The sequence below is a fragment of the Mustela nigripes genome, chromosome 13, assembly GCF_022355385.1.
Source record: "Mustela nigripes isolate SB6536 chromosome 13, MUSNIG.SB6536, whole genome shotgun sequence".
Taxonomy (NCBI): Eukaryota; Metazoa; Chordata; class Mammalia; order Carnivora; family Mustelidae; genus Mustela; species Mustela nigripes.
The window spans coordinates 114156567-114227355 of NC_081569.1; the positions used below are offsets into that span (position 1 = coordinate 114156567).

General features: G+C 48.8%; 2 protein-coding genes across 4 annotated transcripts in view; one reads left to right on the forward strand and one right to left on the reverse strand.

Moving 5' to 3' along the window:
• The window catches only part of PLEKHD1 (pleckstrin homology and coiled-coil domain containing D1), a 29966-nt gene extending 26008 nt beyond the window's left edge, over positions 1-3958 (forward strand). For all 3 annotated transcript variants that reach the window (XM_059373475.1, XM_059373477.1, XM_059373476.1), the window contains 4 exons: positions 400-532; positions 881-1025; positions 1382-1531; positions 1776-3958. In XM_059373475.1, coding sequence (XP_059229458.1) covers positions 400-532; positions 881-1025; positions 1382-1531; positions 1776-1948 — 601 coding nt within the window. In that variant the 3' untranslated portion in view covers positions 1949-3958. The remainder of the gene's footprint in view (positions 1-399; positions 533-880; positions 1026-1381; positions 1532-1775) is intronic.
• Positions 3959-33733: 29775 nt separating this feature from the next.
• Positions 33734-37697, reverse strand: CCDC177 (coiled-coil domain containing 177). The gene is made up of 2 exons (XM_059373478.1): positions 37367-37697; positions 33734-36364 (listed from the first exon to the last, which is right to left on the reverse strand). Exon 2 carries the CDS (start codon positions 36334-36336, stop codon positions 34216-34218), a length of 2121 nt encoding a protein of 706 aa, XP_059229461.1. The 5' UTR covers positions 36337-36364; positions 37367-37697; the 3' UTR covers positions 33734-34215.
• Between the last annotated feature and the right edge of the window lie 33092 nt (positions 37698-70789).

A 70789-nucleotide genomic window follows, 5' to 3' on the forward strand; every position in this document is an offset into this window, starting at 1 on the left:
CTACCCAGAGCTGACTTGATCATTATCTCTTGCAGTGGTGGGAGCCATACAGAGAGGCATTAGGTCGATCTAACAGTGCTTTGTCACAGGTTGGGGATGTCTTCATAGCTCCTTTGTACAAATGAGGAAACCAAGCCTAGGAGGGTTGATAGGACTTTCCTGAAGTTACAGAACTAGCAAGACTAGGATCCGAGACTCTGGTCTTCTGACTCTAAGCCAGGGGCTTCCCCTCACTGTCCATACCACTCCTCTCATCCCCTGGGTGACAGAACCTAGAAAGTTCTGGGGTTCAGGAAGCCTGGGTGTCAGACTTCTCCAGCCAGGTCTCCAGGAGGGGCTGCCCTCCCACTGGAAAGCCCCCTCCATGAGGAAGCACTGAGCACCCCCTCGGCTCCGCAGGATGAAGGAGAACGAGGAGCGCTCTCGGGCCCTGGAGGAAGAGCGGGAGTTCTACTCGACCCAGTCCCAGGCCCTGCAGAACTCGCTGCAGGAGCTGACCGCAGAGAAGCAGCAGGCCGAGCGGGAGCTCAAGGTGTTGGCCAGGGCCTGTGGGCAGCTGCCGGGTTTTGCACATTCCCTCTCACATCCCTTACCCCGCCGCTACCTCAATTATCTCGGCCAGTCTGACCCGCTAGGGGCAGGCGATGGAGCCACCCCTTGGGGAGCAGCTAACCCGCTACTAGGATGCAGAGGCTGAGTCCGGGCCATCTGCTCAAGGGCGCCTACCCTAGTCAGGATATGGTAACTTCCATCCAAGTCCAGAGGCAAGCAAGCCCTCTTGATGGGGGTTGGGGGTGGGGTGATCAGGGAGGGCTTCCACCGGAGATGGCAACTGCTCCCCAGGACCCCTTTTCGTCTGTTTTCCCTCTCCCCGCCCCAGGCCGAGGTGAAGGTCCGCATGGACCTGGAGAGGCGTCTGCGGGAGGCAGAGGGGGCCTTGAGGAGCCTGGAACAGGGGCTCAACTCCAAGGTGCGGAACAAAGAGAAGGAGGAGAGGATGCGGGCTGACGTGAGCCACCTGAAAAGTAAGGCCCAGCCCCGGGTGCCAGCCCCCAGCCCTCGGGCTCAGCCCTCACGGGAGTCCAGACCCTGCGGAGCCGGGATCCGGGCCGGGAGCGCCGCACGGGCCCCGGGGCGCATTAGGCGGTCCCGAGCTACCAAGGGAGTTTCTTCTCCAGGCTCCTGCCGCCTGCGCGTCCTGGGCTAGGCTTCCTGGGTCTCTCGCACCCGGGTGGGGGCGCGGCGGGGAGTTCCTTGCCCTGCCCGGGCGGGTGGGCGGGGGGCGCGTGTTTGCGGCGGGAGTGGGAGCCGGGAGCCGGGAGGGGTGGGGGGTGTCGGGCCGGGGCCGGGCGGGAAGGACGCAGCGGCACTGCGGCCGCAGGGTTCTTCGAGGAGTGCATCCGGAACGCGGAGCTGGAGGCCAAGATGCCGGTCATCATGAAGAACTCCGTGTACATCCACAAGGCGGCCACTCGCCGCATCAAGAGCTGCCGCTTCCACCGGCGCCGCTCCAGCACCTCCTGGAATGACAGTGAGTGCGTCTGTCATCTCGCGCCTGCCAGGGTGGGAAGTGCTGGTCCAGCTTGGAGGCCGTACTAGGCAGCCTGCACCTGGCTGCCCCCACCCCGGCCTGGCCTCGGGCATCTTCCAGGATTCCGAGAGCTCCGGTGGGTGCCGAGAAGCTTGTGGGGTGGGGAGCGAGGGTGGCCGGCTGGGGTTGGGGCTCCGGGCAAGCCTCGGCGGAGGGAGACTGCTCACGGCCTCCCTCTCCCCAGTGAAGCCGTCCCAGTCTTTCATGACCTCCCAGCTGGATGCCAACAACATGGAGGAGCTAAAGGAGGTGGCCAAGCGGCTCAGCCGGGACCAGCGCTTCCGAGAATCCATCTACCACATCATGGCAAACCAACCAGGAGCGCCGCCGTCTGTGGCTCCGCGGGGTGGGAAGTGATGAGGGGGCCTCCCCTGCTTCCCGGGTCTTTCCTCAGCCGCTGGGTGGGCGGGGGGGGGGGGGGGGTCTGACTCTACCCTCTCTGCTCGCCTCTGGGCCGGAGCTCCACCCGCAGCAGCCTCACCCTCAAAGCACAGGGATGGCCCCTTGCTCTCCCAGACTCTACCCTACCCTCGCGTTTACATCAGGCCCAGTCAGGCCCCAGCTGGGTCCTGCCTGGTGCTCACCTCAGGCTCCCTTGGAGGTCAGGGGGGGCCTGGCTGCGCTTGGAGACCTTTTGGTTGGGGAGTGGTGTAGGCCAGGCCCACAGCCCTTTCTTGTGCCCACTGCATCTCTCTGCGATGCTGTCGCCCTGTCCTTGTGTATGAAGACCTCCCCACCTTGCCTCTGCCTCGTCACCTGCTTCCCTCCTGGGGTTCCTAACCCTGTCTTTGCTTCTAAGACCCACAGATATCCCACAGCCAAGGCCCTCACTTTTACTACATTGTGGGGCAGGGAAGAGAGGGGCCTAACACAGTGACTTTTGGGTTTGTGGCATACCACACTTGCCATGGTGTCTCCTTTCCTGAGGTTGGGCCCTGATAGAGGGGCTGCCCACTCGCTCCCACACCTGCGGCTTCAGGTGGCTTGGAGGGTGACGTGACCCTGCCCCTTTTCCCTCACATTCCTCCTGCTGGGTATCTAGGGCCCAGGGCCCTGACTGAGATATGGGGCCAGCAGTGATTCTGAGGGCTCTCCCAGATGACAAGCAGTAAGCTCAGGGGGTGGGACAAGGTGGCATTGCCTCCTACTGGTTGGATAAGGAGGAAGCTGCTTCTGACTGTGGGGGCCCTGTTGGTCTGTGGGATCACAGCTGCCTCCCTCTGAGCTGCTCCTGCTTTAGCCACCTTGCAGCCTCCTCTTTCTGCAGAGGCTTTACCCACTGAAGCAATGTGACCCTGGAAGATGAAGGGCCTGGACCTGTAGAAGACCAGTAGCCATTGGCTGGCCCCATTGTCATTGGGGGTGAAGCTGAAACATCTTGCTGATGGTCTGTGAGGGGACAGCCCTCAGCCATAGACGGACTGCTCTTCTCTCTTCCTAGCCACACTCTCCAAAGCTGCCTGGGTCTGTTGATCTCTGCCAGAGAAAGGGGGTCTACCTGGGATCTGGGTGCTCATGGTCACTGTTGGTATTAAAGGTGCTGATCTTCTGCTGCTTGGCAAACAGAGCGAGGAGCCCGGTCTGAGCGGTGCACAGATGGCTGCCAGGCACGCGCCAGCAGAGGTGCTGCCCCCATCCCCCCAAATGCGTGCATATCTGCTGGACGGCCTGCCCAGGCCAGGCCGCGGTGCACTGCTCACGGTGCTCACGGCTGCCCAGCAAAGCTAAGGGGGACTCAGCTAAAGTCCTGGGTAGACTCTGATGGCTTTAGCCGGTCTCTGCGGAAGCCGGGTGGGAACAGGGGCAGAGACACTTAGAATCGATGCGTCTGAAAAGGGATGAGTCTAAATGTAAAAACTCCAAACATGTAGAAACCTGCATAGACTTGGAACTCATTTATCTAACATTAATAGAGGATGGACTTTGAAATGAGGAGGAAGAGGTATACAGTCAAGATTACCGTGTTTTTGGTTTTTTAAATAATTCTGTTAATAATGGTTTGCTCTTGGAAAAAGATCCTTTGGAAATTTTCGAATGTGTTTTTCTCCGAGGCAAGCTATTAACCAGAAGAGAAAGTGCTTTTCCGTGCACATTCACCAATTCTTATTTCCTCTCCTCCTATTTTACCTTGTACTTTCTATACCTCAGGCAAGTCTGGGCTATCTGGGTTATCTTCACCAACTGAGCCATCCATAAGTATTTATTTGTTAAAAGCTCACTATGTACCTAACACTGTAAATAGAAAAAAAGCAACATCTCTATATGAAAATATATCACAGTGGAAATGGCTTATTGGAAATGTACTGATCTGATTTTTTTAAAAAAACAAAACCCGTACTCCTTAGCCAATTAAATGGGTTTCTTGCAGTAACGCTTCTGGTGTGATCATTGCTGGAGAGATGTTGCCCCCTGCAGGCCAAATATGGACTTGGGCGATTCCAGGCATGTAGTCTTTTTTATTTTAATTGTTTATTTTCCATTAACTTAGTGTATTATTTGTTTTAGGGGTACCAGTCTGTAATTCATCAGTCTTACACAATTCACAGCATCATCGTAGCACATATCCTTCCCCAGTTTTCATAACTTAGCCACCCCATCCCTCCCATCCCCCAGCAACCCTCAGTTTATTTTCTGATATTAAGAGTGTTATGGTTTATGTCCCTCTCTGGTTTCATCCCATTTCACTTTTTCCTCTCTTCCCCCATGATCCACTGCCTTGTTTCTCAAATTCCACATATCAATGAGATTGTATGATAATTGTCTGTCTTTGAGTGACTACTTTCACTTAACATAATACCCTCTAGTTCCATTCATGTTGTTGCAAATGGGAAGATTTCATTTTTGATGGCTGAATAATATTCCTCTGTGTGTGTGTGTGTGTGTGTGTGTGTGTGTGTGTGTGTGTCCGCGCACGCGCTTATGTGTGTGTACCACAACTTTAATCCATTCATCTGCCGATGGACATCTCATCTAGGCTCTTTCCATAGTTAGGCTCTTGCTGCTATAAACATTATAAACATTGGGGTGCACATCCCCTTTTAGATCACTACATTTGTATCTTTGGGGTAAGTATCCAGCAGTGCGATTCCTGGGTTGTAGGGTAGCTTTGTTTTCAACTTTTTGAGGAACCTCCATGCTATTTTCCCGAGTGGCTACACCAGCTGGCGTTCCCACCAACAGTGTAGGAGGCTTCCCCTTTCTCTGCATTCTCGCCGACATCTGTCGTTTCCTGACTTATTAATTTTAGCCATTCTGACTGGTGTGAGGTGGTATCTCACTGTGGTTTTGATTTGTATTTTCCGGATGCCAAGTGATGCCAAACACTTTTTCATGTGTCAGTTGGCCATTCGGTTGTCTTCTTTGCAGAAATGTCTATTCATGTCTTCTGCCCATTTCTTGATTGGATTATTTATTCTTTGGGTGTTGAGTTTGATAAGTTCTTTATAGATTTTGGATACTAGCCCTTTATCTGATATGTCATTTGTAAATATCTTCTCCCATTTTGTCAGTTGTCTTCTGGTTTTGTTGACTGTTTCCTTTGCTGTGCTAAAGCTTTTTATCTTGATGAAGTCCCAAGAGTTCATTTTTGCCCTTGCTTCCCTTGCCTTCGGCGATGTGTCTAGGAAGAAGTTGCTGCAGATGAGGTCAAAGAGGTTGCTGTCTGTGTTCTCCTCAAGGATTTTGATGGATTCCTGTCTCACGTTGAGGTCTTTCATCCATTTTGAGGCTAGTTTTGTGTGTGGTGTAAGGAAATGGTCTAGTTTCATTCTTCCGCATGTGGCTGTCCAATTTTCACAACACCATTTGTTGAAGAGACTGTCTTTTTTCCACTGGACAATTTTTTCCTGCTTTCTCGAAGATTAGTTGACCACAGAGTTGAGGGTCTACTTCTGGGCTCTCTACTCTGTTCCATGGATCTATGTGTCTGTTTTTGTGCCAGTACCATGCTGTCTTGATGACTACAGGTTTGTAATAGAGCTTGAAGTCCAGAATTGTGATGCTGCCGGCTTTGCTTTTCTTTTTCAACATTCCTCTGGCTATTTGGGGTCTTTTCTAGTTCCATACACCACATGTAGTCTTTTTTTTTTTTTTTAAGATTTTATTTATTTATTTGACAGAGAGAAATCACAAGTGGGCAGAGAGAGAGAGAGGAGGAAGCAGGCTCCCTGCTGAGCAGAGAGAGCCCGATGCGGGACTCGATCCCGGGACCCCGAGATCATGACCTGAGCCGAAGGCAGCGGCTTAACCCACTGAGCCACCCAGGCGCCCCACATGTAGTCTTAATAAGGCATCACGTTTGAGGAAATCCTTCCCACTGCTGCCCCTCCTGGGAGTGGCTTCTTAATAATGAACTGAAAAATCTGTGTTCCCACCCTGAGGTTCTGGCCATCCCCATGTAACTAGGACCATGAACTATATTTTATTCCGATTTGAGCACTGACCAAAGGGAGCAGACTACATGAGTGGGAATACCCCAGGGGAGGCAAAGAACACCTGTTTTTATGGCTTGCTGGTTTCAGTGTCCCACTGGAAATTGACAGCATGCCTTCTCTGATCAGGAGAGGTTTGTGCTTTTGTTTTGTAATCCTATATGAGAGAGCAAGAAATGATAATGACTGGATTCTTCTTTTTGGTTTGTTTCCTCCCTGGGGATAGATAATTGATCATCATGCCCAGGACTCTCCCGGTTTGTATTGTTTCCCAGCATAATTATTTCTTTTTAAAGATTTTATTTATTTATTTGACAGACAGAGATCGCAAGTGGGCAGAGAGGCAGATGGCTGGGGGGGGGGGGGCGGGCTCCCTGCTGAGCTCCATCCCAGGACCCTGGAATCATGACCTGAGCTGAAGGCAGAGGCTTTAATCCAGTGAGCCACCCAGGCGCCCCTCCTAGCATAATTATTAATGGTTCCCAGCTTAGGCGATACTTCTGTGGTCATCCTGGTTGTAATACTGTTCCCTGAGAGTATGTTAATGGGTGAGGTAAGAAATCTTAAAACACTCAGGTCCTGACCCACTGCCCAGCTCTCAGCTCCCAGCTCCTGGGAAGGATCCACTGCCTGTGTTTGTCTCTGGAGAGACGTCACCCCCTAATCCTATCCCATCCAGCTCTGCATAACCTGGGCAGCCTGTGGGTGATCAGGTACCATCTAAGTAAAATTTGGAGCCCACCATGAGTGAATGATGTTGATGGAACAGAGACTTACTCCAGTCTCAGGGAACCAGCCTATGCCAGATTTGGTCTCCATGGAAAGTAGTCATTGAAACAAAAGGACTGCTCTGAAGCCCGCAGATAAAGGCCGGCAGCCCTTGGGGAGTCTTGTGCTTCTGCAAGGAGCTGGGATGGGCCTGCTTAGACTCCGAGGCTGCTGCAAGGGCTCCTGAAAGTCAGAAACCCTTATGGCATTGATTCTTGGGAGGAAAGCTACTGACTTCTTTTACCTCTCACACCCCTGGTGAGTAAGGGTAAGGAGTGTTCTGGTTTTGCTTCTGGGTGAGACTTGGTGATTGGGCAAAGAAGTAGGGTTGAGACAGAGCTGCTCAAAGGCAGGAGGCTCCATCTCAGGGGTTCCAGAAGATTGCAGAGCCAGAGTCAGCTGCCAGGGCATCTGGGGGGCTCATTCTCTGCACTCTGTCTTGCCCCCTGATGGATCTGATCCCTGCCTCTAGGCTGAGGGTCCTGCCATGAACAGATTCAACCTGTCCTGTTCCCTGGGCAAACACTGGGGCTGAGGGGCCTTGGAGTGTCACTGATCACAGGAGAACCTTTCCTCTAGCAGAGCACTAACCTGGCCACAAGGAGAGAAGGGAGGGAAGTTGGGCCCCTTGCACTTGCTGCTGTGGGGGTGGGGTGGGGGTTTCTCTGATGGTGAAAGGTCCATTCTCAGCTCTGTAGGATTTAATAAGTCACTAAGTAAGATGCCTTCTTATAGGGGCATCTGAGTGTTTCAGTCAGTCAAGCATCTGCCTTCAGCTTAGGTCATGATCCCGGAGTCCTGGGATTGAGCCCTGCTGGGCTCCCTTCTCAGTGGGGAGCCTGCTTCTCCCTCTCCCTCTGCCTGCTGCTCCCCCTGCTTGTGGGCTATCTCTGTCAAATAAAATAAAATAAAATAAAATAAAATAAAGATAAAATCTTTAAAAACAAAAAAAGACTTTTTTTTTTTTTGCATTTCAATTAACTTTATTGAAAAGTATAGCCCTGAGTACCAAAACATAATGGTGGTTGGCTAGGCTACCTCCACCAACTCAGAATTAACATTGATGTAGTCAAGTTTTTGAAATATATCAGCCTTTTGGGAAAACTGAAGTTATCCACAAAACACAGTTCACAAAAGTATAAGATACATTGTGGTTTTTTGGTTTCTTTTCCAGTGCACATTTACCCATAACATGATATCAAAATTGGGTACAGCCATTGTGGATGGACTCAGGCTACTTGTTGCACTGAGTAACGGTTTACAACACATCCAATGCTGTATATCTCCTTACAGTCCCTGACTTCATAGAAAATCTTGAATACAACCTTAGCAACTTCATAATTATGAAGATGCCTTCTTACTTCTTTAAAGACTTTTTTGGCACAGGAGGAGCAATTAGTGAAAGCATACTGTCTTTCTTTAAAAAATTCTAAATTAGAAGCAATAGTAGTTTTTATAAAAACAGCCCTTAGTAAAAACTTCTGGAGTATTAAATCAGCAAGTTTTGGGGGCAAAGTTATCTTGAATTACTAACACAATAAAAACAAATTTTCTTGGTGAGATTAGATGGAGGCAATAGATACTGTGTAAATGTTATCATGGATACAAATATCACCTGTTTTTTAGAAAAAGTATTAAAGATAACTTAATATGCTAAAATGACTAAGACTGTAGTTTTGCTTTTATAAAAGGCCTTCACATTTGAGTGTAGTTCCCAGGTATCAATAAAGTCTAATCTCTGGATTATCTATTACTTGCACTACAGGTACCAAGGAACCATTTTATTTATTTGACAGAGAGAGACACAGCGAGAGAAGGGAATACAAGCAGGGGGAGTGGGAGAGGGAGAAGCAGGCTTCCCGCCGAGCAGGGGGCCCGATATGGGGCTCGATGCCAGGATGCTGGGATCATGACCTGAGCCAAAGGCAGGGGCTTAACCCACTGAGCCACCCCCCCCCCCCCCCCCCTGCCAAGGAACCATTTTCATATAAATCTCTCAAATCTCTCGAGTCTGCTTGGAACCTTTGCAGTTATCAAGTTCTATGAATTGGGAGAACTGGGAACCTGCAGCTCTGTGGTGAACAGAAACACGGCTGCTGCTACCAGGGCTGATCACAGAAATAAGATTCTCAGGGAGGAAAGATGTTCTGGCTCAGGATGAACTTGATGCTATGGCATTGTCAGAAAATTTTAGTGTTGAGATGAGAAGAGGAAAGATAACTAATTTATTACCCCCAAAGAAAAGGCAGTGGTGATTAATCAGTCATTTGGAAGGCCATCCTAGGAAAGGAAAGATGTCTATTCTCATGTTCATCCTGATGTCTGAGACCACCTGTCAGGCATCAACAGATATTTATTGGGATGCCATGGCCTGAAGTCAAGCGCCCACCATGTGCTTATTATCTCTATCACTTGCTATTATTTTTTTCATTGTGGTAAAATATGCATAACATAAAAGTTACCATTTAGGGGCACCTGGGTGGCTCAGTGGGTTGAAGCCTCTGCCTTCTGGCTCAGGTCATGATCCCAGGGTCCTGGGATCAAGCCCTGCATTGGGCTCCCTGCTCGGCAGGGAGCCTGCTTCCTCCTCTCTCTCTGCCTGCCTCTCTGTCTACTTGTGATCTCTGTCTGTCAAATAAATAAAATCTTTTTTAAAAAGTTATCATTAAAAAAATATATTTTATTTATTTATTTGAGAGGGAGAAAAGCAAACTCCCCATTGAGCAGGGAGCCCAACTTGAGAAAGCCAAGCCCAGGATCCTGAGATCATGACCTGAGCCAAAGGCAGGTGCCTAACTGACTGAGGCACCCAGGCGCCCCCCATTTTGACCATTTTTAAGTGCACAGTTCAGTAGTATTAAGCGCTTTCACAAAGTTGTGCAACCACTTCCAGAACTTTTCATCTTGCAAAGATGGAACTCTACCATTAAACAGCTCCCTGTTTTCCCCTCCCCAGCCCCTGGCAACTACCATTCTACTTTCTGTTTCTATCATTTTGACTCCTTTAGATACCTCGTAAAAGTAGAATCATACGGTATTTGTCTTTTTATGACTGGCTCATCTCACTTAGCATAACTATCCTCAAGTCTCATTCACACCGTAATGTATGTCAGAATGCCTTCTCTCTCTCTCTCTCTTTTTGTTAAAGATTTTATTTATTTATTTGACAGACAGAGATCACAAGTAGGCAGAGAGGCAGGCAGAGAAAGAGGGGGAAGCAGGTTCCCTGCTGAGCAGGGAGTCCAGTGCGGGGCTTGATCCCATGACCCAAGGCAAAGGCAAAAGCTTAACCCACTGAGCCACCCAGGTGTCCCAGAATGCCTTCTCTTTTTAAGGCTCAATAATATCCTACCACTTTTGAAAAGAAACACTGATTGAAATCTTATTTTTCTATAAATTGTTGGTCCATGATGAGGCATCTGCCTGTCTTAAAGGATAAGAGAGTCACAGCTGAGGAAAGTTGGGTCGCTGTGCTTCCCTTTGCTTCCAGGTGGCTCCTCATCATGGCCTGGTCTGAAGCAACGCTGTGGAGCTCACTTCCTCCTTCTTCCCACCAGATGGCGGCCTGCTCTGCGCTGGGCTGGCAAAATCTGGGGGCCAAGTGAGCTAAGGCTCCCGGAGAAGGGGGAGGGCTCGGGGACACTGCTTGGTTTCTGCGTTATTGGTGATGAATCTCTCGGTTGTTCTCCCTTTTAAGATATGACACAAAAGTCTCCGCTTCAGCCATCGTTCATTAAATCTGTTCTACATCACGTAGTCTCACATTCGTCATTTTTGTCCTCACAACATTCCTCTCCTTGAAAGCCAGAGGTTGAGGGAGTTTGGTCCAAGATCACATAGCTTCTAAGTGGAGTTTCAGGTCTCTGAGTTCATGGCCAGTGTTCTTTCTAGCATATGTAAAATATCATATGTAAATAATTCCATGTAACTTATTTTTTTTTTTAAGATTTATTTATTTATTTGACAGACAGAGATCACAAGTAGGCAGAGAGGCAGACAGAGAGAGAGGAGGAAGCAGGCTCCTCGCTGAGCAGAGAGCCCGATGTGGGGCTCGATCCCAGGACCCTGGGATCATGACCTGAGCCGAAAGCAGAGGCGTTAACCCACTGAGCCACCCAGGCGCCCCTCCATGTAAGTTATTTTTACTGGGTTTCTTTTCTTTCCCCCTTCTTCCCCACCCCTGCCACTCCTTCCCTCCATTTCTTTCTTCCTTCCTTCAGTGAATATAAATATACCGATTTCCTCTATGTTCTAGGCGCCAGAATCTGCCCACAAATTTTTCCTATTATGCGTCCTTAAGGGCTTGACTCAACTGTTTGGTGACTGAGAGTTTCCTGAGAATTCTTCCGTTCTGAAGATGTTAGTCCAACAGAGCAGGCCCTGAGGGTTGGAACTTCTCAGCCTAAGAACTTTGTAAAGTAACCAAGCCTTTGCTTGCTGCCTCCAACCCCTCCCGGGCTGGCAGTCTCTTGCCCTTCACCCTCCTTTGCCCTCCCCTACGCTTCCCTGGCCAGTGTCTTCTGGAGCTGAAGCATCCTCTCTGGGAGGAGGCAGCCAATGGGAAGCCGCTGGGCTGGAGATCTAGAGGGTCTGGGTGGTCCTGCAGAATCAGAGATTAATTCCAAGAGAAGGCCAAGCCATTTGACCCCCCCCCCCCACTTTGTACAATGAGGCTATGGAATTAGATGCTCTCAAGAGCCTTCTATAATACTGGTGATCACACTTCTCTGCTGGGAATTGCCTTAGGGGTGGGCATGAGATAGCGAGGAGACTGGTCCTTACTGAGTCGTCACTGAGTTCACCAGTCCTGGGTCTGCCCTCTCTCAGAACTTCTTGTTATGCAATCTGACTTTTATCTTTTCTTATTGTTTAGGCCTTTTTGACTGGTTTTTCTGTTATGTTCGAACAAGAGCTGCCTCATTAATAGTCAGCTTAGCGTTTTCAGAGTTGTTGTGGGATCCCCAATGACTGAGAGTTCTTTTCCTAAGGAAATCACAACATTTCCAGTCACGGACTGGGAACTAGAAGTCACCTACTCATCCAGTCAACAAATGTTTGTTGAGAACCCACAAGCATATTTTTAAAAATTCTAGACACACCCCCTCCACAACTCAAAATCTCTGAAATCGGGGTACAATTAAAATTTTTAAAGTCTTCTTAGTTTTTAAAGATTTATTTATTTATTTGAGAGAGAGAGAGAGAAAGAGAGCTCGAGCTGGGAGAGGGGTGGAGGGAGAGAGAGAGAGAATCTCAAGCAGGCTTCATGCTGAGCACAGAGCCCCACACAGGGCTCCATCCCAGGACACCGAGATCATGACCTGAGTTGAAAACAAGAGTCAACTGCTTAACAAACTGCACCACCAGACGCCCCTGAAATTGGGATATATTTCAGATTGCTGCTGGTCACATGGCCATCTCTGTGAGGTTGCCACTGCCTTTGCAGACATCAGACATCCTAGCATCACAAGTTGTAGACTATGTGTCAACAGTTTGGTGAAAAAAATCCGCAAATACTCACAGAGCACACTCTTCATAAATAAGGGTCACATAGCTGTCGGGGAGGTCTGAATCAGACACATTTGGGGGCCCAGAATCGTAAAGCTGGCTGTAGAGCCCAACACCCATGACACTTCGTTCTTTTATGGATTCTTTTGAGAAAGGCTGCATCATCAAGACTCTTGATACCTCAAAGGAAGAGACGGTCCTTGTCTCAGTCAGATTCTCAGTCAGAAAGAGAGGAATCAGATTTGGAATGAGAAGCCCTAGAAATACCTTTGCCCATTATTTCACTTCTATTTCCCGATTTTATTATGCACAAGCATAATGATTTACGATGAAGATCCTTGACTCATCAAATCCAGAATGACTTTTTCAGTAAGTGTAAACTAAAAATCTAGAGTGAAAGCATCATGTCATAGTTTAATTGGCAGCACTTTTAATTTCTTAGTGGGACATAAAATAATGGTATGCCTTATAGTCAATGATGTCTTAAATTGGAGAATATGTACTCTGGCCCAACCTCTGTCCTGGCACGAGGAGACGACTGTCAACAAGACTCAGAACCCCTGGGGTGCCTGGGTGGCTCAGTGGGTTGAGCCTTTGCCTTCAGCTTCAGTCACGATCTTGGGATAGAGCTGGCATCCAGCTCTCTGCTCAGCAGGGAGCCTGCTTTCCCCCTCTGCCTGCCTCTCTGCCTACTTGTGGTCTCTCTCTCTGTCTAATAAATAAATAAAATCTTAAAAAAAAAAAAGAGTCGGAATCCTGGTTGTTTATTCAGCTTGGCTTTGGAGAGTCCTTTCGATGTCAGTCAGGGACCTATAGGACAACCACGTTTCTTTTTTTTTTTTTTTTTTTTAAGGATTTTATTTATTTCTTTATTTGAGAGAGAGAAAGAGAGTGAGAGAGCCCAAGCCCAGGCAGTGGCAGAGAGAGGGGGAAGCAGGCTTCCCACTGAGCAGGGATCCCGACATGGGGCTGGATCCCAGGATTCTGGGATCATGGCCCAAGCTGAAGACAGATGCTTAACGGATGGAGCCACCCAGGTGTCCCTGACAGCCACTTTTCCCCTATCAACTTGTGGCTTCCAAGGTTGCCCTTGAGATTATAGTCTCCAGCAATCCGCAAGAATTTCCCTTTTCTGTTGTGCCTGGGAGGAACCCTAGCACCTCTGTCCTCACTTAATCGGTAGAAACTTGGTCACTTGGCCTCATCCCCTGCAGGAGAGGCTGAGCACCTGGGGTAGAAGGTGACTAAGGACGGATGCTAATGGGCAACCAGTGGTCTCGCTGGGCCCTGTAAGCAGCACTGTGGAGATGCGGGAGAGTCGAAGCAGCCGAGAGCCTCCTCAAAGGAAGTGGAAACACCAACGTGCCCATCCTGCCGTTGTGTCTCTGGGAGTATCAGGCACATCATTGCTTAGGAAGGTGTTCCCGACTCAGAATATTAGCCCCATTGGTAACTGGTTTTTGATAGCTCTGATTACCCATGGGAGCTAATGAGGTTAAGGGAGTGTGTAGTGCTTCTCCTAAACCATGAATCTCTATTTGAGATATTTTTGGGCAGAAGAGATTTTTTTGGGAATGCCTGTAAAGCCCCATCACTTAGCACTGCCAATTCCGCCTCTCTGCCTGCTGGGGGCTGGGGGAGCGGGCGGTGCGGTGCTGGCGGGGCTGGATGGTTTGCTCACTGGAATGTGTGCTAGTGACTCGGCCTGCGGAGCTCCAGCCTACAAGATACAGAACAGAGCGGGGCGCCTGGGTGGCTCAGCGGTATAGGCCTCTGCCTTCGGCTCAGGTCATGATCCCAGAGTCCTGGGATCGAGCCCCACATCGAGCCCCACATTGAGCCCCACATCGGGCTCTCTGCTTGGCAGGGAGCCTGCTTCCCCCTCTCTCTCTGCCTGCCTCTCTGCCTACTTGTGATCTCTGTCTGTCAAATAAATAAATAAAATCTTAAAAAAAAAAAAAAAAGATACAGAACAAAGCAATGGTGCCGAGGCCATCGGACGTCCTGGGGCAGAGCTCAGGTCTCATCTATTCCGTGCTGTGTGATTTGAACACGTTCCTTAACATTTCTGGGCATTGGATCTCTCCATTGTGAATGTGCAGCCCACAAATGTAACCGTAGCAGCAGCGTCTGCCCTTACCACCTCACAGGGGTGTTGAGAGGATCCAGAGAGCTGCCGTAAGGGAGAGCTCTGTCCTGTGTAAATGCTCCGTACAAACAGTACTTCGCGTTGGCGAAGAGAGCAGGGGTGTGCACGGCAGGAATGCTCCTTGGGTGAGCGACGGTGGTCTGGCTCACTCTCTCTGATGGGACATTTCTAAGCCACTTGGTTGAAAGCCTCTCCCTTTCCTTACACACACACACACACACACACACACACACGGAGCTGCTTGTGTTTGGTATTCAAGGTAAAGCCTCTACGCCAGGGCTGAGGAACTGAGGTCTAACATTAGCGGGGAAGCCGGGGCCATGGCTGCCTCTCCCCTGAGTGGGAACTGAGTACATTTTTGTTGGCAGCTGGGGCTGGCTGTGAGTGCCAGGAGGCGCCCATCCGTATGCCCGGGTTGGCCCAGCACACAACTTTGTCTCCCCTCCCTGGCCAGCTCTGCGCACAGGCTCCTTTCTGTCTCTCCACCTCTCCTCGGCGTGAACCTTTCTGTCATCCTCTGAGTTCTGGGATATATTCCAGAGTTCCTGGGCCTCTGGAGCTGCGCTATCTCCTCTTGTTCCGCTGTCATTTCCTAGCAGAAAAGAGGTTGGGAACAAGACGCTTTCTTTCCTCTTGAGAGCAATGCAAATCAAGACAGAGAAGGGAAGGCATTTCTTCAGATGGGGCGGAAGAGGAGGATGGGAGGCAAATGAGGAGAGATCGCTTGGAAAGAGGGAGGGCCCGTCAGGACACTTCTGTTTGCCCTGAGAGAACATGCTGGCTCAGGAGGCTGGAAATGTCTCTGAATCAAAGGACAGGCCTGCCACCAGGGTGTTGGTTCTCTCTCTGCTTCTCCAGGCTTCTCTTTGTGTGTTGACCTTGCCCTGTCTCACTGCAAACATCTGGGAGAAGACCTAAGGCAGCAGCAGTTTGGCCAAAGGAAGGAGAGGGGGCCTTCCTTGAGGCTGGCCATACTCCTCCCGGGGAAGGGATAGGACCCGCAGCTCAGGTCCTGTTCCCACTGCTTGGCTGAGCTGTACTTTCCCAGGCAATCCACCGGCCCAGAGCTGGGTGGGAAGGATATATGCAGAGGATAGAGGTGGCGGTGTGTGTGCACGTGCCTGCACCAGTGTGAGTGTGTGTGTACGTGTGTGCGTGTGTATGGTGCAACCTGTCTGCCAGGACTGTGGCGTCGGGGGCTGGGGGGGGGGGGGGGGGGGGGAGTGCAATGCCCCCAGGGGAAGCAGCCTCGGCAGCAGCCGGATCACGTCCTCCCCGGGCTCCAGCGGCTTCCTGAAGGCGGGTCAGCAGCTGTTGTCATGGCAACAGCCTTGTGGGGAGGATCTTAAGGAAAACACTGAGGCTGGAATGTTGAGAATATTTGCCTACAAATGAGTCTGTCTCTTGCTAAGAGCCAAAGAGAGACAAAGCCCAGCTTTTTGGGCATTTCAGTCTGAGTAGATCAGTGGGCAGTGGTATAGGTGGGCTCAAATTTGAGTTTCCCTCCCTGAGATGGAGGAGGACGGAGGATGCCAGGGGCTGGAGGACTCTTTTCTCTCTCTCTCTCTCTCTTTTTTTTAAATTAAAGATTTTATTTATTTATTTGACAGAGAGAAAGATAGTGAGAACAGGAACACAAGCAGGGGGAGTGGGAGAGGGAAAGCAGCTTCCTGCTGAGCAGGGAGCCTGTTGAGGGGCCCCCAGGAGCCTGGAATCCTGACCTGAGCTGAAGTTGCCACTTAACGACTGAGCCACCCAGGTGCCCCCTCTTTTTTTTTTTTTTTTTTAAGATTTTATTTATTTATTTGATAGAGAGCCCACAAGCAGGGGGAGGGGCAGGCAGAGGGAGAGGGAGAAGCACGTTCCCCGCTGAGCAGGGAACTGGACACAGGACTTGATCCCAGGACCCTGGGATCATGACCTGAGCTGAAGGCAGAAGCTTAACCAGCTGAGCCGTGCAGGCGCCCAGCTGTAGTTCTCTCCTAACACAGTTGTGTGAACCCCATACCACCTGCCTGCCCCTGTGCTGGATCGTCTACCACAGACTATTGTTCTTCGAGGTGTGACAAGAGGGTTCCCTACTAGCATTCAGGCAGCCCACAGGCAAGGACTGATTTCATACACCCTGAGCCCCTCCCAGGGAACCTGCTGTTCCCCTGGGTATGCTCACTATCCATCTCCAGTCCAGCAAGGACTTGCTGGAGTAGAGACTGGCCACATCAACAAAGGTCACCCAGATTGTGAGGCTCCTTACCATAGGCTCTTTTTTTTTTTAATTAAAAAAAAATTTTTTTTTCTTAAAGGCTTTATTTATTTGACAGACAGAGATCACAAGTAGGCAGAGAGTCAGGCAGAGAGAGAGGAGGAAGCAGGCTCCCTGCTGAGCAGAGAGCCCAATGCAGGACTTGATCCTAGGACCCTGAGATTAGGACCTGAGCCCAAGGCAGAGGCTTAACCACTAAGCCACCCAGGTGCCCCTTTGCCATAGGTTCTTATCTCCACTGGCTCAGCTTTCCTTCCAGTCAGCCCTTGAGGAAACAGCGGGTGCTTTTACAGTTCTCATTTTAAAGATGAAGAAACAGGGCACCTGGATGGCTCAATCAGTTGGGCGTCCAGCTCTTGGCTTCAGCTCAGGTCATGGTCTCGTGGTTGTTGGGTGGAGCCCCACATTGGGCTGTGCACTCAGGACAGAATCTGCTTTGGATTCTCTCTCCCTCCACTTGTGCACATGTTGTCTCTCTCTCTCTCTCTCAAATCAATAAAATCTTTTTTTAAAAAGGTGAAGAAACAATGGTCAGAGAATGCTGGCCTCAAGAGAAACCTGAAGCCCCACCCTCTTCTCCCATCCTAAGGAACAGGATGACACCAAGCATGATTGGATATGTAGGGAAGGAGGTCATGTTCTAGGCCTGCTTGATGGGGAGGGGTGCCCAGGGACTTCCCTCGCTGAGTAAGCGTGAAGGTGTGGAATGAACCTGCTTTGCCTGAATGTTGGACAGAATTTTTTTTTTTTTTAAGATTTTATTTGTTTATTTGACAGACAGAGATCACAAGTAGACAGAGAGGCAGGCAGAGAAAGAGAGAGGGAAGCAGGCTCCCTGCTGAGCAGAGAGCCCGATGTGAGACTCGATCCCAGGACCCCGAGATCATGACCTGAGCCGAAGGCAGCGGCTTAACCCACTGAGCCACCCAGGCGCCCTGGACAGAAATTTTTGCTCACTTGTCCCCAGCATGCTTTTTGTGGTATGCCCCTTTCTTTACTAAGGGAGTGTTAAGCTGTTCTGGGATTCAGGAGAAATGAAAAATGGCCCCCTAAGTGAGCCCTGAGCCTACATTAAGGGGTCCCTTATGTGGAATAGCCTTGCCTACTGGGGCAGAGATACTTCAGTAATAAAGTGCTTGCATTTCGCTTGTCTCGGGACAGGGTAGGGCTGGAGGGTATGAGGTCTCTGGCCAGATCCCGTTATGCTGTCACACCACAGAGCAGCCATCCCCTCAATGTCCCACTGCCACAGAAGGTAGAATTGGGGCTGGAGCTCTGCCTCTGGACCCAAGTCCCCATCTCTTTCCTTCTGCCCCTTCTAATCTTGAGACAATGTCCAGCCGTAAGGGGGGATGGTCGTGCAGCCTTGGGCATCCCCCGGGGGGAGCTGTGCACACTGGTTCCGGGTTCCTGCTTGGGATCACCAGTCCCCGGTGGATGAGCTCCACACTAAGTCATCACATTCCTGCAGCTGCCCTGGGAGACCAGGGGCATGTCACTGCGGGAGTGATTATGACTCCTTCCCCAGAGCCTGCTGCCTGGCATTAACTAAAGTCCTTGTTCTGAGATTGCTTGAAGAAGGCAATTTGTTCTATCACTATCTTTCCTTCTGCCTCCTCTCTCTCCCCCTCCCCATCCACCTTCCTTCTATCCTACCTTCCTTCCCTCCTGCCTCTCATCTACTCACTCAAATTTAAGCAGATGCATCCCCAAGGCGTGCTCCCCACTGTCTGTCTCCTGTAGGTTAAAAAGCAACAGAAACCAAATACTTCCCGAGTTGAGAGCCATGATGAATTAATTATTCATAGACCAAATCTACGGCAAATTTCAGAGTGACTTTTATTCAAGGTTAAGGTTGTGAGGTTCCGGGTAAAAGGATTAATGACCACTCCCGACACAGCACAGCCCTCCCCGAGTAAGTCCTAAGTCCTTCCTATCATCTCTTGCCTCTTGCCCTTGACTGTGGTTTATGCATAGACCATTCCCTCCCCGCTGTGATGGAAACTTCTAGTTGTCCACTAGTGTCCATTCTCTTTCCTTTTCTCGTAGTTTTAACTTGACAGGTGGCTAATTAGAGACTATATTCTCCAGCCTGCCCTGCAGTCGGGAGTGGCCATGTGACTAAGCGCTGGCCAATGAGAAGGAAGAAAACCGGCGCACACAGCATCTACAGGAGGACACTGTTTGCCTTCCAGGTTTTCTTTTTTCCTGGAACACGGAGATGGTGCTGGTGAGTTAACATTGATCACGCAAATGAGGAAAACACCCTAGAAAATGGCAAGGTAAGACAGAGGAAGCTGGACAACGGGTGGCATGGGGCCATCTACCCAGCCTGGTCCACCTCCCTGCCCAGGCACTGGAACGCAACAGAAAAATAAGCCTCTTCTCAGCTTTGTGCTCATCCCAAGGCCTCACTTTACATGTGAGGTGTAGGAAGCCATTTTTCCTAGGAAGCCATCTTTGAGCCTTGCTGGAGCACTTCCTGGGAGCTTTCCCCCATGCCCTCACTGGAGCACACACCAGTGAATCCTATAAAGGCTTGTCGGTTTGTTTGTAACACACATGCTATACCTGGCCCAGCCTGGCAGTACTTTGAGGCAGGTACCACAATCTTACCTGCTCCTTTCACTTGGGATCTGGAATACAGTAGGCGCATAGTAAAGGTTGACTAGCTCGATGGGTAGAGCCATACACCTGCATTCTGCCTTAGTTCTCACCTACAGAGATTTGAAGCCCTTCAAGCCCAAACTGAAGGACGGTTCCCATTCTTCTGTCTTCCTACAAACACACACAGGACTTTCCTCCATGTCCAGTCAGCCAGGCCAGACCCCAGGAAGGGTTGCTTCCCAAGAGGGATTGTTGAGTATGGCCAAAGTGCAGCCCAGTGCTAGATCCCAATCCATGACCCCTGTTATCAGATGTGCTTCACCCAAATGTGAGGCCTGGCAGTGTTTTCAGTAGGTCCCTGACTTATAGCAGGAGTTACCCTTCCTTGATTGTCTTTGCCTTGAAAACCTAGGTAAAAGTGGTGGGCGTTGTGGAAATCTATGCATCACATTTAGTTGGAAATGGTGTGCAAATTTTTTTATAATTTGTTTTCAGTTCACACAACGATGGAGGTCTGTTCACACATCTGGGATGGAGCAGCCCTGATACATTTCTCTGGTCACTACATAGATGGAACCATGCACCATCTGACAGACCAAAGCTTTGGCAGTTGCTCTGAGAGCTGGGGCTCTGGCCTCCAGACAGCCTATCCTTGAAGACACTTCCCAAGAGCATTGACCTTGGTAGCACTTAGATGTTGCTGCTTCCTTTCCTTTCTTCCTTCCCTCTGCCTCTCTTTCTCCTTCTCTTTTCTTTTCCTTCTCTCTTCTCTCTCTCTCTTTCTCTCCTTCCTTCCTTCCTCCTCTCTCCTCCCCTCCCTTCCCCTTCCTTCTTTCCTTGTCAGACCATTCTTTGGGAGTTCTTTGTACAGACGCCAGTTTTCACTGTGGCCTGAGGGTTCCGAAGAGCCCAGTCTGCCTGCCTCACCACCCCCAACAACCTCAGTTTTGGGGACCAAATGCACAGCATCCTCACATTCCCAAACAAACCTCCAACATACCCATTGTGATCCCACTGCCTAGAAGGCTCAGAAATAGCGTCAGCTTTCCAAGGGCTCAGTGGGTCTAGTGATCTTCAACCGGGGGTATAAGCAGGTCTTTAGGAATTGAGTTTGCCCCAGAGCAGAGGAATGTATCCTTGAGCCAAAAAAGAAAGAGACTGGCACTTTTGAGAAGATGGGCCATTGGACCCCGCATTTGCCTCAGGCATGATCTCCACCGGGACAAGGAGATTTTAGTGGTTTCCTCCCCAGCGTTTCAACCAACATCCCACGCTTTTCTGGAAAGTTATAAAATGCTGAGCTCCGTCAGGCACAAATTCTGATGCACGATGCTCCCATTTGCTCCCTAGTGGAGCATGGGGTGAAGGGTGATGGGAGGGGAGGCCACCCTCAAGTAGCCATCAAACAGGGGAGTCCTCTGGCGTCATTAATCCCTTGAGCACACCCCTCATGGAGTCACATTAGCTAATGCAAGGTCACCATTCCGAAGCTCATGTTCACCTTACTTCAACGTGTTCAGGGGTCATAAGATGTGGAAGGCATAGGTCTGTGTGATCTTAAGCTTTAAAATACTCGATATGTGTTGGCTTTCAATGGTCACACTTTTATACTACATTCTAACATAGATATCCAGAAGCATGCGCCCAGGTCTTAAGAAAAACATCACTGGACACCATCTAAAATTAAGACAGTTTTATGTTTCGACTTAATTTTTTCTGTGAATTAAGAAAAAAACTGCCTTTATTCAGTTTGAATGGAACACGGACACCTCCTGCCAGCCCGTCGGCAACCCTCCCAGCACTTCCTCTCCGAGCGAAGTTAAGAGAAATTGTTCAGCTAATGATTACCTCTGTTTCAACAGAATTCAACTTTTAGAAGCCACTGATTTTTTTAAAAATAATGAGATTAATAATAAAAGCTATTTATTGAGCTCATGCTACCTGCCAGGCACTATGCTTTTATTCTCTGCATGCTTTAAAAAAAAAAAAAAAAAAAAAGATTGTATTCATTTATTTGAGAGAGAGAAAAAGCAAGAGAGATCACAGAGGGAGAGGGAGAGGGAAAAGCAGACTCACCGGTGAATGGAGAGCTCGACGTGGGGTTCAATCCCAGGACCCTGAGATCATGACCCGAGCCTAAGGCAGACACTTAATGACTGAGTCCGCAGGCGCTCCTTCTCTGAATGCTTTATCTTATTTTCAGGACAACCTGTGAGATATTTACCAATATTGTCCCTCTTTACAGATAAAGAAACTGAGGCTCAGAGAATTGGTATAATTTGCCTCAGGTGACCCAAAAGCTTGTGTCTGCCTCTCCAGTTTTAACCACTACACAGTTTTGCAAGAGGGCTGGTCCTCAATGATATGGGCAGACACCAGGTTCTCTCACTGTAGGAAAGGCTGTGTCCTGCCATCCATATCTGATGGTCCTAGAATAATATTCCCAATCTTTGCACTTTGTTGTAGGGAAGGACCCGGACGGGAACTAAATTTAAAAAGACAACAAAATAAGGTGTCTTCAGAAATTTTATTTCCTGGCATTTGGTCTACAGCCTCTTCTGCGAAGGGTAACAGTTTGGCAGATCCAGCTCAAGTAACTTGTGGGGTCACGCGGGACCCTGCACTTTGAAAGGCTTGTCTGTGGTTCAAGGCTCTGGTGTAGCTGTCTTGAAATTGTTAGTCATACTTACATTTTCCCTTTGCACTGGGCACTGCAAGTTGCATAGCAGGCCCTGTAATTGAGGAGATAAAAGTAATGCATTTTCAACATCAAGTAGCTGCAGCCATGAACTAGTCGGGAGCCAAAGCTGACATGCTTTTGGCACTCCCTCGTCAACAAGCTCCTTGTATGGAAAGTAAGTGACCAGAGGAAGCCACACGAAGGAAATGTCCACTCCTCTGCCCCACAGCAAGAGAGGGTGTTGACAGCAGAGCAGAGACTCAGCGCTGACCCCATCAGAAGAGTAGAGGGCAGTTGAGAGGGAGGCACCTCTGATCCTATTTGAAAATCCCAAGAGAACGGGGATAGAGAGCTCTGGGTGCCCTGAGTTTGGGTTTGCCTAATGCCCTGACTGGTGGCAAACAGCCCAATTTCAATGCCTCTGACATGAATCTGTCCTTCTGATTTCCAGTTGGTGTTGGGAGCCCTTGCTACCCCCTGTTTTGAAACCCAGCTGTTGAATTGTCATACCATTGGAAAGGCTCTGCTTAATCAGGTGGGGTGAGGCTGGGGTGGGATAGAGTATACACACCTGGCTCCCCGCCAAAGGGTGCCTAGAGGTCTGGAGGTCCTGCCTGTGGGTTAGCCACAGTGAAGCCCAAATTGAAGGGCAGAGTTGAGAAGGAGAGTTGATGCCGTCTGGTTTGGCGCCTGTCTTCACCCCTGTTTCCAGCTTGCAGATACGCCTCTACATTGCCTGTTTGGTTTTCTCACTTGTTTATGATTTTTCTCGATCCCCCGCACACTGCCAACAGTCAGCTGTCTCCTAGAAAGCGTCTCTGAGGGTGCTGGGTCTCCAGGAGCCATCCCTGCTATGCTCAGGTGAGTGCTGTCATTAAATATTAGGGAACGGAAGCAGAGATCCTGGTACTTAGGCTTTGGCCACCCCGCTAGCAGCAGTGGCTAAGGGTGATATGGGCCAGTTGGGGAGGCAGCATCTGTGAGACACACCATCTGGACAACACTGGAGCTTTATAAAGAATTTATCCAGTCACAAAGCACCAGCAGCCCATTATTTGCTGGAATCTCAGGATTTCTCTCCTCTTATTCAGCTGTAACAGGAAGAAAGGTCATTCAAGCTGCCCTGAACTATTTGGCTTCAGTGCCAAAGCCAAGGTTTATGAGTGATCATTGCTGGGCATCTGGAGACATTTTCTCACTGCTTCCGCAGACCCCTTTCCTAGAGTCTGGGCATTAACTCCCAGAATGCAGTGCTGCTCAGGCTGACTTTTGGCATCCCCGCCGCCCTGAACCGTCCTCTGCCATCTGCCCCTAGGGCCTTTCTCTGGCTAGCTCTGAGCTAGCAGCCTGCTTGTGGCCCTGTGTTGTCATGGAGAAGGTTTTAGAAACATATTGTTGGATTGTGGGGCGTATATCTGCCACCTGGAAACAAGTGGGTTTGTAGAAGAGCCACCATGGAGGAAGGGAGAGGGCTCTTGGAGGGCAGAGCCGGTGCCAGAGTAGCCGGCTGGGGCAGAGGGACAGGAGCCTGCACTGCTGCTGGCTGTTTGGTATTCTGGACAGGAAGCCGCATGCCGATCAGCTTGCTTCTACAGGGCTCCTGGGAGCGTGCATCAGACAGAAGGCTACAGACTCTGCAGAAAAGTTTGCAGATTCTAAGAAAATGCCCTGTGGTGCAGCCCACTGCTGTGGTGGGGGAGGCCAAGAGAGCTCCCGTTTAGACATACGGATGTAAATTTTTGCTTCCTGCAGGTAGAGAAGCTGGCCTTTGCCTGTGCACACCAGCAGGCTGCCCTTGACCTCCCCGGGACAACTTCTGAATTCAGGGACATCTATTTTTGCATGAGACCTGGACACCCCAGCCATCTGGTCATAGCCTTCCTACCTCCACGCCCAGTTCCTGAGGGGCTGCTGACAACCCTTTTAGGGCACCAGTCACCTTGCTGTTTGCTGCTTTGTAGGTCAGAAAACAGTCAAGTATCGGCAATTTCATATTGTTCAGCCAAATTGAAAAGCTTCAGGGCAATCTGGCACCTTTCATCAGGATTGGACAATAAGAACAGTAAAGAAAATCCATAGTAGATTTTCTCTTGCCTAACGAATACAATCTATTACTTTCTAAATCATTCTAAACTCCAGCACTTTGTGTACATCTCAAATCTTCACCTTCCCAGTGATGCACTTTCTACCAAAAAGCTCGAGCTTTTTTTTTCTTTAAATAAAGATTTTATTTATTTGACAGACAGAGATCACAAGTAGGCAGAGAGGCAGGCAGAGAGAGGGGAAGGGAAGCAGGCTCCCCGCTGAGCAGAGAGCCCGATGTGGGGCTCAATCCCAGGACCCTGGGATCATGACCTGAGCTGAAGGCAGAAGCTTTAGCCCGCTGAGCCACCCAGGAGCCCCTCCCTTGAGCTTTGCATACTTTTTCTTCTGCTACTCGAGGTAGAAACTGGATCCATTCTGGGGCCTCTGGGTGATTCAGTTGTTAAGCGTCTGCCTTCAGCTCAGGTCTTGATCCCAGTGTCCTGGGATGGAGCCCCGCTTTGGGCTCCCTGCTCAGCAGGAAGCTGCTTCTCCTCTTCCACTCTCCTGCTTGTGTTCTCTCTCTCACTGTGTCTCTCTCTGTCAAGTAAATGAATAAAATCTTAAAAAAAAAAAAAAGAAAGAAAGAAAAGAAAAGAAAGAAAGAGACTAGATCCATTCTGATGCCCATACAGAGAAGAGTCATCTCAAATGTACATTCTAATGGATTCCAAGGATTTGTTAACTGCTTTAGTCACTGGCAGAAGAAACTGTACATGTTTCCATTACTCGTACATTCTTTTTGCTAGAAGTTTCAGCAACTTTTGGAAAACCCCTTGGAGTGAGCTTGCCTACCTTTATCCATACAGATCTGACATCTATGAACTGTGACTGCATTTTGAGTCGGGACCCAAATAGCAAAGCATCACTGTCTAAGGCACCCGCCCTCTCCTTTCTCCTCCCTGGGTCTTCCCTCTGCTGCCTTAAGATGGTTCCAGTGAGAGGCTTTGAAGCATCTGTTGAAACACTGACTTATTTAGCCATGCTCAGACTCACAAGATATATATCCCGCCTGTATTTTTCTGCCTATGGCTTCCCTCTAGTGTGCTCTAGCCTCTCCTCCCTTCTTTTTATTCCTATTATTTCTAGGCCCTCATGGCATGTCATAGTGATGCGTTTACTTATTTTAATAACCCTTCCTCGGGCAGCCTTTTCTCCTCCGAAACAGTTCACGTCCCTCCCTCCTTGTTATTTGTTAACATTTCTTTTAGTGGCTGCAGGAAACGGGAGTCCATGCAGAATTCTTGACCTGCTGATGGCAACGGAGGCAGACTATGGAAAGTAAGGCCATAAATTTTGGCTGGGCCTGTACCAAATAATTAATGGTTTCACTCTTAATATCCTTATTTTTAAAAAAGTTTTTATTTATTTATTTGACAGACAGAGAGCACAAGTAGGCAGAGAGGCAGGCAGAGAAAGGGGGAGGAGGCAGGCTTCCTGCTGAGCAGAGAGCCCGATCCAGGGCTTGATCCCAGGACCCTGAGACCATGACCTGAGCTGAAGGCAGAGGCTTTAACCCACTGAGCCACCCAGGCACCCCACTCCTAATATCCTTTCGTTGTGAATCTCAACAGGAAGGGCTGGTCTGATAAATGATAATAGGTGTATCAGGTGAGGTGAAGCCCCCCCTACTGGATGCCCCTTTGCAGGAAGGAAGCAGGTAAACTACCAGACTCCTAGCTTCACAAGACAGTGAACGCAAGCACTTGCACCTACGTGCAGGAGTAGCCGATTGTAACTGGGAATGGTTGGTACAGGCAACACCCAGAAAATAAAACACGGAGCTTGCAGCCCAGAGATGGAGGGAGCAAAGGAGAGAGTTTTTTGTTTTAAGATTTTATTTATTTATTTGACAGACAGAGATCACAAGTAGACAGAGAGGCAGGCAGAGAGAAAGAGGGAAGCAGGCTCCCTGCTAAGCAGAGAGCCTGATGCAGGGCTCGATCCCAGGACCCTGAGATCATAACCTGAGCCAAAGGCAGCAGCTTTAACCCACTGAGCCACCCAGGTGCCCAGGAGAGAGTTTTATTAAACTGCTCTAATAAGTAGCTTTTTTCCCCCTCCTTTTTGGCAGGGCAAAGTCTTCTAGAAAACCACGTGCTTAGGGATAATTGGGAAGCCAAGTCCTTGACACCTGCAATTGTCCTAATAAGACCAGAATGAGTGGAATGGGTTAGAGTGGGAATCCCCAGCAGAAGGTCTGACCAGGGCAGGGGATTTATTCACATCATTCAGATAGAGAGAGGGATGGATGATGTCTAATTTCCCTTTGAGTCCTAAAATATGATCTGGTGGCCTAGGAAGTGGAAGCCTAGCCCCAAACGACACAAATTTGTCAGGAAGGAAAGAGTCGCCTAGAAACAAGTAGGTGAGGAGGTGAGAGAATTTACCAATGGGAGTTAATCACACCTGCAAGATGAACTGGACTTGGGCTTGTCTTCAAGAGCAGTGGCTGTCACACTTTAAAGAGCAGCGCATCGGGTTGCCTGGGTGGCTCAGTGGGTTAAGCCTCTGCCTTTGGCTCAGGTCATGATCTCAGGGTCCTGGAATCGAGCCCCACATCAGGCTCTCTGCTCAATGGGGAGCCTGCTTCCCCCACTCTCTCTGCCTGCCTCTCTGCCTACTTGTGATCTTCTCCCTCTGTCAAATAAAATAAAATAAAAATTTTTAAAGAGCAGCACAAATTAACTGGGAATCTTGCCAAAAAAGCAGCCTGATAGAACTTCCCATGTTGATGGACACATTCTACACTTCTGCTGTCCAATAGGGTGGCCAGCGGTCACGTGTGGTTACTGAACACTTGAAAGATGAGTAGTGTGACCGAGGAGCTAAATTTTTTAGTTTCATTTCAATGTGACTAACTTACATGGAAACAGGCCGATGTGGTTAGTAACTCCCGAATTGGAAAGCATGGGTGTAGAGCAGTGGTTCTCAAACTTAGGTGCACACAGGGTTCCCCCGGAGGGCTTGGTAAAACACAGATGGCAAGGTCCCACCCCCACAATAGCTGATACTGATCCTGCTGGCCTACGCCCACCCGTGGAGAACTGCTCTGGAACATGCACCGAGCTTCACGGTCAGTATGAGAATCTCTCATCTTTGCTCCAGGCAGCGAGCCTCAGTCGCACCCTCAGGGTCAGCATGCCTGTGCATGGCACAGTGGGTGGTGAATTCAAGGCTGGCTTTGGAAGGCTCCGGGAGGGCCCCCTTTTAAAAAATATCTTTCCCACTGATGCCTGAGAAGTGATAGGACAAGACGAGTTACAGCATTTACTGCACAGCCAGAGGAACTGAGGTCCAGGCTTGGTTATGCCCAACACTAGCCTTTGTGACCTTGGGTGAGTCACTTAAACTTTGTGCCTCAGTTTTCTCATCTGTCAGATGGGAAGAATAATAACACTTACCTACCTCATAGAGGTCTGCTGAGGATTAGGGCTTAAAACAGCCACGCAGTACGTGCTCAGTATGGATTAGTTATCACGATCCACAATCCCAGCATTCACAGATCATTCACTCTGGCTATGTACGCACTTGGCTCACCCTGCATGCTCTCATCAAACAAGAAGATACTCCCGGCAGTCACGCTCAGCCTACCCTACTATTTTGCTGAGGGCTCAGGAGGCCTGTAAGGTCCACTGGGGACTCCCTCTAGGGTGCCCAAGGACAGAAGAATGGTGACAAAGCAGGAGGGCACCTCGCTTTCTGACGTTCACATGAAAGCTGGCACGGGCCTCCCGGCTGTGGACTGCTCTATGTCCGGAATGGGGACTCGACTTCTCCAAGTCCAGCTGCGCTGCCAGCCCCCAGGCAGCTGTGTGCAGGGCCAGTGGGGGCAGGGAAGGATAGCATTTTTCTGCACCTTCTTAGGAAAAGTCATCTGTTGAAGAGGAAGCAATGAGAATATACACCCACCTCTCGCCTTCTGCTCCCACATCTGTTCCTACAATGAGCCATCAGCACTTTCCCAGGCTGAGCTTGTCCCAGACCCCCTTTCTCATGCCCACGTGGCCATAGCAGAGACAGCAGCCCATCCCAGAACTGCTGCCAGGCGTCACAGCTTGCAGAGCCGGCGCACCTCCCACCTCCTCTTCTACGTGGTTCTGCTAAAGATACTACTGTGGAATTTGGTACCATGACTGAAACGTCCTTTTCCCCAAAAAAGGCGTACCCATTTAAAAACATTCGGTCATCTTAACCATCATTTAGGAAGTCTTAAAATAAAATTTTGAGAATTATCACCAGATGTCAATTTTATTGCCAGACATTTGGTAAACAAGGTAATCCCTCCCTCCCCCAAACCTAGCCTACAGCACATCACTAGGGGAGCCGTTACTCCAGAGCCCCTTCCTTCAGATTGGTTGGGGGACTGCCACACAGCAAGGGATACAGACAAACACAAAGGGCTACCATCAGAGCCTGGTGTCCAGTGGGACCACCTGGCTGGTGTTCGGCCTACCTCATTCCTTCCCTTTCTACCCAAGTTCAGAATAACAATATCCATGAATTGAGTGTTATTTCCCAGAGATTGAGCTGCTTTCCAAGCATTAACACATTTAACAGCTGCCTACAGTGTAGGATCTGTTGTCCTCCTTTTACAGATGACAAGAGGGGCCCATGGAACAGTAGGTAAGAGTCTGAATAAGTCAAGAGACTTGCTTCTTTGCCAAACTCTTTGCCTTGAAGCTATGGCAGCCACATGGACTGGATGTTCAGAACTTTGTAGATTTTAGTCATCCCATCATGCTGACATGTTCTGAATGTCAACATTTTGGCATCCGAATTCCATTTCCCAGCCAGTCTGCCACACTGAGTAGGGGAAAGGAGAAGTATGGTGGCAGTAGGAAGACGCTTGGTCAGTGTGGCAAGTGTGGCTCATTGCTGGGCTCTGGAAATATGGACCCTCTACTTACAGGCTGGAGCCTGAAGCAGCTCTGAAGCTGGAGGTAGGTGGGATCAATGGACCCTACCCAGGGGCAGCTCAGTTTCTCCAGAGCTTAGCATTCCCTGGAAGAATACGCCCACCACTTCCCTCCCTCTGAAGGAACAGGGATGCTGTAACTGATAGGTATGTGTGTGTGTGTGTGTGCATGTGCGCATACAGACACAAACACAGGAGTGGGTATGGATCTACTGTCTGACAGTCCTATGAATTGTGCACGTGTCTGACACAAGAACATGCCACCAAAACTGTACTAGTGGAGAGGAAGAGAGGCATGAACACTTCAAAATGGCAGCTAATTTAAAAATCACTTTGGACTACTCACATGGGACACGACAGTATTTGATGAATCAGGAAGGAACAACAGGGCAAACAATGATCATCACTGTTTCTCAAAAGGAAACCACCCTCCCCTCTATGTCCTAACATCGGCTACTAACCCCACCTTCTGTCCCAGCCCTGACTTATGGGAAGCCTAAGCAGCACCAGGGCCCAGTCTGAAGGGACATGTGAGGGGATGGCTGGGGCTGGGAACAGGTGTGCCCAGAGGGAGCACCAGAGCTCCGTGGAACAGCAGACACAGGTGAGCAGACCAGGTGCTCTTCTCTATGGTCCGGTAATGAAAGCACGTGATTGGTCAGAATACAGCAGGTATCTAATACATCAGACAACCGAAGCCAAATGTGGATCTCATATGGGGCCCAAACCACATTTCTAGAACAGAGGGTTATCTGCTGGGTTCCTGAAAGCTGCTTTCCAGGCCCTGTCAAGAAATGCCAAGTTTCCCTGTGTTCATCTGCCAAGTGTTTCCGGGGGATGTGCGGGCTGGAGATGGCAGATGTATGGTGGAGAAAAGGCAAGTCTACAGAGCAACCTGCGGGCAACCTTGATCACCTGGAAGTCTTAAGAAGAATATTTACTTCACTAACCGTTCTCATCAGTTTAGTATTGATCCGCAATCTCTTTTTGTTGGAACTTTGAAGCTGGAAATGCTTCCGAAATGTTGAGTTTCTGGTCTCAGCACCAACAGTCGAATGATGAAGCTGGTACCCTGTTTTGGTGATCTGGGACTCTGCACGGCCTGAGGCTCATTCTCTGCCGATCATTACCTTTCTTTTTTTGATGATCGTTGTTTATGCTGCCTCTGTTAACGTCATGACAAATAACATGCTTGAAGGTAATTCTTCTCACTCTCTCTTGACTGTAATTTAAAACTGATTAAGTACATGACCTTATGAATTCGACCTGATTAATCAAGGCTCCTTGTTAATCAAGGGAACGAGAACAACAGGGACTAAGAGATGGTGTCATGGTTGGCAGATGGTGTGTCCTCAGAAAACTGAAAAAGCTTGAAGTTACTGCCTAAAGGACCATCAGATCTGCCCGTGGATGGATGCCAGGGTGGGGAGGTAGTTAGGCCCAATGAGGACATACAGATAGATGTCTGCTCATGACCGTGAAGCATCAATGGTCCCCAGGGTCAGGGATGGGATTTTGTCTTCCCAGCATCCAAAGCAGTGGCTGGCACACAGCAGAGGTTCAAAGTAAATTTGTCAAATGAATGGAGGCTTGCCCACCCAATCTATCCTTCACAGATCTCCCCGGATCACCAGTCAGTTGTCTACCAGTCCTCTACCATCTATGCCTCCCTCTCTCCATCTAGTATTTATGTGTATACCGTATGTGAGATGCTAAACTGTGAGCTAGAGGGGATTCGACACTAAACAATATACAGCCCCTGATGCAAAGTCAGGCACCCCTGTTTCAAGGGACTTTTTAAAGGCGAAGAATGAGAACTGGTGACCTTTACCGAGGAGCTTGAACACAAACTGTGTTATGATATGACTTCACTCCTCCATCCCCTCTTCACGTTTGGCAAATCCCTTGAAGATTCAGCCCGTGTTCTTCTGGAGGGAAACATCCATCTTCCTGTCCGGAGGTGGTGTAGGCACTGGTCATTGCTTGAGCAGGGCACTGGACTAGCTTTACTGAGGTTTCCACCTGAAACAGTTTTGTCCTGCTTGTTTCCTTGGTAATGAACCAAACAAAGGCTTCTTCCAACCCTTCCCACTCCTTCCTAATCCATTTCACGTTGTCTCTTTTTGGAGCCAGGGGACTCTCCAAGAAGGCAAATAGAAAGGTCTGAGACCGCTTCGGGGCTGCCATTTCCTGGATGGTGAGAAAACTTCCAGCATGGTGCTCTGAGGTCAGCTCTGGGCACTTGTTAAAATGTTTACATTAGGAGAAGTACACCTTTCTCCACCCACCATCCTCACTGCCCCCCAACCCTCCAACTGTCCCTTGCTATGGTTCAGAATAAGAACCACTTCTCTCTGGTATCATGTCAAAGAGAATATAAATGAAGGGCCCGACAAAGGATTCTTGGAAATTGCTCCTCCTCAAAGGGCAACAGGACCATTTATCCTAGGATATAGAGATGGGTCTATATTCTAGAGGATAGTCTGAAATTTAGAAGAATCATTCTTTACGATGACTATGTCTGGTTTCTGTTTTTGTTTTCGTTTTACTCAGCTGTGTGGATCTCTCTCTCTCTTTTGTTTTTTTGTTTTTGTTTTTGGAATCCAAGTTTTTTTTCCTTTACACAGTGCTCTTCTCTTAAGTGCAAACCTCTAATTTGGTGACATTCAGATTCAGACCTGGGCCTTTGCATCACATGGGACACTATGATCTGCAATTTGCTTTCTTTTTTTTAACTTTATTTAAATTCCAGGTAGCAGCAACGTGCTTTTTGAGACCATTCTTTTCTGCACTAGATCACGACAGTACATTGTACTCTCTGGGCATAGTCCAGTCACATGATCCCTTCTGTCTGGCCATTGCACCTGCAGTTATAAAGTCATAGGGCTGAGAAACCACTTGATTCTGATTCATCTTCACAGTGCTGAGGAGGGCCGAAGTCACGATACCCATTCCACAGGTGGGGAAACCAAGGCACAGAGAGGTGATCTATCCAGAGTCACTCAGTAAGTCAGCAAACAAACTGAACAGAGGGCAAGGTAAGATCACCTGTGTACCTTTCAGTGCGTTATCCAGAAAATCAGACTGTGTCCTTCTCAGATGAATGCACGTACTTTGGAAGAAAGTAGTTTGAGGTGGAGTTTTCTACTCAGGTTTCAAAAGCTCTCTAGGAAATCAGAAGCCACAAGGTAAGAATCAGTATCAAATTAACCTTTTAGTTAAATGCCCCTGACTCACGGACAACACCAATTATTCCAGCTAGCTCACTGATAATCTGGTTACCAACAAGAAGAAAATCAGAGGAGAAAATTCAGCCATTCAAGAAATAAACCTTGGCACAGCTTCTGTGTAACACCGAAATATTGCTCCTTTCTACACAATACTTTTGCACCTGCAGGCATGCAACCGGGGAAGGGGGTATGGGTGAAGTGTGTATGTATGTGTGTGTGTGTGTAATACCAGACATTTCAGGGACAATTCTGTCCAGCAGAATATACACGAAACATGTCTAATATAGTAGTTCTCTACCCTGATTCTTCTCTTATTTTTATTTTTTGGTAACTTTTATTTCCTGATCCTGATTTAATGTAAAATGTAATGTTTTCTGTGATGAAGGCAGAGTCAGTGGGTGGATATGGCCAGAGGCTAATTTCAGCTTCATGGGAAGGAAGCACTCTAGACATTAAAGTTGCCCGAAGACAACTGAGTGGGACTTTTTGGACCAGGAGGTGGCCTGGTCTTGCAAATATTTCCCCCCAGAAGCTAAATGATTATCTGCTGTGATGCACTGCCCCTTCCAATGCCCAGGAATTCATGTTCCCAGAAACGAACTAGGCCAATGGCAGCCCTCCTGCCTCTCTACTCCAGGTCAAGAAAGGCACAAGGGAGACCAGCAAATAATACTGAGGCAGTGTTTTGGATCCAGAAGACCTTGAGGTACCAGGAGAAGAGTACTGACAGCCCCGTCTGGCCAGTGGGGAAGGTGAGGCACGGAAAGAATGATTCGACACTTTCAGCAAAGGTGAGGGGGAACCAGGACCTTAAGGGGGAACATTCTCTTTTTCCTCGTGTGAGGGAGGAGGGCAAGCTATACTACCAACCATAGCGGCCACAACTCTCCACAGCAAAGCGGCAAGGCTAGCCACCACAGATTACCCTGAAGGCAGCTGGATGGCTCCTTCACCGAGAGAATCTAGCTCCATGCTCGCTGGGCCCACCCTCAGGACTGCACCCAGGGCTGGAAACTGAGGGAGGATCCGCCTGGGCAGGCACATAAGGTAGGTAGCTCTGCTTCATAAGGCATGGCTGCTGTCTTTTGAGGAGTGGGCTCCACACCGGGAGGTAGGAATCAGACACGACCTCCCCTGAAGCTACCCTGCAAGAAAACAGAATCGGGGGGAACGATGCTGCCTAGGGAACTCATCATCCCCAGGGGCTGGGGGCTTCCACTACAACCAAACAGCATCACACAACCAACCGATTTCTTGTGTCGCTGGGGAGAATAAGGGTTGGGGGGGGGACACAAATGGATCATTATTTGCAGATGATTGTCTAACTAGAAGGCCTAGGGGAATCAACCAAAAAACTACCATAACCGAGACCAGAGTTTGCTCAAGTGGCAGATTAAAAGTCAAGCATACAAAAACCAATCGTTTTTGGCGTCCCTTGGTGTGGTCTAACAGCTCTAACACCTTGGAAGAGCTGTGCTTTTCTGCGAGGCCTCTGAGCTTTGTGCAACTTGCCATTATTTTAAAAAGATGGAGGGGAGCCAAGGTCAGGCCACCTCAGCTGCAGATACCAATGTCACCCCAGGCAACAATATGCGGAAGGTGCCTGGGCTGACTGCTGCAGAAGGGGGCGGCCACCGCTACACCCTCTCCTACAGAGGCCCTCCCTCGCCTCGTCCCCCCTCAGCCCCCCTCTCCCAGTTCTTTTTCTATTCCAAGCCCAAAGACACACTGGGAAGCATGGCAAGGGCCGCTGCGGGAGCCACCCAGGATGGATGTGGTTAAAGACTGTGCTATGTCATTTTCAAATAAAGTCTGTTTTTTTAAAAGGCGGTGGGCTGTCAGGTCTTTCTGTCCTCTCGTTGCCTCACTGGTCAAGACCCTGGCGAGGCCAGGGCGTTGAGCTGCAACCGAAGACTCCCCTAGTCTGGTCATAAATGCCAAGGGAGGCCCCGCAGGGCTGAGCCTGGCAGCCTGGCCAGCCCAGGACGGTGGTCATTTGCGGTCCAGGCTGGCGTGCAGCTGGGCTTCCCGCACCATGCGGTCGAAGGAGCGCGTGTTGGTCTCCTCGCGTACCTTCTCCCGCACGTGGAAGGAGGCCCGGGCCGTGGAGCGGGCGGTCTCCAGTGCGCTTCGCCGCTCCCGAGAAAGCTGCTCGCTCCGCTCGAGCTTGCGCCCGATGGCTTGCAGCAGCTCCCGCCGGCGGGAGTCTTCGTCCCTCTCCACCTTCTCCTTATTGGCGCGCTGGGCTCGTTCCTTCTCCAACCGGCTCTGGCCCACGCGCCTTGCCTTCTGCTGCACAGCTTCCTCGGCTGCCTGCGTAGCGTGCTGCAGCCGCCGCTCCCCGGCCCGGGCCAGCGCCTCCAGGTGCGCCTGGTGCTCGCGCCCTTTGCGCTCCGCCACTTCCTTGGCCCGCCGGCCCTGCAGCTCCTCCCGCCGGGCCCGCTCCCGCAGCTCGCGCGCACGCTGCTCCACCAGCTGCTCGTAGTTCTCCTGTGCGCGGCCCAAGCTGGCCTCTAGGGAACTCCGCAAGCCCTCTCGTTCCGCGCGCTCCTGCCGGGCCCGGCCTTGCAGCAGCGCCTCATGGCGCGCGCGCTCCGCCCGGCTCAGCTCCCGCTTCTCCCGCAGCAGCTGGCCCTCCTGCCGCTGCTTGGTGCGGGCCGCACGCTGGGCGCGCTCCCTGCGGACCAACTCGGCCCGCTCGCGCCCTTCCTGTAGGCCCTCCTCCCGCTGCTTCAGGTTCTGCTCCTGCTGCAGCTTGCGCAGCCGATCCTCCCGGGCCGCGCGCTCAACCCGCTCCCGCCGCAGTAGGCCCTGGCGTTCGGCCAGCTCCCGCCGCCGCTCCTCGCTGCGCTCGCACTCCCGCTGCCGCCGCCGCGCCTCCTCCTGTTCCTCGCGCCCGCGACGGCCGCGCCGCTCCTCCACCTGCGCCGCCCAGGCCCGGCGGCCCTGCTCCAGCGCGCGCTGCTTCTCTCGCTCCTCGCGCTCCCGCCGCTGCTCCGCCCGCACGCGCTGCTGCTCCCACTGGCCGTGCGCCGCGGCGCGCTGCTCCAGCAACAGGCGCTCCTCCTGGTGGCGCGCCAGCATCAGAGCCGCGATCTTTCGGTCACGGTCCGGCACCCCGCGCAGGCCCCGCTCGGCGCGCACTTGGCGCACGATGCGCTCCACGTGCTGAGCCGTCTGCGGAGAGTGGCTCAGGTCACCTAGGCTGAAGCTGCGGCCTGTGAGCGGCACCAAGGCCAGGGCGGAAGGACGGCCCAGGGGGTTAGGGGCGGAGGACGCGGAGCCCGCCGGACAGCTGTTCCTGGCCGAGGCCCGCGGAGGCCAGCGCAGCTCCCGCAGGCTCTCCCCGCTGTAGGAGGACGACGACGCGCCAGACTCAGAACTGAGGGCGCCCTCGCGCCGACGGGACAGCGAGTCTAGCGAGTGGCTCTTCCTACCTGCCCGCGAAGCCGCGGGCGGTGGTTGCGTCCGGGCTGGAGATGGGCTGGAAGAGGCCTTGCGGGTGGCGCGCGGCGCAGGCGAGCCCGGGAGGCTGGCGCTGCTGCAGCTGCTGCTGCTGCCAGCTGCTCCGGGGACCGAGGCGGCGGTGGCCGCAGTCCCCAAGGGCGTGAAGAGGCGCCGCTTCTCCTCGCGCACAATGCGCTCTCGCTCGGCCCGGCACTGCTGCAGCTTGGCGCGCCGCTCCGCCTCGTAGGCCTCATACAGGCCGGTGGCCACTCGCATGGAGCGGCCCGGGGCCTCGCGCACCAGGTCTGCCAGGGCCCGTGGCAGCAGCTCCACGGGCTTGACTGCGCAGCGGGCGCAGGCCTCCAGCGAGCGGGGACTGGTCAGCACGTAGCGGCTCCCCTCGGCCTCCGGACAGTCGAAGTTGAAGAGATCCAGGTGGAGCAGCGGAGACTGCTCCCGCCGCCCGCCTTCTTCCGCTGCGCTCGGGACTTCAGCCTTGCGGGGCGCCGCCGCCGAGGCCGAGCCCGAGGCTGAGGCTGAGGCCGAGGAGGCGGCGGGCTGCTGGGCCCCCTGTGCCTCGGGGGGGCCAGGTGCGGCGGCTGCATCCCCATCCGAACTTTCAGGCTCGGCTCCCTCCTTTTCCTCTTCCGGCACCGGGTCCACCATGGCTGAGTCCTGTCCTTTTGTGGAGTCCCTGCGCAAGACAAGGTAGGGACATCGAGGAATACATGAGAGCAGTTCCCCCGCCCCCCCCGCCCCATTCACATACCCCCACCCCCAACTTAATCAGCTTTGGGATTAGGCTCAGAGGCCCGATGGGACGTAAATCATAATACCAATGCCCTGAAAACCCAGGCGAGGGTGGAGGGGGGTCGGGGAGAGTGGTAGGAGGGATGAGACTGTGCAACCGGAAAAGCCTCAACATTCCTCAGCCCGAGTGTGCGGGGCAAGGGCCTGGGGCCCGGCTCCCCAGGGCGTCTGGCCCGCTGGATGCATCTCCTTCCTGCTGCAAGTTAAGATGAAAAGATCGCGGTGCAGGCAGTAGCCGGCCAGGGAGGCGGTGGAGGATTCCCGGGAGGATTAGTGTATTTGTTTGCAGCTTAGGCGGGGACCGGGGATGCAGCTTTGCAGGAACAAAAAAAAAAAAAAAAAAAAAAAAGAGAGAGAGAGAAGAGGCCTGTTCATCCTCAAAGTGCATGGCTGCGAGGACCCCATTTACCTAGGGAAGAAGTTTATTTGGGATTAGGCTCAGAGGCCCTCTGATTTGTATGATTAAATTTACATGATGTATATTACATGATTGCCCCCTGCCAAAGGAGACCCAGGCCCCGGGGCCCGGGGCTGATGGAAGGGCTGAAACAAATGCCTCAATTACAGAAGGCCTGCCCGGGAGAGGTGTTCGATTCTTGTTCTGTCTTTTGGACAGAGCTTGCTGGGAGCTATGCCGGTCCTCCTACCCCCACCCCCGGTGTTTGCTGGGGATGGAGAAGGCGCCTGGGTCCTCTCAAATGCACCCGATCTCCTCCAAGTCTGAACGTGCTAAAGGCATCATTCACCCCCATCTAAGCTCCGACACCTGCCCCTGGATGCTCTCCGAATCCCCCTACCGTATCGCTGCGAAGTGGGCTCTGGGGACTCAGCTAGCCCGGCCACGCCAGTGCCCGCAGCTCCTGGCTCTCAGGGCAGGTTCACTCACCGCACGTCCCGGGCTTGGGCCCCGCGCGGAGGGCTTTTGTTCGCAGCTCGCCGCTCGCCGCTCTCCCTTGCGCGTCTTCAATCCCCGCGCCCGCGGGGTCGGATTACTGCCGGCTGCAGCCGCGGTAGGAGCCCAAGCTGCCACCGCAGCCACCGCCAGGGTCTCTCCATGGGGCCCGCACACATCCCAGATGCTCCCTACCCGCGGGAGGGGGAGTGCGACAAGGTCTCCCTAAAATAACGCGGCTCTGCTCCTTTCCCTCACACTGGTTCTTGAAAAAGGAAGCCGGGTTCCATCGCTGCTGCATCCCTCGCGTTCTCTCCAACGGTGAAGGTACCGCAGGTCTGGCGACGCCCCCGGCGCCTCCTGGTGGACGTTCAAGGGTGTTGGTTTGTTTGCTTAGAGGGCGAAGAAGAGAAATACTTGTATATTTGGCGGAGATATATTATGTTGTTTGGTGCGGATGGAGATCTATCTATCTCCATATATATATATATTTGGGGGAGGTGGATCTATATATATTTGGTGGAGATGGATATATATGTGTATATATATATATGTATGTATATTTGAGGGGAGATGGATATGTATGTATTTGGTGGGGATGGAGATATATATATATATATATATATATATATATATATATATATATATATATTTGGAGATGGATATACACACACACACACGGTGGATATATCTGCTGAAAACCCCTATTCCATAAGCACCTCAACTGGGTAGAATGAAGGAATAGCTTGGCTTGTTTCTCAAGAGGACCCTGAGAGACATAGAAACTTGATAGTGAATAATTGCATAGAAATAGGTTCGTCATCCAAACTATGATTTTATTTTTTCAAGAAAAACTAAGAGCGTTCAGGTAGGTTTGAGACAGTCAGAAAATGTGTGAATAGTGTTTAATGTAAACTTGGAGGACTTTCGGGTTCCAGGTAACACACATTGGAACCAATTAGGGCTGTTTGATGAGTGTTATTTTGAGACACCTCCTCCCCACCTTTTTTTCCCATTTGGAGTGGCAGTGGCTATAGGAGACAGATGGGAGTAGGACTGGAAGGAGGAGCTTGGCGGGTGGGTGGGGCATGATGAACTATGTTGTTAATAACCTAGCTGCTGTCAGATATGCAGTGAGAGGCAAGTGAAGGATTGAAAGCAGGGAAACAACATGATTGGATTTATATTTCTGGAACATAACCCTAGCAACAATGGAGTGAGGGGGGGCGGTCAACAGGATGCAGGAAGCCCTGTTAGCTGGACACTATAGTCACCCAAGGCAGGAAAGATTGGGACTTAAGGGGGAAGAGTAGCAGGAGGTGCGGGTCTGGGTGACCTGGGGCATGTACAGATTCCTGAAATAGAAAAAGAATATTCAAAGATAGCTTGGCCCTGAGGGTGTGAGAAGCAGTGAAGGGTTAGAGCTGACTTCCTGGAGCAATGAGGTAGTTGGGTGACCCCAGTGAGAGCATGGACCCAGGAGGGAGGATTAGGTGATGGGGAGGGCCTGGGAAGGAGGGGTTCCTCTTTGGACCACTTGAGTGTGAGGCGGAGCTGGCCAGCAGATGGGGCTAGAGTTTAGGCCATCATCCCTATATACAATGTTCCTAAAACCAGCAGAGGGAGTGAGATCACCCAGGAAGGGCCGGAGGAGCGGCAAGGGAGGCAAGAAGGGTATTGATGAGGCTGCTCAAGGAGAAGGAGTCCAGGAAGGAGACCAATAAGGACAAGCAGGAAAGCCATGGTGACATCAACAAAAACAGCTTCAGTATGGGTTTTGGGGTTGATGCTGAAATGCAGGAGGTTAGGGGAAGGTGGGAAAATGAGCATTAGTAAATCTTAATCTTTTTTTTTTTTCTTTTTTAAGATTTTATTTATTTATTTGACAGACAGAGATCACAAGTAGGCAGAGAGGCAGGCAGAGAGAGAGAGAAGGAAACGGGCTGTTTGCGGAGCAGAGAACCCAATGCAGGGCTCGATCCCAGGACCCTCTGGGATCATGACCTGAACTGAAGGCAGAGGCTTTAACCCACTGAGCCACCCAGGCGCCCCTAAATCTTAATCTTTTAGTGGGGGCTACTAGCAAACATGTTCAACCTTTACACCGGAGGGAGGACAATATCTTCATCCTCCTGGACAGAAAGCAAGTCTTCTCTGACCCGGAGGGAAACTATCTCCCAGAGATGTTTGCTGTACACACTTCCTTGGAAAAATGGTCCAGAATAAAAGCCTTTGCAAGACATCCAGAAATGCTATGGAGAACTACCCTCAATAGGGAAAGGGCACAATCAGTCAGGTGGCGAGGAAGAGGTGGGGCTAGGATTTGGACGAGGCCCTATCTGATCCTGAAGGGGGCCACCATGCTTCGTGTTTCCACAAGTAAACTATATAGAGATGTGAATTTAGGTGCAGGTGAGAGGGCAAGCCAACCTCTCCAAACCTTGGCTTTCTCTTTGCACAGAGTCCCATTCCATTGCCTACCTCAAAGATCAATAATGTCTGCTATGTAAATGCCACCTTTGTCACTGAGTAGGGACAATAATTGCTACCTTCCAGGATTGTTGTGAAAACTGGAAAGATATAGGCACAGTACCTAGACGAATGTCTAGGGGAATAAGCAGTGATAAAATAGTTACCATTCATTTTGATAAACCTCATCTCATAAGCATGGTCAAAATCGAGAAAGAAATACGTATAGTGTCTATAAGTTTTAAGGGGAAGCCCCGCAAATGTCCCATGTTTGATTAAGGAATGATTCATCAACTGGGAAGGTCACAGAAGGAGAGGGCATGGGAAGGGGACCCTGAAATAGGACACCGATCTTTAGCTAGCCACTTCAGCAAAACTGACTTGGCCAACGGTGTTGGTGGGGGCAGGCAGGGGGCAGGTTTCACCACTAAACACCCAGATAACTCTCACCTCTCATCTTGAAGTGCATTGCACATTTCAGGAGATGGGTTTCTTTCTTTCTTTTTTTTTTTTTTTTTCAATTGGAGATGGGGTTTCAAAGAGGCTAAATATTGATTTCCTTTAGGTTGGGAGTCCTAGCCTGCCCAAGGTCAAAGGTGTTAAATCCAAGTTTATTACGGTACCCAGTAAAGATAGGAGCCCAGTTTGGGAATGCACGCCCACCCCTTGTAGGTGAGCCAGTGGACACGGTGGTGAGGAAGGTCGGCTTAAGAGTCATGCAGACTGCTTGTTCAAATGCCAGCTCAACAAAGCTGTATGATTTTTTTTAAAAGATTTTATTTATTGGGCACCTGGGTAGCTCAGTGGGTTAAAGCCTCTGCCTTTGGCTCAGGTCATGATTCCAGGATCCTGGAATCAAGCCCTAGCAGGGAGTCTGCTCAGCAGGGAGCCTGCTTCCCCCTCTCTCTCTGCCTGCCTCTCCACCTACTTGTGATCTCTCTCTGTGTCAAATAAATAAATAAGTCTTAAAAAATATTTTATTTATTTGAGAGAGAGAGAGAGAAAGAGAGCATGAGAGGGAAGAGGTCAGAGGGAGAAGCATACTCCCCACCAAGCAGGGAGCCCAATACAGGACTCAATCCCGGGACTCCAGGATTATGACCTGAGCTGAAGGCAGTCGCTTAACCAACTGAGCCACCCAGGCACCCCAAGCTGAATGATTTGAGACAAGTTTCTTAGGTCCTCTAAGCATCTCAAAAGAGGAGGCCACAATGGGGACCATTATTTTGCCTTGCACAGGCCTTTAGAGATGATGATTTGTTAAGTACCCTGTTTGATCCTTTAATATCCTAGCTCACCGGCAGTCTGGGGAGCTATAACAAATTACCTCGCACTAGGCGGCTTAAACAACAAACGTTTCTCATAGTTCTGGAGGCGGGGAGGTCCGAGATCAGGGTGCTGGCAGATCTGGGGTTTGGTGGAGGACTTCTCTTCCAGCCTTGCTCATAGCCAGCCCCTTGGGTTGGCTCCTCATAGCAGAGAGAGAACAAGAGGGCACAAATTCTGTCCTGTCTTTTCTTATAAAGACACAAATCCCATCATGAGTGCTCTATCCTCGTGTCCTAATTACCTCCCAAAAGGCCCCATCTCCAAAAATCATCACATCAGAGGTTAGGATTTCAACATTCGAGTTGGGGGGACACCCAAACATTCAATCCATAGCTCTCACTTAATTTGGACAAAAAAACCCCTCCAACAATGTAGACATTATATCTCCATTTAAATTCGGTTTTCTCAGTGCCCACTACCAACCGCAGCTCTGTGCACTTGGGTTATCCCTTTTCTTCTCAATATAATTCTATTCATGGAACAGGGATTATTCAATCTAAAACTCTAAGTCAAGAGTTGGTAAACTATGATCTGTGGGCCAGATCTACTCACTGGCTGTTTTTGTACATAAAGGTCTATGGAACACAGCTATGCTTATTTGTTTCTATGTTGTCTATACTACCGGTTGTGCAACAATATCGGAATTGAGTTTTCACAGAAACGGTATGGCTCAGAAAGCTAAAATATTTACTCTTGGGCTCTTTGCAGAACAAGCTTGCCAGTCCCTGTTCTAATGGCTGAAAATAGCTTGTACCCAGTGATCAATTTATTGCCTTGCACCTCCAAATTCACTCTTGAGGACTTGTTCTGGGAGAGGGGACTTGACGCATTTTCTACCGGACAGTAAGGAGGATGCTGAGGTTTGCCAGTAGGGGGAGCTGGAGGGACGTTGCAGGAAGAAGGGGCCGCTCTTCCCGGTGGCTTTGGGTGAATTTGTGCTTCTACTGGTACCAGCTGCCTGATGAATGGGGCGGGCGACCATCCTGCGACACCCTGCTCCACCTGCATACCCACAACAGTCTGTGGCTTGCAGCTGGAGCCCAGGCCTGGGGAGCGCTTCTGAGGCAGACACCACATGTGTTCAGCCTTGTGCCCCTAGTGGGGCCCTGACTCCCTCTCTCCAGCCTCAGTCCACCTTTAAAGATCATTTCCTGCTTTGCGTGGCATCTGTGGAGCAGCCCCGCCCCAAACCTCTCTGCCATCCGTGGGCAGCAATCACATCCTTCCCAATGAGCTCTGAATCCCAATTGCCAGGCAGACCTTCCAAATTGTCCTTCCTGAGTACTCTAAGACTGCGTTAGGGAACCCTATATCTCTCTATATCTCTGTTTTTACTCTCCTTTTAAAGCTTAATGCCTCCTTATACCGGGTTCCTCTATTTAAATTACTGTATCGTTTCTTTCTCCGGATTAGACCCAGAGTAATACACAGTGTAAACTGTAACCATTCCCAATTCTTGAGACTAAAGCCTGAAAGGGAAATTTAGGACATAGACGAGCAGGTAAAACGTAGTATCTGTTAAAAAATGAAGTACTTATTTTGTACTTTGTTAGAGTAATAAATGTCTATCACAGTAGGAAATGAGAAAATACAGGGGGAAAACACAGGAAAAAAATCACCTATAGAAAAAGAATTGTCCGAAGACTACCAGCTTGGTTACAGCTTGGTGTGTAGGTGGTAGGGACTTGTAAGTTGTGGGAGGAGAGGTCCCTATCTGTTTCTGCTCTCACCTGCTTAAGGCCTGGTTCACAGCAGACCCTTCTGCTGAATGCATCCACAAGAGGGGGGGTGTCCAACCGGTGTTATTTTGTTTGCCATATATACAAGGAAAGTGGCCTTCTCAGAATATTTTGAGTCGTTAAGCCACTTTGATGAATCACCGGTGTTCAGTATGGTGAACAGGTGATGGTCATGTCTGAGAACTGTCCTGTGGGATAGTGGAGACCAGCCTGCCCTAGACCGTGGAGGTGCATCAGAATGGGAATCTAGAGGGAATCTCACAGTTTATCTGATGGGGTTTTCTCTCCCTTCTGGAAGAGCCACACCTCATTCCATCCACCGCTCCCCATAGCACCAGAGAAGTGCCCTTGTTCCTGAGTGTGACCATGCACTAGGGGCGCTGCCCAAGGTCATTTTGTCTCTGAACAAAATGGATCTGCTCAAAAGAGCCGGCCGTTGTTCACGAGCTGGCCTTGATTCCAGTCTCTCTGCCTATCCCCTGGGTTGTCTGTTTCTGGGATGAAGCCACTGCTGATCAGCTCTTTAGACCTCTTCCATTTCAGAGTGGTTAGTTACTCTGCACTGGGGCGCTGCCCCAAAGGCAGAAGTCACAGCTTGTGTTCCCCCAGGTCTCTCCTCTCACTCTCTGCCTCACTCACACACACTCCTTGTTTTAAATGGACAGTCCTTGGGCGCCTGGGTGGCTCAGTGGGTTAAAGCCTCTGCTTTCAGCTCAGGTCATGGTCTCAGGATCCTGGGATCGAGCCCCGCATCGGGCTCTCTGCTCAGCGGGGAGCCTGCTTCCTCCTCTCTCTCTCTCTGCCTGCCTCTCTGCCTACCTGTGATCTCTGTCTGTCAAATTTAAAAAAAATTTTTTTTTTAATGGACAGTCCTAACTTCAGATGTTGTGCGCCATTACTCTCATAGGGTCTTAAACCAGTCATCCTGATATTTATATTCAGATATTCAGAGAAAAGTCATATTCCACTACTGGAGATGGTGGCCCCTTTTTGCACGTTTGTCTTGCTATTGGGCTCCGTTTTACCATCCACATGGGTCCATCAATCACACAAGAGCAACAGCAACAAAGGCATTGAAAACTTCTTGTTACAAAGACCCCAGTGGGGCTAGGAAGCCTGGGGATACCGAGAAGGGTGAGACAGGACCCTTGCCCCGTGCACCAGTTGAAATAACAATACCCAAACATCCCAGAAGTTCCATGAATAGTAGGGTTCAACCAGTTACAAGAGCTGGTAAACGGCATAGAAGAGCAATCACGAGGCAGAACATTGTTAATACATTAGTAACAGGTGCATTACTGCAGAACGTCAATAATGTGTAGTAACAGGTGCATTACTGATTCTTGTACAGCGTTAGGTGAATTCTTCAGCCTCTCCGAGTCTGACTCCCTTTCTGGATTGAATCAGTTTGCTAGGGCTCCTGTAACAGCATCTCACAGACCAGTGGCTTACCCAGCAGAAATTTGTTGTCTTATGGTCTGGAGGCTGGAATTGCAGGATCAGTTTGTCATCTGGCTTGGCTCCTTCTGGCATTGCTCTCTCTGGGACATCTTTTTTTTTTTTTTTTTTTTTTTTAAGGTTTTATCCATTTATCAGAGGGTGGGGGGGAGAGATCGAGCACAGGCAGACAGAATGGCAGGCAGAAGCAGAGGGAGAAGCAGATTCCCTGCTGAGCAAGGAGCCCGATGTGGGACTCTATCCCAGGACGCTGGGATCATGACCAGAGCCGAAGGCAGCTGCCTAACCAACTGAGCCACCCAGGCGTCCCTCTCTGGGACGTCTTTCTGTGACGCAGACTCCTCCTCTTTGAAGACATCAGCCCACCCTGACAACCCCACTTTAACCCCTTCCAAGGCCCCATCCTTAGTCACATTCAGAGGTGTTGGGGGTTAGGACTGCAATGTCTGAGCTATGAGGGGACACGGCTCAGCCCATAATATTGATGAAGTGGAAACAAGGGTTCCCGGCTATCTTCAGTCACTCAAATATTGATTGAGCGTCTATTGTTTGCCAGGCACTGGGATCACACGGACAGGGCCCCATTGGCATGGGATCTGTGATAGGGAGATGATTATGGATCAGTTACACCAGGGCTGGGAAGGAGAAGGGCTGCTGGGAGAGCATCAGATCAGGTACTGGACTGCCATGGCCTGAACTAAGGCAGCCACAGTGACAGGGAGGATAGAAAAATGTTAAAAATGGGGCCTGGGTGGCTCAGTCAGTTAAACGTCTGCCTTTGGCTCAGGTCATGAACCCAGGGTCCTGGGACTGAGCCCTGCATTGCGCTCCCTGCTCAGCAGGGAGCCTGCCTTCCCTCTGCCCTACCGCATGCTTTTGCTCTCTCTCTAATAAGTTAAAAAAAAAAAAACTTTATAATTCTAGAAAAATGTTAAAGATATTTATGAGAAAGGATCAACAAAATTGATACATGATTAGACATGGGTCAAAATTCCTAGGTTTCTGGCCTGGACAACAGATATGCGGGGAAAGTCGTAGTATTTGCCGAGTAAGTTCTGGCAAAAATGACGAGTTCCACTTTAGACCTGTTTTTTAAATTTATTTCAACTTCTTTTTCATCATGATAAGTGCAGTTTAATCCCCATCTCCATTTCCCCCATCTCCCACCTACCTCTCCTCTAGTGACCGTCAGTTAGTTTTCTATAGTTAAGAATCTGTTTCTCGGTTTATCTCTCTTCTCTTTCCCTTTATTTCCTTTGCTCATTTGTTTTGTTTCTTAAATTCCACAAGTGAGTGAAATCATGTGGCATTTGTCTTTCTGTGGTTAACTTATTTTACTTAGCATAATACTCTCTAGCACCATCCATGGCGTTGCAAATGGAAAGATTTCATTTTTTTTATGGCCGAGTAATATTCCATTGTGTATATGTATCACCTCTTCTTGATCTATTCATCTATGACACACAGCTGGGCTGCTTCCATATCTTGGTTATTGTGAATGATGCTGCTATACACATAGGGGTGCTCATATCTCTTTGAATTGGTGTTTTGTATTCCTTGGGTAAATATCCAGTAATGTGGGATCATAAGGTAGTTCTATTTTTAAGTTTGTGAGGAACCTTCATGCTGTTTTCCACAGTGGCTGCACCTACTTGCATTTTCACTGCCAGTGTAAGAGAGCTCTTTTTCTCCATATCCTCGCCAATGCTTGTTTCTTGTGCTTCCCTTTGGGCCTGTTTATTTATTTATTTTAAAGACTTTTTAAAAAAAATTATTTGACAGAGAGAGACACAGCGAGAGAGGGAACACAAGCGGGGGAGTGGGAGAGAGGGAAGCAGGCTCCCCCACCGAGCAGGGAACCCCACGAGGGGCTCAATCCCAGGACGCTGGGATCATGACCTGAGCCGAAAGCAGATACCTAATGACTGAGTCACCCAGGCGCCCCACTTTGGACCTGTTTAATGGTCATAGCCATCAGGTGTCTAACGTAATAGATGAGATCATGAGTTTCTGAGTCTGCAAATCTGGGTCCAAATCCCAGCTTGTCCATGTCCTTGCTGTGTGGTCCAGGAGAGCAACTCAACCTCTCTGAACTACCATTTGTTTGCTCTAACCTGGCTAGCTCAGTTGGTGGAGCATGTACTCGTACTCTTGATCTCAGGGTTGTGAGTTCAAGCCCTACGCTGGGTGTGGGGCTATGTAAAATAAAATAAAATTTTAAAAGCTGCTGCTGAGACTTAAATAAGATGAAATACGTTCATCACATAGCACAGTGTACCTGTGTACCTGGTGCGGAATAAGCACTCAAGTAAGTAGCAGGGCATTATTGTTCCTAAATTTGGATGAGATGATGAGCAAATCCAAGCTTTCTTTTGGTTGATTTCCTTTGCATCTGTAGATTATGTCTCTAACTTAGATTTCCGTTCCTCTGCTCCCTTTGGAAACATTGCCGTCCGGTTATTTTGCCTCTTGTTCCTGGAGGTGAGAGGATTTCCCCCATGCCCTGAGAGAGCAGGGTAGAAGACAAGATTGTTTTGTTTACCCAGGCCAGTTTGAGAAGGGACCTCAATGATCACTTCACCTTCTGGCCTCCAGGTGGCGCCGCTCCTCTGCTTAACTCGCGGCTCTGGCGCTAAGCCTCTGGAGTGAGAAACCAGGCAGGAAAACACCAAACGGAATCCCTAAAGCCCAGCGGAGTGCTGAGTGCCCTTGAAGGACAGTTTCTTTCTTTCTTTTTTTTTTTTTTTTTCCTTTTTTTTAAAAGATTTTTTTTTTAAAGATGTTATTTATTTATTTGACAGAGAGAGATGACAAGCAGGCAGAGAGGCAGGTAGAGAGAGAGGAGGAAGCAGGCTCCCTGCTGAGCAGAGAGCCCGATGCGGGACTCCATCCCATGACCCTGGGATCACGACCTGAGCCAAAGACAGTGGCTTAACCCACTGAGCCACCCAGGCGTCCCTTTTTTTTTTTTTTTTTTGACACACAGATCACAAGTAGGCAGAGAGGCAGGCAGAGAGAGACAGGAGGAGGAGGCAGGCTCCCTGCTGAACAGAGAGCCCGATGGGGGACTCAATCTCATGACCCTGAGACCATGACCTGAGCCGGAGGCAGAGGCTTTAACCACTGAGCCACCCAGGCGCCCCAAAGGACAGTTTCAAAAGGCAGCTTGAAGATGTGCCTTCCTCATTTGGCCTGTAGGAATTGACTCATAGACACACTTCTCTAAGCAGGCCGTGGTGTTTCACGCTTCCGCCTCTCCGCAAGTACTTTTTGCTGTACTTTTTGATGCTACTCTGCCTCGAGAACGCCCTCTTGCCTCCGCCTCACACGTCAGCTCACACGTCCCCTCACATGTCCCCTCCTCCGTGAAGCCTTCCCTGATTAGACCTTCATTTTGGGTTGGACACCTCACCACTGTGCTTTCACCACCCCCTGGGCATTGCTTTTGGATGGAGCTACAATTATATGTATATATATTTTTAACACTTTATTAGAGAGAACTTCAAATATTAAAAAATGGAATAAGTGATCTAATAACATCAGTCTTGCTGATCTGTAATTTCGGCTTTTCTTATATGGTTCCCTCACTAGACAGTGACCTCTATGAGAGGATCTGTATTTTATGGCATCTGGGCCCAGCTTCTGTGCTTGACATAAATATTCAATAAAGATTTGAGGAATAAGTGGAAGCATCCTTGGTCCCGTTTCTCTAGTCTACTTCCCCTTTTTTCTATTTGGGAGGCTCTTCCCACCTTGCCTTTGGTCTTGGAGGTGAGCAGGGAGGAGGCTGTGGGCATTGCTAGCAGCACACAGGACTCAATATGGCCCTGCTGTGACTCCCTCCTACACCATGTGACCAAATGTCAACTCTGTCTTTTTTTATGAACATGACAGATTAATGTCTCTGAGCCTCAGTTGCGTTATTTGTAGAAGAAAGAAAGAAAGAAAGAAAAGAAGGAAGGAGAAAGAAAGAAAGATAGGAGGAAAGGAAGAAAAAAAGCAATGATGCTTGCTTTGCAGGGCTGTGAGAATCAGATAAGATACCCAATAGCTTGGTACACAGTGGGTATGCCACAATGCTACTTTCCTTTCCTGTGGGTTTTATGTTGACTCAAGGGAAATGACTTCATCCTTGGGAAAGAATGGCTGTTATTCATTATGCAGCAGGAACAAGGACAATGGGAGTCTTCGGGAAACACCGGCTTCCCCTGCCTGGCATGGGAAGTGGAATGTCAGCCTTCCCGCATGGCCAAGGCCTCTGTATCTGACAGGGGAGGCCAGACTGGCCAAGGCAACATGAGGAGGGCAGCAGGCGCCCTGCACAGTGCCCTCCCAGTTCTGTTTGTCCTTTCTTCTTCCTCCATTCATCTGATGCCCAATGTTCTTGAGTGCCTTCTGTGTGCAGGCCCGGGGCTAGGTGCTCAGGCTATAGTGAACAGACAGACTTGACCATGCCCTCACAGAACCTGAGGTGTCTATGGATGGGGTGGAGGGAGACACAGGTGCACATTGCAACGAGGGATAAGGGTGACGAATGGAAAGTGTGGGCTAGGAAAGCAAATGACAGGGGGATCTCACCTAGTCTGGGGAATAGGAGGGTTTTCTTGGGGAAGTGACATGGCAGCCGAGATATTAAGAACAAATGGGAGTTAGCCAGTCCAAGCACGTGGGGAGAACAGAACCTAACCGATCTCCCAGCCTGGATCATCTCTCCAGGTCCACTCATGCAGTGCCCCATGTGTGTGTCCCACCCAGAGCTCCCTGTCTCACAGCTCTGCTTACTCTGCATCTCCCCCAAGCCTCCTAGTCTGGAGTTTCCTTCTCACCAAGGAAGTCACCCTTAGATAGCAGCTGAGAAATTTTTCCTTCAAGGAGCACTTGTCTTCTTCTCAAGGATGGTTACAGAGGAATGGTCTTTCAAGAACAAATTCCGAATAGTGAGAATCACAGGTACTTTCTGGCCAGTGTTTTGGGGGAATCACAATTGGCTGCAGACTCTTTTCTGAGCACAACCTCTGCCTCACAGAGCAATCTCTCTGCTCTCTCTCTGTCACCTCATCCCTTAGCTTCTGCCCATCAGAGCAACGTGGCAAGACCCAGAGCCCGTCCTTTCTGATTTGGCCCTGCTGGAGGCCAGGGCCCAGGGCAGGCCAGGGGATTTGATGAGGGCAGGTAGGTGTTCTGTTACCAGGCAACAGGACCCAGCCCATCTCGGGGCAAAGAGTGAGCTTGACGTCAGCACAGAGTGAGGTCAGCCCACAAAATGGTCTGTGAACCTCCAAAGGAAACAAAAGAGCACCAAGAGTGGAGCTAGACTGCTTTCATTTCCTCTTCTTGACTAAGCTGGAGATCAGGGCAACACTGGCAATGGAAGGCGAGATCCTGGAATCCCCCTGTGGACAGGGATGGAGAAGCACGTTCCCCATCAGACGATAGCCATATGGTTCATCTCTAGTGACCCTGCTGTCCCAAATGTGGTGCCGTTCAAGGACTTTATGTGCAACTTGGATGTAGACAGCATGATCAAGCATGATGCTCATCTAAGCAGGGGACCATAAAAATAATTGTTGCTAGGATTTATGTGACAGACACTTTTCCCCGTGCCACATACTTTTAAATTTTTAATGGATGCTCACGGTGACCCTAAAATGTGGGGATTAGGCAGTTGACAGGTGACACAGGAAGAAACAGATTGAGAGGAATTAAAATGCCCAAGGATACACAGCTGATATTGGTGAGACAGGCTTGGAAAACCATCTAAAGCCCTTCACCAGCACTGAGAAACTCCATTCATTCATTCACGCATTCGCCAGAAATTTACTGAGCTCCTTCCATGTGCCAGGCAGTGTTTGAGGTAAGACAGACAAAATCCTGCCCTTATGGAAGTAAATCCTGGCAAGGAGAGTGGGAATAAAAAAGTAAACAAATTAAAGAGATAATTTCAGGGACACCTAAGTGGCTCAGGTAGTTAAGTGTCCGACCCTGGATCTCAGTTCAGGTCTTGATCTCAGGGTGATGAGTTCAAGCCCCCCACGAGGCTCCTCACTGGGCATGGAGCCTACTTCAAAAAAATAAAAAGTAAAAAGAATTTCTCAGAACTTCTATCCAAAACGAAGTGGGCTAACAGAGCCATTTGGACGGAATGGTCAGGGAAGTTGTCCTTGAAAAAGGGACATCTGTGTCAGAGGGCGCTGCCATAGGGAGGATCTGAGGGAAGGTCCTTAGGCAGGAGAGGAAACAGAGTACTGGACATTAATGGGTTCTAAGGGAGTTGTCATTCTAGACTGATTTTCAGGAACTTGACTGGGATACAGTAAGATCCAGTCCTTGGGCTCAGAACAACTACCTAAACACAGACATGGTAGACCCGTGTACACCGGCCGGGTGGACAGGGGCTGGAGGGTCAGTGAGCCGGGAGGGTTAATGTAATCTAGAATTACTCTCATCAAAGTAGGGCCTAGGGTGGGGAAGGGGATGGATCCTCTCCTTTGAGCAGGTTACGGCCCACCCAGAGATCTGAGCATACTCTGGGCACTGACTGCAGCGTAAGACACCGACAGACAATAGTTAGATGGTCTCTGTGGAGGGCAGCCACACCAGGGTGGTGAGCAGGGCCAGAAGACCATTTATTCCAGATGGAGAGCTGTCTCCAGAAAAATCTAGGATTGGCTGGAAGGAGTTACAAGGAGTCTGATTTCTTTTTCTTTCTTTTTTTTTTCTTCCTGCTGATAAAATGAATATATGCAGACAATTCCCAAAGCAGAGAAAAAGTAGAAAGGAAAAGGAAAAGAGATCATTTTATTCCCACTATCCAGAGGCAATCACAGGTCATATCTGATGTAATTCCTTCTAATATTTTTCTAGGCTTTAAAAAACATAGTTGAATCAGGGCGCCTGGGTGGCTCAGTGGGTTAAGCTGCTGCTTTCAGCTCAGGTCCTGATCTCAGGATCCTGGGATCGAGTCCTACATTGGGCTCTCTGCTCAGCAGGGGGCCTGCTTCCCTTCTTCTCTCTCTGCCTGCCTCTCTGCCTACTTGTGATCTCTCTCTGTCAAATAAATAAATAAAATCTTAAAAAAAAAAAAAGTAGTTGAATCAAAGTGCACCTGTCCACGGTTTTGTCAGTGGTATGTGTGTACATAAATGTTGAGAGAAGCGGCGGAACAAGCAGACTGCTCCGAGGCTGGGCTCTGGAGTTCTTAGCCCGGGCTTCAATCCTGACAATGTCCCATATCAGCTGTCTGACCCTTCCCACCCCCTATTCTATCCCACCTCATCTGTAAAACAAGGATTATATAACCCTGCCACATAAGGTTGTCCGAGGTGTAAATGAGCTAGTGTTTGTAAACCTTAAAAACTGTGCCTGGAGACACCTGCTGCATAACGCTTGCTAAGGGAATACTACCCTTCTTTTGTCGAATGTTACATCATAACCATTACAGTGACACGAAGATGTTTTATGGAAAATTCTATTGTCTGAATCAGAGTCCATCCTATATGTTCACGATAGCAAACAGTCCCCTCATGTTGGACGTGGTTTATTTCTGACGTTTCAGATGGTGACTGCCTGGAAGTAGTCACTGGGTCTACACTTCCAGTTGGTGTATTTGGATGGAGTCGCAGAAGGGGATTAGTGGGTTAAAGGACATGGACTTTGTTTTTTTGCTTTTTAAGAAAGATTTATTTTTAGGTAGGAAAAACATCCAACTGCTAAAAAAATTCAAATAGTACAAAAGAGATTACAGTGAGAAGGACTGCTGTGATTCCTGTCATCCACTTTCCTCCTCAGGGGTACCAAAATTGGTTTCTTGTTTATGCTTCTGGAGCTGATCAGTAGAAACAGCAGATATATCTCTATCTCTATCATCTCTATCTCTATCTCTGTCTCTATCTGATGTGCATTTTTAAAAAGTTGGTATACTGGGGTGCCTGGGTGGCTCAGTGGGTTAAAGCCTCTGCCTTTGGCTCAGGTTGTGATCCCAGGGTCCTGGGATCAAGCCCCACATCGGGCTCTCTGCTCAGCAGGGAGCCTGCTTCCTCCTCTCTCTTTCTGCTTCTCTGCCTATTTGTGATCTCTGTCAAATGAATAAATAAAAAAATCTTTAAATAAAAAAAAAATTGGTATACTACTACTAATGCATCTTGCCCTTTTATCTAGTATGTCTTAGAGACATTTTCTGTTGTTACCTCAAGAGTTGCTTCATTTGTTTGCATGCCTGCGAAGTGTTTCTTATTAAGGTTAGGCAATAATTTAACTAGAAATAGATACAGGCATTTAAAAGTTATTTGACGCAGGGTGCCTGGTGGCTCAGTGGGTTAAGCTGCTGCCTTTGGCTCAGGTCATGATCTCAGGGTCCTGGGATCGAGTTCCGTGTCGGGCTCTCTGCTCAGCGGGGAGCCTGCTTCCCTTCCTCTCTCTCTCTCTGTCTGCCTCTCTGCCTGTTTGTGATCTCACTCTGTCAAATAAATAAATAAAATCTTTTTTTTTTTTAAAGTTATCTGATGCATATCAATGTATCTTTTAAAACTGTGCTCTGGTTAGCACCAGATAAACCCTATAGCCCCGTCTGATTAGTGGAACCAGAATTAAAAATCCAGATCAGCTCAGGGGTGCCTGGCTGGCTCAGTCAGTAGAGCCTGCAACTCTTGATGCTGGGGTCCTGGGTTCAAGACCTATGGTGGGCATAGAGCATACTTAAAAAAAAAAAAAATCCAGATCAGCTCAAACCATGTTATCTCTGCAAAGATCTTCAAAGACTAATTAGTAGTGGTTGTAGGGAGGAGAACCAGTCACTGAAGAATCCCCTCCCGATGGCCCCCTGAGGAGATCTGACTAAAAATGAACTGGGCTGACTTGTGAGGTATAGGGCTCTCCATTTTTATTTCTTTTTATTTTACTTTTGAGAGAGAGAGAGAGAGAACATGAGTGGAGCGGTATGGGGGTAGGGCACGGTGAGGGGCAGAATGAGAGAAAAATTCCCCAGCAGGCTCTATGCCCAGTGTGGAGTCTGACACGGGACTAGATCTCACAACCCTGAGATCATGACCTGAGGCTCTCAGTTGTTTTTTTTGATTGTTTGTTTGTTTTTTAAGATTTATTTACTTGGGGTGGGGAGGGGGCAGAGGGAGAGGGAGAGAATCTCAAGCAGACTCCCAGCTGTGACATTCCATGAGGCTCTCAGTTTTTAAAATGTTCAGACATCATCCAGGTGATTGTATCTTCTAGCATGTTCTGGCAATTCAGAATAGAGGAACTATGGCTGCATGAGAACAGGCAGGCACGTCCTACCTAAAGACACTCCGTTTCAAACACCTTTGTACCCGGTGCTGAACACACCTCAGTTGTAGACCTCCAACACAGCCCAGAGATGCCTGGAAGGGCTCACTCTGTGCATGCCTGTGCCCGGCGGGCTGGTGGGCTGGCTGGGGGGGGGGGGGGGGACACAGACTCCGTCTGAGCCCCGAGTCCATTCCAAGGCCTGATTCTTCTTACATATGCCCTCAGGTGTGGAATGGAGAGGAGGCAACACTCTGAAAGCCTCATGGAAGAGGTAGGGAGAAAGGTGCCCCACAGAGGGCCTTCCTGTGGGGACAGAGTGTATCTTGGCCCTTTGCAGGGCCAGCTTCATGGGATGAGACCTGTGCAGCTTCACGGGGCCCCACATTCAGTATAACCCTGCCCTTAGTTTAATGTTCTTCTGCTTTCATCTTGGAATTCTATTTTTTAAAGACTTTATTTTTAAGTCATCTCTACATCCAGCGTGTGGCTCGAACTCACAACCTGATCAAGAATCACATGCTCCACCAACTCAGCCAGCCAGGTGCCCCTGTCTGAGAATTCTTAATAGTTTTTAAGCAAGGGGCACCCTATTTTCATTCTGCACTGGGCCTGGCAAATTACGGAGCCAGTCCTGTCCCTTTTGATTACAGGAGAACGGTGACATGATTTTTTTGCTGCCTTAATGCTACAAAGGCGAGAACTGGGTCTGCCTGGAAACCTCCTGGCTTCTAGACCCAAAGCGGAGATGTGGACGCCAGACTGCTTTGCCTGGAGAAGAAGGGGGAAGAGGACAGTAGGAGGGGGGACAAGAACTCTGGAAAGGTCTTGAGGCCTGCCTATCCTGACATGCCACTTAGTTACTTCCTCATTACACAAGAGGGTATCTCCAGGGGAGAATATCCATCAGTGGCCAGCACATGCCCAACATTTAGAGCCTGGGCCCCACTGTGTTTCAGCCTGACCTATGACCAGGAGCGGAGGGGATTAGTTGCCTGCTTGGGCTGGACTCTGGGATGAGCATGTCATCCATACGAGCTACACAGATAATATTGCATCTCCATAGATAGATCTATATATCTTGACAATGTATACCTATAAAAATATTGTATGTTCGGGCGCCTGGGTGGCTCAGTGGGTTAAGCCGCTGCCTTCGGCTCAGGTCATGATCTCAGGGTCCTGGGATCGAGCCCCGCATCAGGCTCTCTGCTCAGCAGGGAGCCTGCTTCCTCCTCTCTCTCTGCCTGCCTCTCTGCCTACTTGTGTTCTGTCAAATAAAAAAAAAATATATATATATTGTATGTTTTACCAAAGACAAAACAGAGGGTTAAATAATTGGCATAAAACCACAAGAATATATAAATAGGACACAGAAGGAAAAATAATCACTTTTTTTTTTTTTTAAAGAAACCACTTTTAATCCCATTTTCCACTGGAAACACTTGGTAATTTCTAAATGAGGAGCTATCTCTGGAAAGATACATGAAAAAGTCACTGCCATTGTCTCTGGGAAGAACTGGCGAGAGACTAGTTTTACTTCCCACTTTGGTATGTTTTGAATTTTGTACATTGTGCATGTCATACAAAGATGTGTTATTTTATATAAATAATGGTAAAGAGTAGGAGCTTGGGACTGTATAAGAAAGAAATTAGTACTCTAGTCATCTGGAGTGTTTGGAGTATGTAACTTAACCTGACCAATTTTTTTATGCCAAACTTAGGGGAAAAATGCAGTTTTTAGAATTCTGGGATTTTAAATTTTTATTTATTTAGAAAGATTCTATTTATTTATTTGACACATACACACACACACAGATCACAAGTAGGCAGAGAGGCAGGCAGAGAGAGGGGGGGAAGCAGGCTCCCTGCTGAGCAGAGAGCCCGATGTGGAGCTCAACCCCAGAACCCTGAGATCATGACCTGAGCCAAAGGTAGAGGCTTAACCCACTGAGCCACCCAGGTGCCCAGAACTTCTGGGATTTTTGTTCTGAATAAGAAACTGGTAACCCTGTATCTGTATTTTATTTAGGAAGAAACCGTGGCTCTTCTTCTTTGGAGAGGTTAAGTAACTCAGTCAAGGTCATACAGCTTTTAAGTGGTGAAGCCAAAACTAGAATACGGGTCTAATTCCAAAACTAGTGCATGGGGGGAAGAGAGGCCTGTGGGAACTCAGCTCTTTATGATGATGCCCAGATCCATGCTGAAAGAACACAAGAGTGCCTGCTTAGGGGTCTGTCTAGGGAAGCTCTATTTAAAGCAATGTTGTATAAGTACATTGTAAATTCATTATGGATAAGTTTCACTGTAAAGAAACCATAAGTTATATACTCCTGACCTGGACTAAGGTGAAGTTATATATAGTTTTAAACATTTCGCCACAGAAAAATGAATGTGGGCTGCCTCATGCTATAACCAAACATCGGTAGGGATGTTACAGAATTTGCACTAAAGGCCCCATACCACCTTTATAAAATCCAAGGGATTCAGACTTCCAAAATATATCCAGTCCAAGAGTTACAAGAAAGATAAAGTATTAAAAAAGCAGTAGGCAGAGATTGCTAATTGCTTATCCAATATCCATTCTTACCATCTTATTTAATATAGAACTCTAACTTTCCTGGGACTAGAAGTGTGCCCAGGTAAAATATTACACTCCTAGCCTTCCTTGCAAATAGGAGTGGCCAATAAGATGTAAGTAGTTGAGTGGGGCTTCTAAGAAAACACCCCATTTTCTCCTGGCTCTTTTTCTTACTACCGGAATGTGGATGTGATGGCTGGAGCTATGGCAGCTATAGTGAGTATGTTTAAGCCACAGTAGTTAGATCTCTGTTAAAGGTAATACTAACGGAAACAATGGCCCAGGAAAATGCCTGAGGACCTATAAATGTCATAAGAGTCCATAAGTGCTCCCTAAAATTGATGTGGTGCTCATGAAGATGTTCCGATGATGTTAAGGATACCCACAACAGGAAGGAGTGAGCTGGCAATCTCTCAGCTCCCTATAGAACCTGTGTCCCTGTCATCAGAAAGAAGCACTCAGGAATCTCATTGGTGCTCAGTTCTGCAACCAGTGATGTCAGTTTCAGGGAGAAAGGGATAAGGCCTCTAGGCTGTGGGTATAAGAGACCAGGAGGGGCTTTGTCACCCCCACCCCCGCCAAGGGTGTGTGTGGAAAATGATCAGTCAGTGGTGATGGGCTTTCACCAAATCCTGTTCCTGAACCCAACATGTCCTAAGAGAGTCTGTCCTAGGAGGGTTGGGATAGTATGGCGTGTGGAGTTGCTAAGAACCTTGGCTCTAAGGGGCTCTGGCGTGGAGTGGACATGTGTAAGGGGGTTAGAGTCAGAGGGCAGAGGCTGAGGCAGGCTAGAGAACAGTGTATTTGGGGTGCACAGGGAGAGAAACCCGAGCGATCTGAGGATGGTTTCACAAAGTGAACACTCAGTGCTGCTAGAAAGACTCCAGAGGGCCCCACTGGGAAAGGGCAGGGGGCTGGGAGTCGGGGGGGGGGGGGGGGGGGTGGCCTGGAGGACCTGTAACACATCTCAGGGGTTGAAGAGGCCATGGGGATCTTAAATCCCTGAGTTAGGTTGTTTGTTGGGCCCTGGAATTCTCTGGAATTCCTGGAATAATTAATTATGTGGCTTTCTCTGCAAAATTGCTACAACCACCATCAAAACACAAGATATTTTTGAGCTTCTGTGTCATTACTTGTCACAAAAGCCTTGTCCTCTTCCAAGGCATGTTATAGAGCACCACGTTAGAATCATCTGAGGTGCTGGGGAACTCAGATGGCAGTGCCACAGAGAGAGCGTCTTTGTGAATGAGATCACAGAATATTTAAATGCCCTGTAACTAGGTGAAAAGGTACATTCCCAGACACCCCTCTTAACTCCAAACTCCATAGTCCACTGCTAGAACTGACAAGTATTTCTGCCTGAGGACTGGTATCAAAGTTGGATCTCAGGAGCACCTGGGTGGCTCAGTCGGTTAAACATCTGCATTCGGCTCAGGTCATGATCTCAGGGTCCTGAGATGGAGGCCTGAGTTGGGCGCCCTGTTTGGTGGGGCGTCTGCCTCTCCCTCTGCCTCTGCTGCTCCCTCCACCACCTGCTCATGCTCTCTCGTTGTCTCTCTCTCTTCCAAATAAATAAATAAAATCTAAAACAAAAACAAACAAACAAACAAAAAAACAAACCAAACCAAAACAAAACAAAACAAAGTTGAGTTTGAAATGCCTAAGTCACATCTGTGGGCTCCTTGAGGCTTTGGGGGCCGGGTGGAAGTTCTGGAGCCGGAGCAAGCCCGTGCAGGCCTTCCTGTCTTCTCAATGTTGTGTCTCCTCCCTCTGTCCTCAGCCCTTCCCCGCTCCAGGGACATCAAAGCCGCTCCCTAGACCATACAAAGCCCTTGCAGGAACAGCCACATAAATGCAGCAGCTGTTTGCAGACTGGGGCTGGGAGCGGTGCCAGGCCAGAGATTTGGGAAGGGAACGCTTCCAAATGCTGGATTAAGCCTCTGGAGCAGATGTTGCCCGTGGCTGGCCAGCATTTAGATTGCTGGGCAGGCAGCAGGCTCGGCCTGGGATTTGGATAGCTCACAGAACTGTCCAACAAAGACCCGAGCGAGGGTCAGCTGTCAGGGGTCCCCGGGGAGCCCGCTCAGTGCTCAGGAGACTGAAATCACAGTGAGTCATTTCAGACGGAAAGAAAGGGCATGGAACAAGTGTTCCTGTGAACATTTCCTTGACACCTCGCCTACGTGATACTCAGTGGATAGTCCTCCCTCCCCCAGCTCTACACTCAGCCTCCCCATTTTAAAAATGGGAACAACTGAAGGCCTGAAATTTGCAAAGGAGTCAGGCTTTGAAACAGAGTAGGAATAATATTGGCACCAAATCCACAAACCCCGTTTTTGCACACGAAGCCCAGATGCTGAAACAGAGCTGGTCTTAGCCCCCTTTTGGAATAGGTGATGCGAGGGACCAGAGAGTTATGCCAGCTAGAGGATGGGTCTCTCAGCAAGGGTGTGCTCCCATGCCTGAAACACCAGCATTGCCAGCGTGAGGCACTGGATAGCTGAGTCAGGGCAGAGAGCAAAGCCGGGGGTTTGAAAAGACATAGTGAAATCTACCCTTTGCTGATTGTGCAGATTTGCCAAAGGGCAGGGTTGGGGCAGAGACACATTCTCCCACAGTGCTGAGAAAAAGAACACTGGATGTGGAGTCATGCAGACTGGGGTTTGAGTCCTGGCTCTGACACTTAACCAGCTGGAAGGCTCTGAGCTAGTTACTGGACTCCTGCGCCCCTGTTTCCCATCACTAAGCTGACTACCGATTCCTGTTTCACAGGGTTGTCATGAATGAGAATGCGCTCCTTTACCGGGACCTTGGGCACACATGTCATCTATTAGAAGCTGCAGCCCCAGGGACATCCCTGACATTGGGTATCTGGGGCCAGGATGTTCCATCAGCCGAGCAAATTCTCTGTTGTCACTGTTCATCTCAGCTCCAGACCCAGGCTTGTTCTTGGGCGGTGACTTCAGAAGCTGCGGCGACATTCCCTTCGAGCCGCTGGAGGCTTGGATTTCACCAAAACCTTCAAAATGTATCTGCGTTTTGAGGCCAGTTTCCTTTTGTCATATTTTTTCCATTTGTTCTTCGCCTTGGGGAGAAGCTTTCATCCTTCTAGCTGCTCTGAAATTAATCTTTCTCTGGATGTATTTCTTACCACCGAGGGAGATCTGGGCCTGCCCCCAGACAGATCTGCAAAGGGGATAGGACGGAGAAGAGAGAGGAAGGGAAATGGTTGGAGTGAGAACAGTGAAGAGAGAATGTGCAGGCAATGCAGTTAGCAGTGATGGGGGGGCGTGCTTAAAGTTAGCGGTAGGTGCTCCCTAACAAACTGTGGGCGCCAGCGGGCCCCTGAGACATGCTCTGGAGTGCAGAGCCGCCTGCCCCACAGAGCCCGAGCGGAGCCATGCGGGAGAGGCCTATGTTGATTCTAAAATCAGGGCCACACCGCAATTGCCCTCAGAATCTTCAAGCCCAGCTCCGCTTTCCATCCATGCTCCTGCTGCCTTGGAGAAGCCCCTGGTTTCTCCTGGGACTTGCTTTCACTAAGCCTCATCTCTTGCACTGCTACCCTGTGCGTGGCAGGCTTCCTGGGTATGCTGCCTGTGTCACTGAGCGAGGCCCTGTGCTCAGAAGACCCTGCCTGGGTGTCAAGGCTTTGCTTCTGTCTCAGTCTTGAAATTCTTAATAATTTTATCTGTAATAGGTTAAGCGGGTGTTCTGTAAGTGAAATCCAGTGGGTCCACGGAACCTGCATGAATAAGGAACCTGGGTGACGCACACAGCAGGACACGCAGAGCAACGGGCCTCGTGGCCTGGCACACGCACGCAGTCCTGGGACAGTCTACAGCACCACTGGGCCCCGAGGTGGCCAGGCCAGGCCCAGGGCAGACCGGGGCAGTGACAGCAGCAGCAGCCACTGTAGGAGGGTGGAGGAGCTCTACAAGGGGCAAGGACCCCAGGCGGGTGGCCCATCCGCATTCCTGGAGCCTATTCTTGCAGCATCTATACCAATATGAACTCTTGGATAAGAGCCCCCGGACAGGTGCTGCTGGCACCCGGGCAGTCAATTTGTCAGTAGATTATTACTCAATTAAAACATATGCATAGGGGGATGCCTGGGTGGCTCAGTTGGTTGAGCAGCTGCCTTCGGCTCAGGTCATGATCCCAGCGTCCTGGGATCGAGTCCCACATCGGGCTCCTTGCTCAGCAGGGAGCCTGCTTCTCCCTCTGCCTCTGCTGCCATTCTGTCTGCCTGTGCTGGCTCTCTCCCCCTCTCTCTCTGACAAATAAATAAAATCTTTAAAAAAACAAACAAACAAACAAACAAAAATATGCATAGGGCACCTGGGTGGCTCAGTGGGTTAAGCCGCTGCCTTCGGCTCAGGTCATGATCTCTGGGTCCCGGGATCGAGTCCCGCATCGGGCTCTCTGCTCAGTGGAGAGCCTGCTTCCTCCTCTCTCTCTCTCTCTCTCTCTCTGCCTGCCTCTCTGCCTACTTGTGATTTCTCTCTGTCAAATAAATAAATAAAATCTTTAAAAAACAACAACAACAAAAAAACATATGCATAGACACTGCGAAGGAGCCTATCAGGAAGTTATTAGAATTCATAAAGGAGTTTAGAATCTGCAGTTCTGGAAACTGCTGCAAAATGGCAGAGCAAATATTCATAGGCCGAGAAAGAGAAATGAGATTTAAAGGTCGTCGCATTCACTGGAAAAGAACACTGTATTCCCAGGAAGCTTCAGCTAAACCAGTTATTAACAAGCAAGACAAGTTCAAAATTAATCTGTTCTTGTAATTGAAGATACAGTGAAAGAACGCATAAGTAGGTGTTTTAAATTATGCGCAATAGCTGAAGTCACTTTCGGTTTCTGGTATGACCTCCACAAGTTACAGCAAATATTAGTGGAAACATTCAAAGGCCATTGTGTAAACTTACATTTAAGATCAAATTCAGACTTGCATGAAACTGATTTGTATGAATTAAATCTGCTTAGAAAAGTTGTTCCACAAGAACTCTAAGTGCTCTGAACTTTATATATATATATATTTTTTTCTTTTTAAGATTTTATTTATTTATTTGACAGAGAGAGAGCACAAGTAGGCAGAGAGGCAGGCAGAGAGAAGGGGGAAGCAGGCTCCCTGCGGAGCAGAGAGCCCGATGCAGGACTTGATTCTAGGACCCTGAGATCATGACCTGAGCCGAAGGCAGAGGCTCAACCCACTGAACCACCCAGGCGCCCCTGAACTTTATATTTTGAAATAATTCATCAGAAATACTTTCCAATGTTGTCACAACCTGTCAAATATTCTTAACAGCTTCAGGAACAGTTACGTCAGCAGAAGATTCCTTCTCAGGATTAAAAATCATCGAAAATTATTTGCGATCTTGCATTTGCCAGGAGCAACTAACATCACTCTCAATTACGATGATTGAAAATAAAATAGCTAAAATTATACATTTGGATGACCTAATCAATGATTTTACAGGAAAACAGGTTGGAAAATCCTTAGGATTATTCTAGATCTAACATTAATAAAGTATTATTATTTATGGCATAATGATACCCCAAATAATTTTTTATGATCTGTGAGTTTGTTATTCCTAATATATCCCTATCATCTCTATTATGTTTAAAAGTGATGAAGTATTTCTAAAGGCAGAAGCTTTGCTCAAGAGCACCCATATTTTATTTTGCACCGAGCCCCACAAATTACGTGATCTGCTCTGCCTCAGTGCCTTGAAGTTTCTCTATTTTTCAGTAAAACCCATAAACATATAAACTCTTAGATTTTAAGAATTCACGGACACCCTACAGCAGTGGATCTCAACAGAGAGCAGTTCTGATGCCCCCTCCGTCCCCCAGGAAACATGTGACAATATCCGGAGGCATTTTTTGTTGTCACGATTAGGGGGTTACTACTGTCCTCTGGTGGGTAGAGATTAGGGATCCTGTTCAATGTCCTGCAATGTACAGGACAGTCCCCCATGACAAGGAATTACCGAAATATCCACAGTGCCGCAGTGAAAAAAAAAACATAAACTAGAAGCCCCAAGTGTAGTTTCAGACTAGCAGAATAGCATCCCTGGTGGTTTGTTTGAAATGCAGAGCCTCAGGCTCCATCCCAGACCTGCTAAATTGGAATCTGCATTTTAACAAGACCCCCAGGTGATCTGTGGGCACATCACATTCTGAAAAGCACTGAGTTAGGCTGTGAATGGTGTATTTCAGGTCCCCTTCAATCAGATATTAGGTCAGCCCCAGGGACCACCACTTTCTTCGTATTTTTTGCACATCTCCCCAGCTCCTCCAACCTCCAGGCGGGTGATAGGAAAGCCCAGGTACAAAGACACTGCAGGCAGTGTCTGACAGCACCTCACCCTTGGCACTCATTCTTAGATTGAACTTGTACCTCTGTCAAGCAAGTATGCAGAGAAAGCGGTCTGGTCTCAGGCCTGGGAAGTTCAAAGCTCTGGCCTGGCTCCCAGCTGCTCCCAGGCCTCCCTCGGCTGCCATGTGTCTCCATGGACCTGGGACTCGAGCTCAGACAGGGCACTGTTTTCAGAGCACAGCCTTTGAACATGCGGGGTCCTCCCGGTGCCCTGTCCCTGCTTAAGCTGCCTCCCACTGAGCCGTCAAGCCTCACTCCTCTGGCCCTCTTGGAAGCTTTTAGTTTTCCTCAGGGTCCCCATAGCTACCAGCAGATGGATCTGTGACAGTGGCCCCAAGCTCCAGGGTCTTCAAGGGAAGAAAGGAAATGCAGGTCAAGTCAGGGTTGTGGCCAATACAGGGCCCCCGGCCACACACGAATGCAGGCCCAGTGTTTCTAGAGCTTTGTGTTTTTAAAGAAAAGCCGAAAGGCTGGGTATTTTATGTGAAATCTTCTGATTTTTCAAATACTGGCAACTAAATAAAAAAAATAAAACAAACAAACCACAAGGGAGACCAAACGCCTTGGCAGCAGGCTAGAGCCAAAGATAGACAATCTGTTGCTGCTGGGCCGTGCAAACATTTGTCATAGTGTGCTGTTGTCTTTTGTGGACATCTTTGTCTCCCCACTCAGCCTGGTGGCAACTGGAGGTCGAGCCTGGAAGAAAGCCGTCCTCAGCACAGACTCGGTGAAGGAATGAACACATGAACGGGTGAGTGAGTAAAGGAATGGTATTGCATAAGCTTTGGTCCAGCAGGGTCTCAAACCACGGCTCGCAATGGCAGGGTCACTCCCTAGGGGTTGTCTGGACACCTGTGGGAGTATTTTTGGTTGTTACAATGATTGACAGACCCACCGGCATTTAACGGGTAGGCAGTCAGGGTGATAACAACACTGATTTTGTGCTCACTGTATGCAAGACTCTGTTCTAAGAACTTTATTGAAGTGAACTCCATGACAGTCTTACAAGATGGATACTGCCATCATCCCCAGCACAGGCAGGGGCAGGGGCCACTGGTCAGTCTGCAATGGACAGGACAGCTCTGCAGGGCAGGAACCACCCTGTGCTCTGCACACTCTTGTATGCCCTACTGGATGTCTATGCAGGAAAAACAACCTGTTCCTAATGATTCAAATTATAACTATCATGCAAATTGCTAAAAGGGTATGTTTTATTTTTCAGCATTTTACCAAGAGCTCATCATTTCACAAGAGTCATGCACCAGGCAGATATACTACACAAGGCACTTGAGTTTCTAAAACTGCATACCTATATCCATCTGCATGTAGAGTTGCCAAAGCCATGAGGATTCTAGGTGCAAGCGTTAAACTAATGAGCTGATTTTGCTGGGTATACTTTTAAAAGAAATATTTATTTATTTATTTATTTTAGAGAGAGAGAGAAAGCACGAGCAAGGGGAGGGGCAGAAGGAGAGGAAGAGAGAATCCCAAGCAGACTCTGTTCTGGGTGTGGAGCCCAGTACAGGATCCCAGGATCATGCGCTCACAATGTGAGCTGAAATCAAGAGTCAGCTGCTTAACTGACTGAACCACCCAGGTGCCCTGCTTGGTAAATCTTTTATTGAATAACTATGTACTGCAAAAAAAGTGAGCTAATCATAATTATGTACTCTATGAACTTTTGCAAAATGAACACACCTGTGTAACCCGTACTCAGATCAAGAACCAGAACATTCTCAGTATCCTGGGAGTCCCTTCCTGCTGCCTGCCTGCATGGTTTCCCCTAAAGGTAACACCATTCTGACTTCTAACACCCTGTCCATTAATTTTGCCTCTCTTGGAACTTTATATAAGTGGAATCATATGGTGTATACTTTCTTTGTGTCTTGCTTCTTTCGATCACAATCACATTTGTGAGATTCGTCAGTGTTGTGCCTGAATTGGAAGCTTGTTCTTTCTCATGCCTCCATAGTGGTCCGCTGTACGCCTCTACCACGATGTATTTATCTGTCCTACTGTAGGTGGACTTTGGGGTTGCTTCCAGCTTCTTGCTATTGTGAATAATGGTGCTGTGAACATTCGTGCTGATGTCTTTTGGTGAACATATGCATGCATTTAGTTTTTACAGTTATATGTATTATCTGTAACTGTTATCTGTAACTGACAGTAAGGGGTGCTATAAAATATTTGCTATCCAAAGAGGCCTAAATTCTGAGCGAGTAATTGAAATCCTCTGGTCTGACGCAGGTGCCTCTTTCCATGGTCCATTTGTCTGTTCCACAAGGACTGTGCCAGTGCCTGGTGCTGGCAAGCATCAGGGCTGTGCTTGGTGGGAGGGAGAGAACCTTGTCATAAGGTAACAAAGCAGAAGCCTGCATTCTCATTCCCACCAGTAGAGGTCAGCATTCACAAGAGACTCTGATCTGCCTCTCCTAACTTCCAGGCAGGCTTCTTAGGTTCCTGCCCCTTCTTCTCCCTTGGTAAATGGAGATCCAGCTCTACCTGGGGAAATCTAAAAAAAGAAAAAAGAAATCTTCACAGTGCACCTCGGTGGAGGCAGATGGAACTGACACACTGGGGTCTGGCTGTCTCCTCAAGGTACCCACATGTTCCCTATCCTCACTCACCCTACTGGCTTTGCTGGTGAGTGTGTCTAGCCCTGGGCCACCTATGCTGGATTCTGCATTTCCACACAGTGGCTTCTGCAGACACAGGGGCTGGTTAAATGTTTAACAACTTGTTCTGGGCTGGGGGTGGTCTGATTGGTAGCTTGGCTAATTTCTGTGATGTAAAAAATTCTACCCGGTGTGATTTCAAGCTGTCAAGGAGGTGTTATTGAACATGGATTTGGGAAGAGATCCTAAGTAGCACAGTACATGGCATTCCCACCCTAAGTATATAATTGATGTAAATAAACTTGGAAACATTATTAGATAAGGATATAATGTAGTAAAGTTATTGGAAAGTGGTAAGTTTTGAGTATTTATTACTTAAGATATAATTTATTTAATTTTACATATATAATTTTATTTTTAATAAAGTCTGTATTTAATAGTTGGCTCACAAAAATCTTGGCAAGTTCACAGTTGGTTCTTGAAAGACAGTCCAGGGAGGTTCCAGCACTGCAGGGAATGGGCTGTGGTACCTCTTTAAAAATCACATTTGGGGGCGTCTGGGTGGCTCAGTTGTTAAGCGTCTGCCTTTGACTCAGAGCATGATCCCAGGGGCCTGGGCTCAAGCCCCGCATCGGGATCCCTGCTCTTCTGGAAGCCTGCTTTTTCCTCTCTCATTCCTGCTTGTGTTTCCTCTCTTGCTGTGTCTCTGTCAAATAAAAAAATAAATAAAATCTTTTTAAAAAAATTAAAAAATTAAAAAAATAAAAATCACATTTGTCTTTCCCACTGCAAATTGCGATTGTATTCCCAAAGAGGTTAGGTAGGCCTTTCCTCCTCAGTAACTATGGTCTCGGCCTTATCTTTCCCTCTCTGTACCTCAGTTTCCTAATCCGTAAAATGGAGATCATAGAATTCATACCTACTTTACAGGTTCCTGCAAGGATTGCATGAAATCACAGATGGAAAGCCATTAACACAGTGCCTGGCAGACGGTCTGATGTAAGTTGGCCAGAACTTTACAGCTCAGCCTCTGTCTCTTCAGAAAGTCTGAAGGAGGGGGTGCCTCCTAGTCCTTCATCCCCCTGCAGCTGGCTGAGCCAACTCACCTTGAAGTCACCTGAGAGTGGAATGCCCGGGCAGTCTGGAGGAAGAAAGTCCTGAAGGGAAGGCAGTGTCAAATGACCAGGAGCCATGTGTATGTGGTTTGTGTCTGCCAGAGCCTCAGGCCCTGGGGCTGCCCCCACTGCCTCCTTTCTTCCCAGCTGGTTGACTCCCAGAGTCACTGCCCAGCCCCAGGGCAAAGGGCAGAAAGTAGAAACAGGGAAACAGGGTGACTAGACTAGAACCTGTTGAGGGGGGAGCTGGACAGTTATCATCTGAAGACAGAGCAGGTAGAAACACTCTTTGCCATATTGGCTTTTGCTTGAGTGTATAACCCAGCCAACGCTTTCATCCAGTTCACCTGATTTTTACCAGATAAAAATGTCAAAGACTTGTCAGTGCTTCAGAAAAACAGGAGGGGTTTTGGTCACTCTCTTAGACTTACTGATTGGGCAGTATTAGATGCGCACTGCCTCAGGTGTCCTTTTTCCCAGGACAGGGACTCCTTGCTTGAGCAGCCCTGCTCTGACCTCTGACCTCTGACCTCTGCAAAGCTCCATGACTAATGGCCACCAGGGCCGGGGTCACCGAGCCTGGTCACTGAGAATGACATGTCTGGGGTCATAGGCTCCCGAATATTTGAGGAAGGATGATCTTCCTCCCCAGGGTGGGAACTGCCCCTCAGATCTGCTGGTTCAGCCCTGTCTGGCCCACCCATCGTGGACTCTGACTCCCTGCGTGAAGATAGCTGGAAGAGTCCAGGTCCTCTGAGGTCAGGTGCGTTTACTTATTCACCGTCACGGGGCTTTGGAGACTACTCAAGGAATCTTGAATCAAAACAAGAAACCCCAAGCTAACTCCCGCGTGAGGTCAGACAAGCTGGTAACCACTTGGTGTCTCAACTTCCTTGTCCTTCAAAATAGGGGGTTAATTAATGTCTCGTTTTATGGGAATGTTGTGCAGATAACATAAACTGGTACGCAAGAAAGCACTTTCAAAAAGATCAAGAAATATGTGAGGACAATTTCTGGCATTATTTGCTATTTTTATTGGGGGTAGGAAGGGCCATATATACATATGACGTATTTGGATAAGTACAACTTTTGGACAGACAAGAACGAATTCTTGTTTTGCAACATACATGCTTTGGAGGTTTTTTTTTTAAAAAGATTTATTTATGTATTTCAGAGAAGCAGCGGGGAGGGCGTGGGGCAGAGGGAGAGAGAATCTCAAGCAGACTCCGAACTGAGTGCAGAGCCCGACACAGGGCTTGATCTCACAACACTGAGATCACAACCTGAGCAGAAACCAAGAGGGTGCTCAACCGACTATGCCACCCAGAAGACCCATGTAGTTTTTAATGTTACAAAAATCTCCATGAGACTGTTTCCTCATGTGTAAAATGGTGATGATATACTTAATTTGAAAGATTGTTGTCAAAATTAGTGGCTACATGTATAAAGTTGTGCTTACCAAGTACTTAGCACACAGTAGGTCCTAATAAATGGTAGCTGTCATTCCTGTTGTTAAACATAACAACAACAGCAACACAGATACCAAGTATTAATTCCCAACCTTTTCTCTCCTTTACTTCTTGCCCTTTCAGTAATGAAAGGGAAGCTCCTCGTTGCATTCCTGAAAGAGGGAGAAAGAAAACCATGCCCTGTGACTCATACGAGTGACCAACTCATTCCAGTTTGCTAGAACTCTCCTAGTTTTAGCACCAGAAGTCCCAAGTCCCAGGGACCCCACAGCCCCATACAAACTGGCATGATTGACTCTTCACCACCAACCTGGGTCCAACTCTAAGCCATCTTCCAATATCCAGGCTTAGAATGTTAAGATTTATACTGGAAATCTGGGAGGCCCCAGGAATACTACCAACTCCAAGAGCCAGTTTAAGTCCTTTTAGGAAAGGTAGGGTCTCGATAAATAAATGAAAATAAAAAATTAACTCTGGCCTTAAAAGTCATTATGGTAGCCAGAAGATACAAAAAATTAATTCTGAAGTCCACATACTATATGAGACATTTATACGAAATGTTTAGAATGGGCAAATCTCTGGATAGTAGCTTACTGGTTGTGTTTGGGGGGAGTGGGGGGGGTAGGATGTGCCTGCATGCGTTTAGAGTTTCTTTTTGGGATCATAAAGATGTTGATTGTGGTAATGCTTGCACAACTCTGTAAATATACTAAAACTTTAAATATATAATTAGACATTTAAATTGTGATTATATGGTATGTGAACTGGACCTCAATAAAGCTGTCAAATTTTTTTTTTTTTAAGATTTTATTTATTTATTTGAGGGAGAATGAGTGAGAGAGAGCATGAGAAAGGAGGAGGTCAGAGGGAGAAGCAGACTCCCCAAGGAGCTGGGAGCCCAATGTGGGACTCAATCCTGGAAGTCCAGGATCATGACCTGAGCTGAAGGCAGTTGCTCAACCAACTGAGCCACACTGGCGCCTCTAAAGCTGTCAAATTTTTAAAAATTGAGAGTTTTTAATTAAAAAAAAGACTCTTCCCAAATTAGAATTTCTACATCTATATGATTCTTAACCCTCATTTTAAGAATTATCTTTTCAATGGCATAAAAATATTTAACCTCGGCCAGGAAATATCACCCCAATGTTGCAGAAAAAATGAGCAAGACCCATAGCAGAATGTAAAGAGCCTTTTGCTCAGTTCTATAGGAGGCCAGTGGAATTCAGGCAGGTAGGGAAATGGGAAGAGAGGAGAGGCTGGGGAGCCAGTATTTATAAAAGGAGAAAAGTGACTCACCCCTGACCCTGCAATATAACACAGAAGGAAATAGAAGCTAAACTGAGACTTGTCCAAAATGCCACAGAAAGGAAGGAGAGCTCTGGAGAGGTTGCAAAGGGTTGTTGTTGGAGAGGACATTCCAGGCATAGGGAACAGTGTGGGCACAAGCTCTGAGATGTAAAAGTAGGTGGCATGCGAGAGGTTAGGACACAGGTGGTATGTGGGGTGTGTGGAAGGATGGAGGGGACTTGGGACAGATTTTGGAGAGCACTGGACACAGCCCTGGCTTGGGAGTTGGATTTCATTCAGTGGACACTGGGAGATCCCAGGCGAGGATTTCCAGGAAGTGAGTTGCAGACCTGCAGTGAGAGATGGTGGGTCTTGCATGAGGTCACTAAGCTGCTCAGTGACCAAACTGACTGTAGTACAAAGCCAGGGGCTCAGATACCCAGCCTAACCCCTATTCCACTACACCAACCTGCCTTTGTGGGTAATCTGCCCACCTTTTCTTCTTGTTTTCTTTACCCTTTCCCTTGTCCCCTTCCAGGCATTGGGTATGCCTGGGGTGTTCCTGCAGCCCACATAGGGTTACTGAGCTCTGTTGCAGACCCAGGCCAATCTAATACTTGCTTTCCAACCCCTTGGTGATCTGGGCTGTGTAGCCCCAACAGAGAGGGGAAATGAGCAGGATGGGAGGCATGCCCAACAGGAAGCCAAGGAAGAAAGAAGGCAGAGCAAGGACATACATATGGAAAAGGTAGCTAAAGCCACAGTTTCTGTGGGGTCCATGAGGGGAAGGTTCTCTTGGAGATGAATGCCTGAGCATGGGCTCTGGTTTTAGCTACCTTAAGGACATACCCTGTTAATTCACAGCACTTTTCCAAGGAACCTACTAGAACTAGGTTAGGTGAGAGGCCCTGAGAGGGGAGTATCCTGTCCGAAGGGCATCTGGGAGGAGGGGCCTGCCTGGCCTAAGCTGCAGGAAGACGAAGTCTGTGGGTCCAAGGGCAAACTCGGGCACTGATTCTCAAATAGGAGCACTTCTGAATAGGCACTGTGCAAGGTTCCTGGGCCACAAAGATAAAGTCACCATCATCGCCATCAATGGGCCACAAGCCCTGTAAATACACAAACGGAGGACTACCTCCGAGGGCTGCAGTGAGATCACCAACAGACGGTGTAGCGATATGCTGCACAAACCATTCGCATAGTATATCCTGGAAAAACAGCCCAAAGAGGCAAGGCTCAGGATGGGAGATAAAGTTAGGAGTATGGTGTGGTCCTAGCCCCCACTCTGCCCATCCTTGCTCTTTTGCTCTTTACTATAGTTTTCTCAACCTTGAGATCAGTCCAGTGCTTTCGGTGTGCTGAAAAATCACTTTGGGGAATGCTTCTTCTTTTCTTTTTCCTTTCTTTCTTTTTCTTTTCTTCTTCTTCTTCTTTTTTTTTTTAAGATTTTATTTATTTGACAGAGAGGGAGACAGCGAGAAATGCTTCTTAAAATAGATCCCTGAGTCCAATCCTAGTTCTCCTAAATCAGAATGGCTGGAGGCGGGATCCCGAATGTGCTTTTTTACACGCACCCACCCCCGTGGGGCAATTTCAAGCTCGGTAAACTACACTACACAGTTTGAGTACTCCTTAAAAGGGAGATGATGACCTGCATCAGTCCTAGGTCTGGCAAGCGATTCAAGAGCTAA

Bases quoted from the DNA above. Each gene is read 5' to 3' on its own strand.
- CCDC177 (XM_059373478.1), bottom strand. From the start codon at position 36,336: ATGGTGGACCCGGTGCCGGAAGAGGAAAAGGAGGGAGCCGAGCCTGAA.